The sequence below is a fragment of the Oreochromis aureus genome, linkage group 23 (assembly GCF_013358895.1).
Source record: "Oreochromis aureus strain Israel breed Guangdong linkage group 23, ZZ_aureus, whole genome shotgun sequence".
NCBI lineage: Eukaryota > Metazoa > Chordata > Actinopteri > Cichliformes > Cichlidae > Oreochromis > Oreochromis aureus.
The window spans coordinates 9,219,700-9,291,788 of record NC_052963.1 but is presented as its reverse complement, the minus strand read 5'-3'; the positions used below and the strand labels follow the sequence as shown (position 1 = coordinate 9,291,788).

General features: G+C 39.2%; 1 long non-coding RNA gene across 4 annotated transcripts; it reads left to right on the top strand.

Moving 5' to 3' along the window:
- Positions 1-43,801: 43,801 nt before the first annotated feature.
- On the top strand, positions 43,802-68,114 carry LOC120436412. Of its 4 annotated transcripts, none has more exons than XR_005610404.1 (4): positions 43,802-43,923; positions 45,740-45,832; positions 46,147-46,253; positions 68,021-68,114. It is a non-coding gene; the product is annotated as an uncharacterized LOC120436412 (long non-coding RNA). The 4 variants fall into 4 exon arrangements; XR_005610401.1 differs by lacking the exon at positions 68,021-68,114 and adding an exon at positions 51,609-52,071; XR_005610402.1 differs by lacking the exon at positions 68,021-68,114 and adding an exon at positions 50,057-50,519.
- The last annotated feature ends 3,975 nt before the right edge of the window (positions 68,115-72,089 follow it).

Genomic DNA, 72,089 nt, shown 5'->3' with positions numbered 1-72,089 from the left:
GAAAAAGCCTTCTGGTAGTCAGGCTATGAGCCAAAAGCAGTGGGTAGAGGAAATAATGAAATGTGCCTAAAAGAAAACATCTCTTTGGGGATATACACCATTGGTTGTTCTTTCCAATTTGACATTTTACATTTTATCCACTTCCATTTAAAGAAAAAGATTTCAGTCGGTGTTTTAATGTGCTGACTTGTTCGTCAGTGAAAATACAAGTGGATGTTAACTCTGAATAATTTCCTTTTCTGGGTCTGGAGATTTGTTAATGCAGTACATGACATCAGACAAACACTAAGTAATAAAATACTGCATTTATGTGCAATATAGCTGTAAATTAAATGAGTGAGATGCTTAACATTAAAGCAACCTCATCATTTAGGCTTACATTATTTTTAGGCAATTCTGACTGTTTCCCTTAATAGAAATCAAATTCTTTTGTCAGCAGAGAGCCTGATATGGATTGTGGTATGATTAACTTATGAAGTCTCATCTGGCTTGCGTGTCCAGAGGCCAATTGGTGCTGCTAGCAATTTCCGTTATAACCCAGTAGGTCTAGAACAGGTCTTCGGGGCCAGGATCCATTCAAAAACCTGATAATGTGGAATTAAAAAACAATTTCACTTTGACAGTACAATCCAACTGGCACATCTCCTCCGCTGATAACAAGATGCAGTCCAGAAATTGCTTTACATAAACAACCTTGGATGTAGTTTTTGGCCCTGTAATGGAACGAAGGCTAATGAGACAAGCATGGATGGATAGGATGTGGAAGCGAAAGCGTTTTGTTGCTTTCTGCTAGTGTCACTCCACCAATCACGCCACTAAATGGATTCAGTCCTTGCTGTGCCACATTTAATGCAACTGCCATCAAAGCTACAGTACAAGCCCATTTTCTGCTTTTTGGAAGCTATATTTAACATATACAAAAAACACATTAACATTAATAATCTGTGGCTAGCCCACAAAATGCCTCTGGATCTTTCTTACTGAAATATATTAATTGAAGACATTTTAGAAGCTGTCCTTGAACAGTTTTACAGCTGATAAACTTTATATTGATGCTTTTGATGTGATGGCGGCAAGAACTGCAGTTTGCGTGCAATAAATAAGAGTGAAAATTACATAGCAGTACTATTAGAAATAGTACTGGCTTTAAAAACTCAAGGATAACTCTTAATTCTCAGGTAGCCAGTTATTTTAAATAGTTCCATTTTATCTGCAAGAAAAAAATCATGCTAATTTGTCACGACCACTACATATTTTTTTCTATAGCACAGCTTGAACTCTCATAGGAAAACTTTTTTTCTATCAATTCTAATTCCCCACATCACCTTCAAAGTACAAGACAGCACCTCCACCATGTTTTACTGATTGCTGTAGACTCTTGTACCGCTGAGCTGAGCTGAGCTGACGTTCTCCTACTGATGTTTTGAACCAAAAACTTCTAATTTGGGTTCATGACTCTATGAGGCCTGTAATCACTGATTTTCAGCGCAGTTCTCATGTAAGTTGGTATACTTTAGGCTTTTCTCTTGGTTTCCTTTCTTTGAGAATGGCTTTTTGACAACTACTCTTCCACTGAGACCATTTCTGATGAGGCTTCGTCAAACAGTAGAATGATCGGCTCAAGGCCAGCAGCAACCCCCAACTTCCGTGTCAGATATTTCTTCCTATTGCTTAAGTTCATGACTTTCAACAGAGCTCATCTGCTGTAGATAGCCTTTTTTTTTTGTCCTCCAGCTTCCTCAATTGTTTTAAGGACACATGCACACCAGGTTTTGGGCTAATAGCTCTTTGGGAATCTCCTTGTTGGTACAGAAATACTATTTTATTTCTGTCAAAATGTGTTATAATTTGTTCCCATCTCATTAGCTGAATCTACAAAAAAATCCCAAAGATGTGTTTGTTTGTTTGGAAGCTAAATATAAAGAACTGAGAGGTGGTTAAACTAATTTGCACAGTACTGTAAAGGAATCCAAACTTTTCATAGTTCCAGACAGAACTGATGTCTAACATGAGAGTATTGTGTCTAGGTTCAGTGATGTGGTTTAGGCAATAAAAAACACCATAGCTGTTCTGCTGTTTCAGAATATCCAGCTCATATCACAGAATACCTGCAACCACAAGATCACCTGGCAAGGGTGAGGAAATTCTGTTTCATGAGTCAGGTCACTAAACAAACAAACTGCTTGAGAAGTTGATAATTCAGCAAGTCGATTCAATAGCCGACAGACCTCCTCTCTCCAGAAACATGCATCTGGAGCTATGGCTTCCACGTAACAATGTAGGGCTCACACTGAAGCACAAGATTCAATAATGGACCTCAGAAAAAGCAGGTTACAACTGTGTGTGTTTTCTTTTACTGAGTGGCAATGAACATCGCCTCACACATCCTTTTCTGTAAGTTCACCTTGGCAAAATCATGGGTTAGAGTATAGTAGGCAGTGGACCAAACCACTTCAAGCAACACGAGAGGGAGGCTCAGAAACTTAAAAATGTTGTTTTGCTTCTAAAAGCAGCAAATATGGTTTCAGTACATATTGTTAAATCGTATGATATTAACTGGGCATGTTTAGAATGATTTTCTGAGGACAAAAAAACTTTTTTCTAAGAAAAGAAGGGGGACTCCTGAACCCCCTGTAATCCACAGTATTTTCCTTTTATGCTTACGTTCATATATCAGACTTTCACCTTTTTGTCTTCAGCATGTTTTTTTCTTCATGCGGTCTAACTAGATTTATAAATTCCACAAGAAAGAGTGGGAAAAAAAATTGAAAATGAACAATAAGAAAATCTGTTTTGTGGAGTTTTCCAACTGATGTAACACAACTTCAGGCATTACTTTTCAGAACCTGGTGTAATTTTTTTTATCCTTATATATCTGTGGGCCTTCTTCTCCTAACAAGGTTGGCAAGTATTAGAAAATTGTTAAATGTAATGTAACAGTGATAGTTTTTTCCTCTTATAGTGGCAATAACTGCATTAAAAATCAGCTTCAGTCAAATGAAATATTTTCAGTGCCATCATGACAGTTGATATCCTTTGCACTTATTCTGTGGCAATGCTACCTGTCGATGGCACGGTCTCTAATGAAAGGCATTGGAGCTAAAGCCTGAGCATTCATCACAGCTCCGGATGATGTAGAGCTCTGGTGTGAGTTCCCACCAAAGACCGGGAGCACAGCTGCTCTGACAGCCATGATTGATGGCCAAAGCAGCATGGTAGGGTTGCACAGGGAGCCCTTCCCTTTGTTTTTCCCCGTGACTTGGCACGAGCCGGCCTTAGCGAGGTAATTTAAAAATGTTGAATCGGTAACATGCAAACTTAACCAGAGGCTTTAATGAAATGAGCTGCTGACAATGCGATAAGTGCATCCTCCATGTATCAGGGAGTGGATGGGATTGACTTATTAGCTCCCCGCACAGAGGAACAAAAGCAGTGAACCATAACCAAGTCTAGTCCATTCATTTGACTGGAGTCAGCAAGCATGAAGGCATTTAAGGTTATGGGAGCACTTTAGGGTTTGATGCACAGGCAACAAACTATGCCTCTGTAAGTTTAACTGTCTAGTCAGTCAGTTAATCATTCTGTCAAGAAATCAGTCATTAGCAAGCTAAATCCACGTCTGTGCTTTTAAGATGCTTGGATCATTATTATTTCACTCTGAAAGGGTAGCTACAAGGAGCAGTATTTCCAGTCCAGCAAATACACTATATAAACTCAAAGTCTGCACAGCGGTGTCTTAAAAAACTCCCTGGGAGCTGGTCATTTTTAGCAGGTACAGACAAGTTAAAAGGGAAATTATCAGAGCCACTACCAGTAAGGGTAAGATATGGTTGGAATTTGCAAAGCAAATATATCTTAGTAAAGCAAACATTTCACGCTGTGCAGGGAGAATGTTCTTCCTCCTTTTTTTTTTTACCACAGGTAAAATATTCAGATTATGGCTCCATATTTTTTTTAAACATATACTACACACATCTACCTGTCCAACTAAAAAGCAATGCACTCGTATGCATACCGTGCATATATGTGCTGTCTTCACTCACATTTATAGTTGCTTCACTTGTTAGAATGTTTTAAGATCTGTCTGATCATTACATACAGCCCTCATTACTTGGCTGTTACAGTGAAGCTGATGGAAAGGAAGTTGTCATTTCATCCGTATGTCACAATGTTCACATTTGAAACCAGTCGACTGACATCTTATATGAGGAACACAGGACTAATACACAAGGAGCTAGCAAGACACAGAGCAACACATGAGGGCAGGATATAAGAAAGTAAAACCAACTGAAATGACTGAAGACTAAGTGACTAAAAAAGTCCAACAATAAAAGAGGGACATGAGCAAGAGATACTGAAGAGGGACAGTAAGATGACCACCACACCACCACACTGTAGAGCTAGTCGTTTAAATGAATCTGCCTTTGCTGTTTAAACCCAGAAATAAACTTTGTTTTTATGTTACAATCTTTCATTTTCATTTTAAATTGAAATTCAACACTGTGTTTGTTGAATTTTCCACTATTATGTGAAGACCTGGGAGGATCAGGTTAGGTGAGGCCTTTTTTGGAACATGATGACCTTTTTCTGTTTGGCATCTTCTCTTCTGCTTCTTTGGATTCCTCAAGGACAGCCTGGCTGCTTGTTGATAGTAAAGCAACACACTCGGTTCCTTTATCTGGAGGGTAGAAGTAGGAGGGGGTACAAGACAACTTGCTATCAAAGGATAAAACCTTAGTTTTGGGATGGGCATACCTTCTGCACCATGCACCAATTTCTCTTCTTCATGATTTTAAACATTCCAGTATGATTTACAATTTTTACATTTAACTGAATCTGGTGTCATGATCATTTCTACAGCAAATTCTCAGAAACAGAAAGAGAGAATCTGCCTGGGGTTAGAACTGCTTATTGATGAAGGAAAAATATACATAAATAAATGCTTAAATATAATTAAACTGTGATTACATGGACTTTGCTGTTGTTAGTAGGTGGACTAAAGTTGACCAAACTACCACCTGTCTCATTCTGGTATTGCTTAGATCCAAGTCACTCAGGCCTAGAGACTGAAACTGGTCAGCAACCATCAACTACCAGTTGCGAAACAAAATATGTATTCCCTGAGTGGTTTGCAAGTGGTTGCTGGAGGGTGCTAGCAGTCAAGGTAAAACCCATCACTAAAGCTTCATTCACTTAGCCGTTGAAACTGTGCACTGACCCTGTGGATACAGCTATTCACTAGGGGAAAGTGTGTGGTGGTTGTGGAAGGTTGCTGTCAGTCACTAGTGTGAAATTGGTGACAAAGAGATATATGGTACTACATCAAAAAGATTCTTTCGATTGCATTGGTTGCTAACATATTGCTACAATCGTCAGTAGTTTGCATGGAGGACACTAGCAAACTCCTGTATGGGGTGGACAAAATATTAAGAACACGTTTAAACATTATTATAAGGGTAACAATATCTATCGACTTTACCTTGAGTAATAAAAAATGTAGGATCAATTTTTGAACACCTGAACAAAAAATATAACAGAGTGGTTCTATTGTGTCTATAGAGAAAGCTAAGCTAATGTACCCGCAGAAGTTTTAAATTAAGGATGAATGGTGTTATTGTACTCTTTCAAATTTATATAAAACAATTGCACTTATCTACTTCCATCCATCTATCTTATCCTTTTCAGGGTTGTATTGTCTCACTGAAGTTAAAAATTCCTGGACTAGACAGTAGCATACAGTACACAAAAAGACCCACATAGCAAAACAATTAAAACCCAAAGTGAGAAGATTAAAATGCTTTATCGAAGGTATTATGAATGTGTTGTCTTCCATCATTAAAGACCCTTTCAAATAACCTGCCACACAAAACAAAACAATTTATAATTTACCTTTTTATTTTTTTACTTTTTGTTGTGTGCTCTGCAGTGCCTTTAAAGAACTGTAAAATTGCCACCTCTAACTGCCACTCAATGAAAGCTCTCAGGGGTAAAAAGAAAAAAAAAAAACAGGTGAAAGAGGTGGATGCAAAGCCACGTGTGGCTCTAAAAAGCTGGCAGCGTCTATTTTTATTCCTCATTATCAAAACAGCCGTTCACTGAGTATTGTTTTCCCACGTGCTCCATCTTTGCTCACTTGCAAATACTTTATAAATGATTAATAAACAGTGCAAAATTTCAGGTTTTTTGAATGTTACCCTGTGATGTGTGCAATTATTTCACAAATAACAAAGTGAGAAACAAAGTAAAAATTAATAAATTGTGGTTCTTAAGAAATAAATAATTGGTGCCATGCTGCTAATTCAGGGGCCACATTCATTGGTGCGCAGCACATGAGGTGTATTACCTAAAACAAGGCTCTCTGTTTTTTTAAGTTGTGGCTAATCATCTTGACTGCACTTTCTTCCATTTCAAATTAAAAATCACTGCTGGATTTTAATCTTTGAGTGAACAGGCGAGGGAAAGAGGGGGCGAGGCTTGCCAAGCCAATTAGGCAGGCAATAATGGATCTGCAAGTCACTAGAGGAACCATTTGCCCTCTATTCAAATAGTCAAGATAATTACAGTATATTCAAAAAATACGAATGAGAATATCAGCATGTACAAATCAATTGAGCTAGCCTCCTTCTTTCATACGTGTCGAATCAGAAGTCAGACGAAGTGACACAGGCGTCTTTTGGTTTCCAGCTCTCTCTGCCTCAATATTTCAGCACCCTTGATGCTTTGACATTTCCCTCTAATAGGGAGACAGCACAAAAGGAAGCTGTTGGCTCCAACCTTTTGACACGAACTCAAAAACAGTACTTCCTAACAATTAGCAGTGTTTCAGTGCTCCACTATTCAAGCTAGACTAACAACAAAAGCAACTGTGTTGTTGAATCTGGAGACAATTCAGGTGCCAAACCACTTTTTTCCATACGCTTTATAATTAACCAGCTTGATGTTCCATCAGATCTGTCTGTTCCAAGTATTCCACCTTAGATCTCTCAAGTAACGTTAAAGGTTTTGTGTGCATCACAGCACTTCCTTCTTTCTCTTTTTATCCCTTTGTTTTTTTCACCCCAGTGCTGTCTTTACTGACGCAGTGTGAAGTACCGGAGGCTTCACAGCAGCTAGTGAAGGCTGAAAGATTGTGCAGTGGCTGGGCAGGGCCTGACAGTCTGGGCACTGGATCAGTCAGTGGATTTGGGCCTGGTGGCTGGTGGCTAAAGCTATCCCCTAGGTGCACTGACTTGCTGACTTGCTTCATACTGGAACCAAGCTACTATGTATGGTTGTGTGTATTTGTGTGCATCAGTATGCCTATGTATGTGGACTCTGGATTTGTCTAGCCCCTTGTGGACTCCCGGATGGCCTAGAAGGCGACTGCAAACAAAATAAAACTCCTATGTCCTAGAAAAAGAAATTTTGCACATTCAGTACATTAGTGGCTTTGTATCATTTGAGTCTGCTCTCAGTATACACTGTTTTTCTTTAACAGACGTGAGCCTTTGTCTATGGAAAACTGAGCAATTTTGTCCTATATACATGTGGATCTCAAACTACTTTTTCATTTTTGCTAAGGACTAAACTCTTATTACCAGACTGTCAAATACAGCTGTTTTGTTAAAGCCAATAGCGTGCCGATGATACAAACAATGTGACCTTTGAGAGCTTGCCTTGAACGCGACTCCAAGGTATCCTTTACAAGCAATGATATTTAATGACAAAGTACTCGGTTAAGGTAGCGAAAGGGGATATTATAACCTAAATCCCAACATTTTCCTAAAATTAACCAAGTAATTTCAATTTTTCTGGGTTTATAAAACCAAATCCATATAACAAATTGGAAGAAAGGATTTGTGATAGGATAGGTCTGGAAGAAAAATGATGATTATTAGTTACTAAATAGAGGACAAGTGGTGGAATTAAATAAGTTTATGTGTCTTCCTACTCCCTATTGAACATGTTATTTATTATGATCATCATTTTTTCCTCGTGTTTTGTTTTTCAGCTTTAGTGGTTAATTCTTACCAAGTACTTTCGATGTCAAGACCTAACCAATGATTAAAATCAAAAGTTAAAAGAGTGTGAAAATGGATGAACCACAAACTGGCTTTACTCAGCCTCTCCATTCTCCATAGGCAGACTTTGCTGGTCTTTAAAGCAGAACTATCATTTCTCTTATCTCTGTATTGTTACAACAGTGGATGCTCACATCTAACATGGGTAAAGGTTTTTTTAAAAAGTGCAGTCTTGTGAGCCTAAGGTTTCACATTGCTCTAAACATTCATTTTTGACCTGTTTCTTCTACTCTTGGCCCTTTTTGATGTAAAAAATAAAAAATAAAAAATTGTGGATTAAATATTAAAAACATCCAATCTTTAAGTCGCGACCACCTGCTGTACCGACCAGCCTTTTTGCAAGGAGCAGCCAGTCAGATGGAATTTGATTTAAGGGGATGGTGGCCTTACACAGAGATGAGCTAAAAGAAAGGCTTGTTTCAGAGTTGATGAACTGAGGAGCTGCGCCAAGGCCTATTACCACATAAATAATCTTGAACTGTGAATTCTAGTATCCTAAAATAAAAACTTAAAGCACCTTCGTGGATGTCTCTGCAGTGCCAGTGGAATTTGAGAGATCAGCAATATTTAATTTGCTTTAGAAAAAAATACATCCAAGGTGTATGCAATTGGAACAATATGCACAGATTATCTCCTTTTTTATTTTCACAAGTGTTGGTCAGTTTATGTTATACAAATGTCTGTTAACCTAGTCCCTGAATGCCACAGAGATTAGACAGCAACAAAAAAATCAACATATATCCTCATAATGGCCTTATCCTACTTTTGCCGGTTTCTCAGTCCATAATATCCAATATATACCTTTAATGTGTATTCATAGCTTTGCTAGCATTCGAAAGGTGTGTTGGCCAGTGATCGCGTATAAATAACATTCAATTCCACATTTTGTCCATTGGTCTACCAATGTGGCATTTACATGTTGACCCAAATTAACCTTAGATATTCATAGAGACTAACAATGACTAGTATCTATCTGTGTAGTTCTAGTCAAGTCCATATCTTACCATAGTGGTCTTTAAAATTTGTAAACAGACAATCAGTGAACAGAGGAAAACCTATTAGGGATGGCTTGATTCTCCATCCTTGGCTTTATGGTGGCTAAAATAGACATTCCATCAGCTTTAACTGGATTCCTGGTGGAAAACATCAATTCACATCTTCCCAAATGTTTCCATTTTTTTGTCAAATACATGCAAGCGCATAGGTCTAGCAATAATAAAGAAAATGACACAGAATCTTTAAGCCAGATAATACTTATATACAAGAATTCTCTGTTCTGCAGCAACAAACAGATTATCTGGCATGAATAATTTATACAGCTTTGTCAAAATATAAATATATATATACAGCAGTGCATCCCCCAGACATACTTCAGCAAACAATGTCATATATATTTAGCCTAGTGTTTCAATGGTAACATCAATGACAAGCTTTGTTGAAGAAACAGTGTTGTCTGCTTTTATTTTTTTTACTTGTGTGTGAATGTGTGTGTGTGTGTGTGTGTGTGTGTGTGTGTGTGTGTGTGTGTGTGTGTGTGTGTGTGTGTGTGTGTGTGAGTCCTGTTTGTGTTGTGAGGTCGCCATCAACCTGTTTTATCTTTTTATTTGTTTTTTGCTTTTTTTCCTTTTTCAAATTCTATTAGCATAAAATTACTTCGCCCTTTTCTTCCTCTGCTTCCACAGTGTTGTATAAGTAACAGAAAGAAGAATTATGGCTAATAATTTATTTATAATAATAATTTATTTATCTTATTTCTCTATAATTTAAATCAAATCATTTATGTATTTTATTTTATTTATTTAATTGATAAATTATTTTATCTTAAACTAGCTGTTAATCTTACTGTTTCACATCTTTGTATACATTTTGGTACCTGTGCTTTGTGACTGCCTGTCTATGAAAAGTGCTTAAAAGAGAAACTTTGCTTACTTACCTACACAATAGCCCACAGTAGCGTGGATCTGCTCAGCTTTGAATTTGAAATTAATGGCACACATTGCAAAATGCATACAGCAAAAGTGTCATCATCACATGACATTTGATGAATGTTTTGCATGTAGCCCACATTTTTTTCTTAACCATCAGGCATATGTAGTGCAGTACTTTGTTACGTTGCACCACTGTACATGATCTGGCCTTCAGAGTACCCTGTTACCCTTTCAAACAATTTTGAGATAAAATGAATCCATATGTTGTGTCAGGACTCAATTTATGCTTCTATAAGTGAAAGAGACCAGATTACTCCTGTCATCTTTTTAAAATCTTATCATATCAGTGAATATATGTAATATCATATCAGTATATACTGCCTGATTTAGTGAAATGTGCTTTACTCTAAAGCCATAGTCAACACTAACGACCTTGAAACTTTCATAAAGCGTTTTATTTTAAGAGACTACAATGGGCTTGATAATGTGTCTGTCTAACAGTTTGCAAACAACAGAACTAATCAAAGAACATCAACCCCCCAGGGCAAAATCTGGTAAATCCAGGAGTATCTTTCATATTATTAATATGGGATCTCCCAAAATCCATTCTTACATTATTAAACTGGTAGAGCTACTCCATTTATGCTCCCTCATTTCTGCTCTCTCTCAGAGAAAGCAACAGTTAGTGAATGCACATTAAATGTCCACTGGGGAGAGCATAGTCTTGGACTCACTATAGACGAAGTATGTAGCTTTCGGTCCCTGTTGTCTGGACATAATCAGGCCGGAGCAGCTGTTTATTCTGGAAGCTAGGTGGGGGACAGGGCTATCATGATGTTCCAAGACCAATAGCTGGTTTGGCTATTTTATGTCACACACAATGTGTAGTCAGACAAAGACAGAAAAAATACAATGAACTCTGGACTGCTGTTTGATCACATAAGGGTCAGACAAACTGCACTGCAGGAAGTATCACTGAAGTCACTGTGGGGTCTGCAGTGACCGCTGGTTAGCCTTTCGAAGGCTGACACAAAGGGAGGTGAAGTCTACATCCTAACTTAATAGTGTGACAATATGAAAATAAAGACGTCCCAAATAAATAGTGTAGATATAGCCTGTTGATGTTTTGCAATTTTTAATGTCAGTTTAGTTCAATAAAATAGCTCAATTAGAATTGCTTGATTATGGCAGAAATCACAATCACAATGCTTCTTGAATGTTTCTGACAATAACAACACAACAACAACAGTCGCCCTAAGGCACTTTAAGGTAAAGACTAAACAATAATAAAGAGAAAACCTCAACAATCCCTATCAGCAAGCACTTGGTGACAGTGGGAAGGAAAAACTCCCTTTTAACAGAAGAAACCAGGCTCAGAGAGGGCCAAAAATAACTAAAGATTAAATATAAAGTGGTGTATAAGACAAATACAAATACATCGGTGAAAAAGCCCCCCAATAAAAATATGGTACAGTGTGTCATTTTAAAAGTAAGGATTTTTTAACCACACAATGAATTTTACCATTTATAGAAATCCCAGTAAAGCTCCAATTTTTTGCTACAGTAACTTTTAAAAATGAGGAGATTTTAAAGCAGAACAGGGTCGTCCATTCGATATTTATGTCTAGCCTACGGTGTATTTTTGAGGGTGAAGACAAACAAGGGGAAGACAAGTGGCCCAGGCTGCAGTGAACCTCCACATTGTGGGAAAACCTGCAGGAAACCAAAGGGAAAGCAACAAAGTCCACTGCAGAGAAAGGTCGAATAAGGTAACAACAAAACCGTCACTGCTAAAAGTGGACCAGACAACAGACTCCCAGCCATCCAAACAAGATCAAGGTGTTCATGGTCATTCTACAGATTCACTTACAAAAACCTTTTTGGTCCAGTTTTATCTTTGTTCACAGTTCAGATCAGGCCAAGATGATGCAGTGATTTTGTGCTTGGTGGATTTATAACACAAAACAAAGCAAGATCATCATTATGAAACTGCAAATAGTACAGTAACTGTTTCATGTCAATTTTCTTGATTTTTAATGTATGAAATCAAGCAAGACTTTGTTCTCAGTGAAAAGGAGCAACCTCAGTCATCTGAGTGAAACAAAGAATGCTTCTAGTCAATGTTCTCAGTGAAATTTGTAGGCTGTCATCCTAATCTCTGACGCCTAAAAAAGGGTTTAATGTCTGATAGTAAGTAATAAATGACAAAGCACCAATGACTAGGCTGCTAACCAATTGAATAATAAGGCCAAGAATGACTTTTATGGAACCAGCAAGGTCTTAAAAAGAAAAAAAACAACAACACAGTTCTCAAAAATTCATTTGCTTGTTCAGGAAAGCTAAAATCAAGTATCTGTTGCTCACAGTAGCCTAATCTAACACCATTGACATGTTTATGTTATGCCCCCAGCTCTTTGGGGGTAAAGGGAAGTAACATTAACAACTACATAATAATGGCTCAGTCTCCAGGCAGTAAAAAGGGTGCCTCATTAGTCAAACCCTCCAGTCCAAATGGCTAAAAAATACACAGACAGCATGTAACAACTAGCTAGCAGATAGAGAAAACACAAGCCTGTTAGCAAGTGTTGTATAAAATGCAAAGCGAATGAGAGGTTGAGAGCACTGAATGATTTTGCCAAACACTTTTAAATCACAGTGCTGTCTAGTTTATAGTCCATCATAAAATATCCTCCATTCCATAATTTGTTGTTTGGTCAAATACTTTCAACCTAACAGCTCACTGAAAAACAGCTTTTTAGCATTTAAATAAAATACATTATTACAAGACTTTTGTTGTTGTTGTTGTTTTTTTCCAGAGGGAGATTAGCAGAGAACATCAAAAACATTAATAAAAGCAAAAATCATGCTTACTAAGCCAGATAAAGCATGAAAACGGGGAGCTTGGGTGGAAGTGGGTTGCACAGCGGCTTGCAGATCCTTGGGAACTAAATGCATGCTAAAGCAGCTTAAACAGTGTTCCTTGTGTAAGACTTGCCATTTGCCATTCGGAGACAGGATCGAGATCAGGCGATCTGCTGGCAACGCTGCTGAACTAAGCCTATGCTTGATTAAATGCTTTTTCTCATTTAGATGATGAAACATATATTCCAGAGAGGATAATATTTCTTGTTACCACCAAATTTATAACATATAGTCTACAAATGCATATTTAAGAAGACAGGATTAACTGTGAACAAATTATCTGTCTTTGATGTTAATTCGAAAGATGCAGAAATAACACATTTTAGGGCTTGTCAGTGGAAAAATTCATGATTGTCCTGTGGAATTCACTTTAATTCATTCTTAAAGCAATAAATCGACCACTATAGTAGTATCAGTTTGTCTCCTTGAATGGGAGCTGTTGGTCTGCGGATAAGGGATGTGCCGCAGGGCAAGGGCTGTTGTTACTAAGAGTGAGTGGAGTGCATGTCCCTCCACCTCCACCTCTATCTGTTCCTTAAACTACGACAAGTGACACCACCCCCCACCCCCCCTTACTATACACGCTTCATTTTTCAATCTCCCCTGCAGGCAACCACTTTTATCCACCTGAGTTATCGCAGGGGAACCAAAAGTATCACCAATAAGAACAGATAAAGATATTGTTCTTTAGCCTATTGGAATTCTTAATTGAAATAGAAAAAAGAAAAGACGCATGTGTGTTGTGCAGTTTGGACACACTGACAGTCACTATCGCTGCTGTTTTGTTTCCTTCCATGGGAATAAAGAGGGGTTAAAGAGAGAGTGAAACGATGAGGGGGAGAAGGTGTTTCTTCCTCCCAGAGGTAATTACATATTGATCCAAGTCACTGAAGATCTAAACTGTGACAGTACATTTAGTTTTATCTTAAAGGGAGCTTGTTGTTGTTGTTTTCTTTTTTTTCCCTTTATTTGTCCCCCTTAAATTCTGCAGTGGTTGATTGCAAGGAGAAATGATATTCAGCTAATTACATTTTCATGGAGTCGTCCCGCTTCCCTTGTCTCCTGCTTTCAGCTCTCTGTTGTTATGCACTTTACAATTACTTGATAATTAAATGGTGGAGGTCTTTGGACTCTACTGTTTGCAGAGTCCTTTATTCGTGCTACGAGGGAGACTTTTTAAATTACCAAGTCACTCCTTTTCTCCGCCTCTCGCTCCTCACTCTCCCTCTCTGCCTTTCAAACTTCAGACGCTGTCTGTCCAATGATCCAGAACAGCCTTCAGTGTACCCCACCCCCACTCCAGCACCCCCACCACCACCCCACTGATGAATTAAAAGTGTTCCTTTGGCATTCGAAGCCTTGGTGGCAAATTCAAAGGCAAGAGGCAAATAATAAAAAAAAATAAAAATAATAATTTAAAAAAAACTTTCTTTGAGAAAGTGAGAAAGGATGCACTCCATGCTTAAAGAGTGCACTCTTCATGCTTTAAGTGAGTGCCTTTTTTGGAGGGGGGGGGAGGATTTTCAATGATGGACAATTATTAAAGAATGTTAACGGCAATTGCGTCTCAAGGCCGCCTGGGAGAAATGTGCTTTAAAAGCTTAAGTGGGGCAAATAAATAAATAAATAAATTAAAAAAAACATTAACATCATTAAGGAGGCATGTCACGTATAAACCTTTGTGGGCTTTATTTTTCCGTAAAAAAGAGCTGCTGACAGATTTCATTCAGTCATATCAGCCGAGGAGGAGACAGACAAAATGAAAGGGAGGTCCTTTTCAAATTCAGATATTCTTTCTTTTTTTTTTTTTCATTCTGCCAACAAAGCATGCCCTGCTTGACCCTCAGTTATTGTAAAACTTCTATTCTGTGTTTTATCTCACACACTTATTTCACAACACTCTCCAGGGTCTGGTTCACAGTCTGCGCACATGTCTGACTCACTCACAGTTTTCCATTGAGCCGGATGAGGTGTTGCATCACAAAGCCAGGAGAGTGTGGATAAGTACAAAAGCATGTATCCCTGCAATCCTGGGTCTGTGTTCTTGTCTTACCACTAGGAGTCCAGCTAAATGGCACTAAGTGTTTTCTGGGGGATTTTTTGTTTTGTTTTATTTCGTGCTGTTGGTCTTTTAAAGCTTTTCACAAAGTCTTCTTGAGAATAAATAAATAAAATTAGATGCAAGTATAAAAACAGAAACAAGCCACTGTGTTTTTCACAGATTAGTAGTGCTGCAGATTTTTGTGTTGATCCCAAACTGATTGAATATATTGCAGATACCAATCAGAGTACTGATAATTTTACCCTATAAAGGCAGCTTTGTAGGGCAGAGCAGTGTGCCATGATTTGCAAGATTAATCATCATCAATCTGTAAACTCTGAACACATTTTAATGACCACTATGCCACTGAGATTTTTACATTCCAATGAAACACAGGTTTCAGTTTTTCACATGTTTGAAGTTTTTTGGAGAGATAAAAGTATTTGTACCTGTCTCTAAAGCACTTTCTGTCAAACAGACCCCCCAAAATAGTAAAAGTAAAATAGACATGACAGTCAACACACAAAGGTACATTTCAATTAGTTCATGTTTGAGGTATATTTTTGATACATATATATTGTTATTTTTCTATTTAATGCAATTCAGTGGGCTACATAGTTAACTTGGAAATTAGGAACAAAGTATCAATCCTATCACACTAGTATCAATCCAGAACCAGCATCAACACTACTAATATATTTTTGGCCTTATTAGACAGATACAGAGAAGACTGACAGGAAGGCAGAGAAAAAGAGAGGGGGAGACATCCAGCAAAGAGCCACAGGTCAGACTTGAACCTGGCCTGGCCGCTCTCAGCCATGCAGCATATGGTCGCCTGCTCATCCAACTGGGCTAAACCAGCAATCCATCAATACTGCTAATATTTGGATTGATCTGCCCACCTCAATATAGGTATTTTGTCATAGACTTGACATAAAAGATAGATGTAGTTTTAGGGTTGGCAAAGCAAAGCTAGTGTGCCTCATTCCTATATCCTTTTTAGTGTCCAGCAGTGGAAAACTGCTCTGCTTGGAAACAAAATCAGGTTTATTGCTAGTTAAAAGCTGCATTTAACAAGATATTCTTTTGGTAAATTATGGTGGCAGTTAATAAGGACAATAAAGCAGAGGAAGCTTTAGACAGCAGCCTTCCATCAATCAGTGCTTGCATTGCGAAATCTAAAAACAGACATTCATTAACATGTACTAAAGTAAAGCTATCTCTCGCTTTTAATCTCAAATGTCATAAGTGTCTGTCATAAAATTTCTCACCTGTTTGCAACCATTCTTTACATTATTGTCATCTTCTGGCCAAAACTTTCAATTGTTGCTTACTTTGTTTAGATAGCGTTGGAAACTGTAATGTGTTTCCATTTCATGGCCATGAGTGTCTGCTGTTAATAATGGCTGGAGGTTGTCGAGGTGAGAGGCCAGCAGCTTTTTCTGGTTGTTTGCCCATGGACATTGTGAATGTAACTCCAGTCTCTGATGAGAGACCAATGGGAAATTGACATACTGCCACTGGCTCTGCTTTCACTCAACTGACATCAGTTATGAGCCATGCTTTGTGTGGATACAGCTAAATAGAAAAGCTTTTGTCATTTATCATTGTAACAATTATGTTTTCTCTTACTAATCATCCTTAGTCAACATCTGTGATATTGAGAAAATGGAGTGCAGAGTGAAAAAGTTTTCAGGTTAGCAAGGAAAGCTTTGATGATGAAGAGGAGGTGTCAAATACGATTTAACGAAACAGGCAAGTTGAACAGATGCAGGCTCAACCAGGACTTTGACCAAATGCGTAAAGGTCAACCAGCTGATTCGCCAACACACAACCTCCATCCATCCATCCATCCTCATCCGCTTTATCCGAGATCGGGTCGCGGGGGCAGCAGCCTAAGCAGAGAAACCCAGACCTCCCTCTCCCCAGCCACCTCCTCCAGCTCATCCGGGGGAACACCAAGGCGTTCCCAGGCCAGCCGAGAGATATAATCTCTCCAGCGCGTCCTGGGTCTGCCCCTGGGCCTCCTCCGGTGGGACATGCCCGAACACCTCACCCAGGAGGCGCCCAGGGGCATCCCCGAACCACCTCAACTGGCTCCTTTCGATGTGGAGGAGCAGCGGCTCTACTCTGAGCCCCTCCCGGATGGCGAACTTCTCACCCTATCTCTAAGGGAGAGGCCAGCCACCCTTCGGAGGAAGCTCATTTCTGCCGCTTGTATCCGCGATCTCGTTCTTTCTGGTCACTACCCACAGCTCGTGGCCATAGGTGAGGGTCGGGACGTAGATCGACCGGTAAACTGAGAGCTTCGCTTTTACACTCAGCTCCCTCTTCACCACGACGGACCGGTGCAGCGTCCGCATCACTGCAGCCGCAGCACCAATCCGTCTGTCGATCTCCGGCTCCCTTCTCCCATCACTCGCGAACAAGACCCCGAGATACTTAAACTCCTCCACTTGGGGCAGGAACTCATCCCCGACCCGGAGTGGGCACTCCACCCTTTTCCGGCTGAGAACCATGGCCTCAGATTTGGAGGTGCTGATCCTCATTCCGCTGCTTCACACTCGGCTGCAAACCGTTCCAGTGCGAGCTGGAGGCCCTCACCTGATGAAGCCAACAGAACCACATCATCCGCAAAAAGCAGAGATGAGATTCTGAGGCCACCGAAGTGAAAGCCCTCCGCCACTTGGCTGCGCCTAGAAATCCTGTCCATAAAAATTATGAACAGAATCGGTGATAAAGGGCAGCCCTGGCGGAGCCCATCACCCACCGGAAATGAGTCCGACTTATTGCCGGCAATGCGAACAAACTCTTACAACGGTTGTATAGGGATCGAATGGCCCATAGCAATGGGCCAGACACCCCATACTCCCATAACACCTCCCACAGGACACCCGAGGGACACGGTCGAATGCCTTCTCCAAGTCCACAAAACACATGTAGACTGGTTGGGCAAACTCCCATGCACCCTCAAGTATCCTCGAGAGGATAAAGAGCTGGTCCAGTGTTCCGCGACCAGGACGAAAACCGCATTGTTCCTCCTGTATCCGAGGTTCGACTAACGGACGAACTCTCCTTTCCAGCACCCTGGCATAAACTTTCCCAGGGAGGCTGAGGAGTGTGATCCCCTGTAGTTGGAACACACCCTCCGGTCTCCCTTCTTAAAGATGGGGACCACCACCCGGTCTGCCAGTCCAGGGTACTGCCCCTGATCTCCACGCAACATTGTAGAGGCGCGTGTCAACCAGGACAGCCCTACAACGTCCAGAGCCTTCAGGAACTCGGGCGGACCTCATCAACACCAGGGCTCTGCCACCGAGGAGTTGTTTAACTGCCTCAGTGACCTCGACCCCAGAAATTGGCGGGTCATTCCCTCATCCCCAGACTCTGCTTCCTCCTCGGAAGACGTGTCAGTGGGATTAAGGAGGTCCTCAGTATTCCTTCCACCGTCTGACAATTTTCTCAGTCGACGTCAGCAGTGCACCGCCAGCACTATACACAGTGCAGGTAGAGCACCGCTTTCCCCTCCTGAGACGCCTGACGGTTTGCCAGAATCTCTTCGAGGCAGTCCGAAAGTCTTTTTCCATGGCCTCTCCGAACTCCTCCCACACCCGAGTTTTGCTTCAGCCACTGCCCGAGCCGCATTCCGCTTGGCCTGTCGATACCTGTCAGCTGCCTCTGGAGTCCCACAGGCTAACCAAGCCCGATGGGACTCCTTCTTCAGCCTGGTGGCTCCCTTCACCTCTGGTGTCCACCATTTGGTTCGGGGATTACCACCACGGCAGGCACCAACCACCTTGCGGCCGCAGCTCAATGCAGCAGCCCGGCAATGGAGACGCTGAACATGGTCCATTCGGACTCAATGTCCCCAGTCTCCCTCGGAATGTTGTTGAAGCTCTGCCGGAGGTGTGCGTTGAAGATCTCGCGGACTGGGGCCTCTGCTAGACGTTCCCAGCACACCCTCACTACGCGTTTAGGTGCACCGGGTCTGTCCAGCGTCCTCCCCGCCACCTGATCCAACTCACCACCAGGTGGTGATCAGTTGACAGCTCAGCCCCTCTCTTTACCCGAGTGTCCAGAACATATGGTCGCAGGTCTGGTGATACGATTACAAAATCGATCATCGACCTGCGGCCTAGAGCATCCTGGTGCCACGTGCACTTATGGACACTCTTATGTTCGAACAAGGTGTTCGTTATGGCCAAACTGTGATTTGCACAGAAGTCCAATAACAAAACACCACTGGGTTCAGATCAGGGAGGCCGTTCCTCCCAATCACGCCCCTCAGGTCTCGCTGTCGTTACCCACGTGAGTATTGAAGTCTCCCAGCAGGACAACAGAGTCTCCAGGTGGGGCACCTTCCAGCACCCCCAGGGACTCTAAGAAGGCTGGGTACTCTGAACTGCCACTCGGTGCATAAGCGCAGATGACAGTCAGGACCCGTTCCCCGACCCTGAGGCGCAGGGAACAAACCCTCTCATCCACCGGAAAAACCCCAACATACCGGCAGCAAGCCGGGGGATATTAGAATACCCACCCCAGCCCGCCGCCTCTCACCAGGGGCAACTCCAGACTGAGACGGAGTCCAGCCCCTCTCAGGAGACTAGTTCCAGAGCCCAAGCCATGCGTGAGGCGAGCCCGACTATATCTAGCCAGTACTTCTCAACCTCACGCACTAACTCAGGCTCCTTCCCCACCAGAGAGGTGACATTCCATGTCCCTATTGCCAGTCTTGGCAGCCGGGATCGGTCCGCCAGGGCCTCCGCTCCTGGCCGCCGCCCGACACACAATGCACCCGACCCCTATGGCGCCTCCTGCGGGTGGTGGGCCTGCGGGAGGATGGGCCCATGTCTCCTCTTCGGGCTGTGCCCGGCCGGGCCCCATGGACTAAGGCCCGGCCACCAGACGCTCGCCCTCGGGCACCCTCCCCGGGCCTGGCTCCAGGGCGGGGCCCCGGTAACCCTATCCCGGGCAGGGTAAACTGTTCCTTCGATGTTCTTTTCATACGGGTCTTCTGAATCGCTCTTTGTCTGGTCCCTCACCCAGGACCAATTTGCCATGGGAGACCCTACCAGGGGGCAAAAGCCCCCAGACAACATAGCCCCTGGGATCCCTGTGACACACAAACCCCTCCACCACGATAAGGTAGCGATTCACGGAGAGGCACACACAACCTTCGCTTTTCATTAATATTCTTAGTTTCCCTGATTTTTTGTTATTACAACATTTTAATGTACTTTAAAAAATAGATGTAGACTTATTTTTCTGAGCTCATTAACTGCTGTTTTCAGCAATATGTGGCCCTCATGGGACAGCCACTACAAATAGATTTTAGAGAATGACCCATTACTGTAGATTAAACAGAGTATGGTTATGGTTTAAAATGAGCTCAGTCTTAAACATCTCTAGTAGTAATACTGATTTAATGCAGACAGGGAACATTTTTCTGCAGATTAATTATTTTTAGTTTTAATGATTTATGTACAGTTTGCCAATAATGTGGTTTTATACATCATGAGGTGTTTTCAAGTGTGTGTTTTATTGCTTCTTTTGCAAAAGGACTGGTTGCAAAACATCCTGCAGCATTCCACGTTGTCCATTAATAATACATGTTATTTGGCAATACAGGGAGTCCAGAATTATTAGGCAAGTTGTATTTTTGAGGAATAATTTTATTATTGAACAACAACCATGTTCTCAATGAACCCAAAAAACTTATTAATATCAAAGCTGAATGTTTTTGGAAGTAGTTTTTAGTTTGTTTTTAGTTTGAGCTATTTTAGGGGGATATCTGTGTGTGCAGGTGACTATTACTGTGCATAATAATTAGGCAACTTAACAAAAAACAAATATATACCCATTTCAATTATTTATTTTTACCAGTGAAACCAATATAACATCTCCACATTCACAAATATACATTTCTGACATTCAAAAACAAAACAAAAACAAATCAGCGACCAATATAGCCACCTTTCTTTGCAAGGACACTCAAAAGCCTGCCATCCATGGATCCTGTCAGTGTTTTGATCTGTTCACCATCAACATTGCGTGCAGCAGCAACCACAGCCTCCCAGACACTGTTCAGAGAGGTGTACTGTTTTCCTCCTTGTAAATCTCACATTTGATGATGGACCACAGGTTCTCAATGGGGTTCAGATCAGGTGAACAAGGAGGCCATGTCATTAGTTTTTCTTCTTTTATACCCTTTCTTGCCAGCCACGCTGTGGAGTACTTGGACGCGTGTGATGGAGCATTGTCCTGCATGAAAATCATGTTTTCTTGAAGGATGCAGACTTCTTCCTGTACCACTGCTTGAAGAAGGTGTCTTCCAGAAACTGGCAGTGGGACTGGGAGTTGAGCTTGACTCCATCCTCAACCCGAAAAGGCCCCACAAGCTCATCTTTGATGATACCAGCCCAAACCAGTACTCCACCTCCACCTTGCTGGCGTCTGAGTCGGACTGGAGCTCTCTGCCCTTTACCAATCCAGCCACGGGCCCATCCATCTGGCCCATCAAGACTCACTCTCATTTCATCAGTCCATAAAACCTTAGAAAAATCAGTCTTGAGATATTTCTTGGCCCAGTCTTGACGTTTCAGCTTGTGTGTCTTGTTCAGTGGTGGTCGTCTTTCAGCCTTTCTTACCTTGGCCATGTCTCTGAGTATTGCACACTTTGTGCTTTTGGGCACTCAGTGATGTTGCAGCTCTGAAATATGGCCAAACTGGTGGCAAGTGGCATCTTGGCAGCTGCACGCTTGACTTTTCTCAGTTCATGGGCAGTTATTTTGCGCCTTGGTTTTTCCACACGCTTCTTGCGACCCTGTTGACTATTTTGAATGAACGCTTGATTGTTCGATGATCACGCTTCAGAAGCTTTGCAGTTTTAAGACTGCTGCATCCCTCTGCAAGATATCTCACTATTTTTGACTTTTCTGAGCCTGTCAAGTCCTTCTTTTGACCCATTTTGCCAAAGGAAAGGAAGTTGCCTAATAATTATGCACACCTGATATAGGGTGTTGATGTCATTAGACCACACCCTTCTCATTACAGAGATGCACATCACCTAATATGCTTAATTGGTAGTAGGCTTACGAGCCTATACAGCTTGGAGTAAGACAACATGCATGAAGAGGATGATGTGGACAAAATACTCATTTGCCTAATAATTCTGCACTCCCTGTATAGTGGGTATTTATTTAACCAATACTACAGTGCCTTTGTATAAAAGTCACCATGTACAACACTGGCTTTAAGTGTAGCCTGACCTTTTGCTTGTTGGTAGATATCAACCAATATATATATATTTTTTAATGATGAAAATTATATATGAGCTGATATTTTTTTCTTGTCAGTCATAAAACAAAACAAGATGTCCCTATATATGGAACATCAAAACTCATAACATAATGTTGTTTCTGTTTCACCTATTTTTTTCCCTTTTTTCCCTTTTTTAAACGTTATAAATGCTAGTACCACTATATTGGTCAATATTAGCTTTGTGGTAATTTAAAAATGAGGCAATGATTAAAATGCTCAAGAGAAGGCTCCAAGAGAAGCCAATGAAACCATGGGATTATTTCAGACATTACCATTGTTTTTAAAACCAATTTGCATTCTAAAGTTTAGATTGATGTCAGCTCAGCAACTTAGTTTAGACTGATAAAGTTTCTTGTAAACAAACAAGATCAGGCAGAAGTTGTAACTGAAAATGAAAGACAGGCAGCTTTTACTGATCAAAAAACCTCCATAGCCACAAGGATCTTTTAGAAGCAGTCCCATGATGCTCTTCTTCTGAATTCAGAGAATCTCCAGTTCACTAAAAGGTACATAACACATCTTATCTCCTCACTGCCCTTGACAAGCCCTAAGCCTTCTTCCTGTCTCTTTTTCCTGCACTCCACCTCAGTCCTTTTCTCTTTTTCTTTAACTCTGTCCCCTTTCCACAAAGGAACTGAATATTTTTAAGACTGCCTCATATTACTATGACTCCATGTTTTTTGCTCAGCACCTGGTCTATCATTTCAAGACTTGAGAGCAGGACTGAACAATAGCACTTATATTTTATATACTGTAATCTTCTGGCATAAATTGCAGGAATTATGACTATATTGCTCAGCGATTGGAGGGTTCTTTTTGAGGAAAAGTTTTAAAAGCAGTAGCAAACTCAAAAAGAATCACTTTTATCAGGTCTTATTAGGTATATTCTGGCTTGAATACTGATTGAAATTACTCTTTGATTAAGATATTAAAGGTTATATTCATTGACAAACCAGTAGTTTGGACATCTTTATCTATTTGGCAGCCTCTGTTTATGGCAGGTTCTGTTAAATCATGAGTTTGGATTAGTATTTTGCGCAGGTGTTGCTCAGTCCTAATGGGAAAGCTAATGTCTGCTAACGCTTGGTTTGGATGAGACTTGGTGATTTATTGGACTATACTCTTAATTGTATTGCCTAATCATGCAATAGGAAATGCACTGAGCATTCACAACTTTTCAGTCTTCAAGTTTATATCTGTCAAGAGAAAATTGAAGCATGACAGCCTTTTATTTGTAAGGCCCTTGGATGCTTGGCAGTAAGGAGGTCTAATCCAACTTTGCATCTTCACAGTCTAATTCTCACACAAAGACCAGATGGAGGATTCTTGGCCAGGGCCAATGCAAGAATATAATCAAAAGCACTTTTCATTTATTTGAAAGTGAAGACTAAGTGACAATCAAACACCGCCAAGAGCGTCTTGTTAGGGGGTGAATGTTTTGAGGGAAGCCAGTAGCATAACCCTAATAGTGAACAACAACCGTTTGAAATTGACCAAAGAAATGTGTTGGCAGATACTCACTTGACTCAATTCCAATGGCATAGCTGCATTATGTCACACTACTCCTCTCATATAACCAACTGCTCACCCTCATGTAACAGTTATATCGCGAAGGTAAATGAGGTGAGAAGAAATGCTATTCTTTTTTTCTACTTCACTGACATATACATGAATAATCTCCAAGCCCCACAGTAAGTACTAGATTTGATGTAAATGTCATTTCCACCTCTGAGGTGTCAGGATTCAGCAGAGGTACTTTGTGCACCTCAGAAAAGCAACAGAGGATGAATGTCTTCCTTTGAGTCTGAATTATGGCACAGCTGAACAACTGCTAAGAAGTACCGTAATTTAGCCTTTGAGGACAAAGATGACAATCTGACAAGTTAGCATATGTTTTTATTTTTTAATTAAGTTTCTGGTGATTAAAAAAGATCTCTGCAAGGAGGAAAACTACAGTGATTTATAGTGAGCAAAAAAGTACAAATGACTAAAGGATGATGATGTGTCCCCATATCAAAAACAGAGGCTCTTCTGAAAAAGTTATATAACTCAATAATGCTTGACTCATAATAAAAGAGCTGAACATTTTCTAATACTCTGATCACTTAAACTTGGCCTTTCATTTTTGCTGCATACTCAGCACGAGCAGCTCCTTCACCTCCTTAGCACAGATGAATAAGAAAAGAGTCAAGTAAGCCTTCTCTGAGCCAGAATGGCCCATTGGGCAGGAGGAGAAGCGTTCTGTTGTTTCTGAACCATGAGCCATTTTGGCTTACCAGACAAAACCTGCAAAGAGTCGAGTAAGTAAGAGAACCACTGACAGATTCATGAGATAATGGGCAGGTTGAACGTTTCATCAGTGCTCCTTGAAACCATGAAAAGGTTAAGAGAATTTCAGAGATTATGTGCCATTTAGGATAGCTGAGGACGGACGGTGCTGAACTGGCCTTTGCCAGGCAGATCAGCACACAGCCAGAATATGGAGATCTACAGTATGTTCAGTTCCATTGAGCAGTGATTTGCACTCATTTGCCTAACCTCCCTTGTCTTTGCTGTGATGAATGAGAATAAAATGTGTTCGTAATACATTGGAATTTATGATTTTACTACTCCACCCTCCTTAGTAAAGCGTAAAACCACATGTGAGGTGTACAAAATATAAGACTGGAGTTCTTGTAATGCACATATATTTAATTAGCTCCTTGCTCCCCTTTCAGGTATGGTACCAATGTTAAATAATTCAGCACTTATTGGTTTTGTGCATTTTTGGAAAGCTTTAGATTCTCTAGGGGGCATCAGGGAATTATTTTTTACTCAGCAATATTAATCTCATTTGTTTTGTGTGTGTTTGGTCTGACTTTTAAGTACATTTGAACTTGATTCACCTCCTCTGTGAGGGAAAAAAGAAAGAAACAAAACCCTTGTGCTTATTTTGTTTATTTTTATCCCACCTGGCCAGATGCCAAGATCTACTTTTTAAACCAGCAGTTCCCAGTCTGTACTACAAGTTGCACAAGCAAGGGTGAACAGCATAACTCAACTCATGTTTTCTTTTAAGTAATTAAAGCTAGAAAGAAAGAAAGAACAAAAAGGTACATATCTAACAAGGATCTCAATATGTTTGAGCGGAAGTGCTCAAAGTTAACTAAAAGTGTTAAGACATACATATATATAGTTACATTGTAGTAACATTGTCATCAGTTTTTTAAAAACAAAAAGGATGGATGATGGATGGATAACAACAGAATTATAGCTAACAACAGAATTTGTTATCCAGTATGCTAAACGGCTTTGCTAAAAGTATACATGACAGGGAAATGACTAACTCAAAATATGACTAGTTACTGAAATGCAAAATAAAAGTTTGATTTATCTTGTAAAAGTTTAAATTACAGATTATTTTTGACATATTGAAATTATTAGACACAGTATGATTATCAGTGTAAATGTTAGCTAACAGCACGAATTAACAGCTAAATAGCTAAAGATGAAACTAAAGCTGTACTGAAAGTGTTTGTGAAAAGATGTTAAATTGTAAAAGTAGCAAATTTAACAGTTTCAGGGAGATAGTTGAAATAATCAGTAAGCAACTATGGAAAAATGACCGACATAGATGGCTGACTAGTTTGTGCAATGGCTCCGTCATGCTAGAGTGAAATAGAACAACAACCTACCTGCAATTATTTAAAAAAAAAATCAGTAGATGCCCAGTGATTGCATTGCATTTTTTTCAGATTGCAGGAGAGTAACCTTGCTTTGTGGAAGAATTTGGAATTCCCACTTCAAATCTACGATGATATGGCTGAACTCAGAATGTAAGTAGTTAATGTGAATATATATGCATGTTGATGGCAACATTTTGCAACAGATGGCAAAAGATTAGTAGTTTTTGCTGATTTTTCAAAGTTAATCACAAACTGATAGCAGGCTGACTTCGTCTTATAAGTGGTTTCAGACCTGGTTCCCCTCTTCAAAGCAACCATTTCCAATTCAATGAGACTGCAAGTTCATTGCACACGTGCATCAATTTTGATCATGCTGCGATCTCCAACCACTGTTTTCACTATAGTGACTGTAGCATTAATAAGCCAAAAGTCACCTGGTTTCAAAATAACGGTAACTCAAATGAACACATTTGAAATGAGACGTGGTTTGATAAAGGCATTCTCGAGTCCATCTGAGTGGGCTTTGTCAGATATCATATCATGATCGTTTTCAGCTGTTGACTGTTGTTTACCTTTACTTTCACTCATTTTCTCTTTAAAGTGGTTGACATATTTAACACTATTCACAATAGCATCCAAATCTGAGTTTTCCATATGGAAAACATAGTGAGCCAATGAGGATAAGGTCTTATGAGATTTTCAGCCTTCTTTGACCTCCCAACCAAAGCTGCAGCGCAATGCCATGTTAAGCTGCATCATAACAAATTTAAATACTGGTCTTCAATGTGACAAAGCAGGCAGGGAGTCAGCCAGTGGGGAAAACCCTCCCAGCCAACTGAGACATGTATGTTCACAAACCTTAGGGAAGGGCCACTCTGGTACATACAGATAAGGAAAAATGAGGAAATTATGTGAAGTAATGGGCATGAGACGCTGTAATCCTTCTCAAATGCTATAGGCATTTATGCTATAAAATTTTTCCCAGTATCCTGTCAAGATCCTCAAATGCAGTTAATTATGCTCACTGTGAAACACTGATTCACTTTAAATCCTTCATGTTCTCAGTACAGCTCTTGCAAGCTGACCAGAAAGGAGGGAAAAAAGATATTACTCTGCAAGTCTTGCATACAGCCTAAATCTGTCAAGAAAGGTTTGATAAGGGCCTCCTTGTATTTTGTCTTCTTTTTTTCCCCCTTCTTCATGTCTTTCTCCCCACCAGCCCTTGTCTGTGGAGGGCTCTAAAATAAGAAATCCCTTTCTGCAGATATAATTAATCACTCTGGGAGAACAGGCCGTGTAATTATTTAGGTTACCACAGAACTCTACGAACCTCCTCCACCTCACCCTCCCCTCCTTCACTCTACGTGGAAGTGAGGCTTTTAGGAGACGCGTTACCAAAATCAGCAGAAAGCATTTTGCTCAGCAGTTTTGCTTGAACGTTACCATGTATACATGCTACCTATAGGATGTAAATTTCATGGGCCTTTTCACCAGGAAATGTAACGCACAAAAACATCAAGTATATCCTGTTTTCTTATCAGGTAGTAGGCAAACAAAGAGCTAGATATCGCTCATTAAAACTTGATATGTTAGCGATAATGACAAAGGTCGTGATGATGATAGCTGATGTCAAATGTTGCATATGACAAGTAGCTGTCCAGTGAACATTATTTTTCTCTCTCACACTGTCAAAAAAAGATGTTGGCAAACAGCAGCAGGATATTTGTTGAGGATAAGCGAGACATTCAAAGAGGGAGGTGGGATCGCCTCGCCTCTCCTTTTCTCCCCAGCTCCTCTCGAAGGCAATTATACACCCTCCTCCCCTAGCTGATAAAGAGTTCAGCATCAGTTCACCCAAAGATTAATACAGCACGATGAACACACCCTTTGGAATGGCCAGGGTGATTCAGAATTAGCCCGATTAGAGGGGACCTCAGCTAAAAATCCCCCTGTAGACAAGTCCTGCAGCCCACAGAAACTTGCTATTGTGCGGTGTCAGCGGGTTCGCATCAAGCAGTCAGAGAAAGGAGTAGGCACGCCTGTAATGTGAGCACTGCCAGTTGGATAACATGGGTGTCCAAATGAGAGATGGCTGCACTTGTCAGGAGGGTGATTGAGCCATGCTCTCTAAAGGGAGGAAAGATTGATAGTGTACTTTGTGCATGGTATGAGGCGCCACAGAGGGAGCATTACAGCTACAAACCAGGCCTTAACATGCATCTAATGCTAGCTCTCCTAATGTATTATAAAGTAGCTGTTGTGTTGCTAATGTGCTGCTAAACTAAACTAATTTCTGTTCTGCTTCTAGAACAGCTGGATCAGATGACAATGCTGTCGAGACAACCAGTGCTTGTTAAAACAGATTTAGCTAGCAAAACTGGCAAAAATATGTCTTGATGTTGCTTTAAGCTAATTGCTAGCATAATGCTCGTAAAACTATTTGCATTCCTTTGGTATCAAATACTGTTGTTTTGGAAGAGTTCAGTGATGTCTCTGAGATGTGTGCAAGTTGCTCAGGTCCTCTTGGAATCATATTTAATCACATTAGTAGCAATAAAAGCCGAACCAAATACCCCTATGATTAATTATTTTAAGATTAATTTTTCAACATGCAGGGTAAGTAGTAAAATTAAGCCAGTGTGGAAGTGGAAGTGTGGAACTGTTGTTATTTAGGGATCTGATTTGCTGTGTTTTTTGCTGCATGGTACAGGTAGATTTGATACAAATATCTGCTCCAGATTTGGTAAATGCATTTCTAGTTTTTTATTAGACTGTTAGCACTACTTACCGTATTCTGTGTCTTTCTTGCTAGCCAAGCTTCCACTCAACCCTCTTGTCCAAATATGCTAACTTCTATCTGTTAATAAGTAGCATAGCAGCAGGTAAAGCTTTAACTGTTAAGCTTTAAAATGTCCCCCGTTTACACTGCTATTGCTATGTCAGTGTAAACATTAGCCATAATCTTTTCCTACACGAGTAGCTTTGGTGCCTAAACCAAATATTTTCTGCTAACATAGGGTTAGAGCTACTTGTAATTATTGGTGATAATATACTATAGAAGGTTAAAGCAGGATTCTTGCCCCAATATCACAAAATACCAGTGCTAAAGTACTCCTGTTCGCAAGCCTTTCCTTTGCAGAATCTTACATCCATATTTGACACCTATGATAATAGCTTGCGCGTTCACAATGACAATGTTACGATGCTGATGTTTAGCAGGTGCAAACCACCATCAAATGTCAGCGGATCAACAAAGTCATCAGGATTCATTCTCTCAGGGACAATATATCCAGTACTTGTCAAGATATTTCACTGAAAGCCAGACATGTCAACCTGTGGGTGGCATTAGATAAAAAGCCAGTGGATCAATGCAGTCACAGTTTATTCTCCTGGGAACGCATGGAAGTGTGTACAAAATGGCAGCTGGTGATTCATCTAGTACTTGCCAAGATATTTCAGTCAGAATCAAAGTGTAGACCAGGCCAGTGACAGTCGGAATGACACTGACATCCCTAGAGCCAGTGCTGTTAGCATGCTAAAAACAATACATCATTCAAATCTCAGAACAATAATGAGAGAATAAAAGTGGCAACCTCTCTCCAGTTTCTTATTGGGAAGTGTTGTGATAAATTTCACCGCACACTGCAATAAATCTAGGATTACTGGAGAGAAGGTCAAAATGAAAGAAACCCGAGCAGTTTATTTGAGTGACACTGACTCGAGGAGCGATTTTCTGAATTTGAATAGAACCAGCTTTGCTCACAAAGGGCAGCATTAAACTACCAGTACATAAGATAAAATTAATGTCTATACACAGGCTGCCAGCAAAGGATTTTAAAATTTTTATCAGTGTGTGGGTGATTTTAATAAATGCTGTGTACATTTGGATATGTTCCTTTGGTTGTATCATGCCTGTGTGTTATGGAAACATAGATGTAAGCCCATGCAGCCCTCTCTCCCCCAACCCATCTTTGTCTTTCATTTCTCTCCCACACACTGTCTCTGCCACAGTGCCGACTCTGAAGTGACTAATGCTTTAAAAGTTCCTGTAGCCAGGGGAAAGACTGTCAAGCAAAATTATATGTTGGAAAGATCTTTCATCATCGTGGATGTTGTCATTTGCCTTTCCTCTGCAAATGACACAACTTTGAAATTGAAAGTAAACTGTAACGTTAAGGAGGGATTAAAAAGTACTCGTTTGTGATCTGCGCAAGTCTCCAATGTCAATTAATTTTTTTAATTTATTACTCTCACCATGTGACCATATATTTATGTTCACTTCTATGGCTTTATATATGCACATACACAGTTTAACACAAAAACAGTCCCTGTAGCTGCTCAATCAAACAGTGTAGAAGTTGTGCAATCTCAGTAATTCACTGGATTGCTACAACTAGTAAAAAAACATTGGATTGTCATGATATTGCACTTGTTGCGACTATCACATTTTGCTGCGCATGAATTATGTTCCTCACTTCTAAAAGCTTATATTCTTTGCGTTTAAACATTTTTTTTCTTTTTCTTTTTGGATGGCAGCAGCAGCTTTCTAGAGTTTTACTACTAAGTGGATAACGCAGCGTTCTTCTCTCTACAGAAAGATATCTGAAAATGTGTGGAACATTCAAAATATTCACCCACAGCAGGTATTGATGGCGATAATGCGTGCCAAGTGACTCACCGGGCAATAGAGGATGATGGAGCAGACCTCATATTAGTGATAATTAAGATAAATTTAACGCTGGCAAAGGACAGCGCAGAAGCCATAAAGTTTGTATCAAAGAGCACTCACTTTATTTTGTTAGTCTTTATGCTGTGGTTGCACAAGTAGGAAAATGATTTACTAGCTTTCGCTCTCACCCTTTTTTTCAATTAAATCTGCACTGGACTTAAGAATGCAAGCATCCAGACTGTCATCAAGACTCTTCAGCAGACTGGATTTACTAACTGGATCAATACAATTTCATCAAGTCGGAGCCATATATCGCCCTTTTCGGTCATGTAAGCCATGCTAGAGTTAGCAGTGCTTAGTGTGATGACAAGTTCTTAGGGCAGAACAAGGAGATTAAGGGTCAGAAACAGATGTGAAGACAGAGCAAAAGAGTGTGTCCAAGGATATAAAGGAGAAAGAGCTGGGAAAGAAAAGAAGGGGCCTTGACTGAGGGCAAATGGATGACACTCATATAAAGGGCGCTTTGTCTTACAGAAGATCTAAGGATGAGGACAAAGACAACAACAATAGGTCGTATCTTCTTTTATGGGATCTTGAGTATGGGAAACTGAATGCCATATAAGGAGGCAAATGAACATTCAATACATCAGTGTTATTTTTAAAGTTTGGGCCTTGATATCTGTGGATTAATTTACAGGTGAACAAGCAGAGGTTGGAAAATGAGCTTTAAGGTCAGTAGAAAGAGTGTACGCTGGTTCCTGTGATAAAGATTACTGCTGAAAATGAAACAAGATTGTTCACAGATCTCTAGAGAGAGCTATAACATTACAATTGCAGATATGGAATAAGGAGAGGTTAGAGAAATGAATCTATAAAGATCAGTGTTGCCGTTTCATTTCATTGACTTTTCTTGTTTCATTGACTTTGACTCAACTCTTTGTAAAAACTTCCATAACCTGCTGTCTTAAAATAGGAACAGCTTTTCACTGTGTTGATGAAAACTGAACCTGTAGTCCAAAGACCGGCTTCCAGAGCCCGACTCAACTGTCTGCCATGGAAACTTCAAAAGGACTTCTCCCTCACTTAAATGGAAGCTCCTGCTGGTTGCTATTATCAACTTTTGGCAAGTCAGGCTTTTAATTATAAATTAATTTCAAAAAGGCTTAAGACGTCTAGCCAAAGCAGTTGGGATTTTTTTTAAAGGCATTTTTTATTTCTTTAAAGTTTGTCCCCAGCTCACTATTAGATTAAAACCTGCATAGTTCTCTTTTGTCGAGAATGTGAATTGCTGGCCGGTTGTGGTGGTCTAATCAAAAGCGCTGGGCAGGCTATGTGCTTTTTGGGCAGCCCCAGTCACTGTAACTGACAGGCTACCAAAGACTCGTTGGCAGGTCCACTCACCCATTCACAGCAGTTCTAAGACAGTCGACAGCCTGGGAAACAAAATTGCCGTCTTGCTTTCTGATGATAAGAAGCAAATCACATCAGACGGCATGGAAAGTCTGATTGTGCTTTTTTCAGTTTCTCGGAATAATTTTCTTCCTATACATTTACTTTGATGTCTCACATTCTGTGAGTTTCTTGGAATAAAGGCAACAGCACAATGATAGAAGTTTTTCTTTCCCCCTCTACAAGAAAAGGAAGGTGCAGAAAGGCCACTTTGTGTCCTTTCCTGATTTCATGCTTCAACTCTTTCTGCCACTCTATTCCCCCCCAAAAAAGTTCATTAATAGACTATAAAAATGTTCTCACAATCTTTTAATAATGAGGTTAATTCATCTTCATAGAGAGATTAAAAAAACTGCAAGAGCAATAAAAGCTTGTGGCAGAAAAGACTGAAGATGCGTTGGATACAATGGTAGAAAATTGATTTATCCAATGTCTCAGTGGGATTTCATTGAATTGTTCTATTTAGAAAGAACAGAGGAAAAAAATGGATGAGCTTTATTGGAGAGGGGTTTCTGCTGAGATTTATCCCTCCCCTTTATAACCCTCCCTCCAAGTTTTCTCTTCATACACAGTGAGAGTTTGCTCATTCATGGAATCTCTCACTCATTCTCTCCCTCAATGCTCCTGCGCATTTCTGATTATAGCATCTACATTCTAACAGAATACTAATCGAGCAAGTAAATGGTAACACGTTACTCTGAGTGAAGATCAAGACCTCAGCTAATTTGGTTTAGCATCCAAGTGGAACAGAGTTTAATAGGTCTCAAGTACAACATTCCATATACAGATTTAAAAAAGACACAGTGGTTATGGATCCAATGTATCCCTATATGGCAGTGTACGAAAAACACATAGGCAACATTGTTCCGAAAACTTGCATGCCGCTGAGAACAATAAATGTTTATTTTAGCCGCATAGTCCCCACTGGGGTTAGGGGTAGGGTTTGGGCCTGTTATTGAATTTTCACCTGTTTGAACTCCACAATGGAAAAGCTTTTCACAGAAGGGACTTCATGTGAAAGTAACATCCTGTAGTTTCTGAAAGGTAGGTGATTTAACATATGGCTAAAACACAACCCTAAACCTCACTCGTAGATGTGGTGATCTGATAAGCGAACAACTGTAAGGTTAAGATAATCGGAAGAGACTGAATGGTAGTATCTTCGCTTTTTAGCATGTGGCCAAAACCTAACCCTGACCCTACACCGGTTCACTGGTGACCTGGTGAATGTTGTTAAGAGATTAAAGATTGCTCATGTGCAAAATAGTCTAAGTAATCACAGACACCAACTGAAAAATACTTGAGTTATTTTCTTGACTTAAGCTCTGTTCACTGAACTGCATTAATGTCACGAATCCCTTAGATGTAGCATAAATTGGCAACCACTTTTCCCCTCTCGCTGAGATAATGATTAATGATTTTATGATGACTTAATTACTTCAAGGCATAATGACCAGCAGCATGATGGCATAAGAGCTTACGTGATCGTGCCTATCCATTAAATTTTATACCAGTCAGGGAAGAATTTAATTGCACATGGCCTACAACCAGTGTTAGATTGTGTCCTTTTGCTCTATGTGTCAGAAATTTGGTTGGCTCTGCCAGAGAACAGAGCTATAAAACAGTGGACCCATTTTTTTTTTTCAGATGCCTCCTAAAAACACTCTGGACAGACACATTTATGCATTCAGTTCATTAAGAGATTCACTCAACACGGCCAAAATCTATTAGCATTTGGCTTGTGGGTGGTGTTCATTTTATTTCTAACTTAGCATCATTTTAAACCTTGGATACCTAATCACTGTGCACATTACATTTATAATTACATCTTCCTCATAGTGCCATTTGGTGCTGCTAAACTGTCAAGTGATTAATTGTTTTTGACAGCACATTCAAAGGTCCTCAGCAATCTGTGGAGTAACCCCCAGAACGATAATTTGCAACTGTAGGGTTATTCTTGGACACTGTTTGACATTTGATTCTTATATTCATCACCGAGCTATCATCCTAATATAATGAGTTCTGTCGTCATAATAGTGGAAGAAAGGACATTCCCCTTGTCACGGACCCCTTTTTTTCATTCATTTGCCAGAATCCCTTATGAGAATAGCTTCCAAAGGTTAGCTCTGCTGATATCAAAATAAAATCCGCATCACCTAAGAAAACCTCAGCTGTCACAAAAACAATTTTAGCTGCTATTTTAAATGGTAACAGAATGATGCATAGTCATATTTTAGTTATTTTTTTATTATTTAGTCTGTCACTAGATTTATTTCTTTGGGATTTGTTTTTCTTTAGCAATGCATAGAAGGGTGACTGATTAAAGCAAAACTTTGATTGATTATCCCCTATACTAAGGATCTGGATGTTATAAATGCTGTTGTAGGATATTGGTTAAGTGGAAAAGTTGACCAAAACCATGTTAACAGACTTATATTGATTAGATTTATGGTGGCTTTTTTTTTCTTTGTTGCACCTTTGTAGTTATTTTACGTTGTCTCAAATATCATGTTGAGAGAAGATTTAATAGGTGACGAGAGGATGTTGTTTAATTAGCCAATGGTTATTTGAACAATCCCAAAAGCAGTTTTATTATGATCTTTGTTGTGCTAACCATGCTACCACACAGCAGACAATACCACTGTATGTTTATAATAGAATGCTTCATGAAACCTCTGCTTTATTAACTAAGAGTTCCTGTAAAATGCCTTGGTAAATTTTGGACATTATAGTGTGTAAAGTAATTTATATATTGCAAACAGCAGTGTTTTCTTTTTTAGCCATTATGTTGTGGATTTGCTAGTGTCCCCTGGGTGATTGTACATTTACAATGACTCAGATTTGGCCAGGCTTTAGTTTCCAAAATGATGGCCTCTCATTTGACTGATGTGAATATAGTAACACAGCATGCAGCTATAGACTAGCTATGTCTATATATAGAAATAACACAAGTGATGATTATATAGTGTTTTAGAAACATCTAGCTCATCAAATAGGTTTGAGTGACAAAATGAGCATGATCATGTATTTTTTTAATCATTAACCAAAATGCAAAATGCAGCTAACCAGCAAATGAAAGTAAAAAACAAATGAAAAGTAAATGAACCCTTGAGTAAAATAGATTACAAATCACAAAGATCTAAACTGGATGCTGAAACAAAGCCCTTTTTTCCAGTAGTTCTGTAGTACTAGAGTGCTCTAGGAACATACAGGAAAAAGCTAGATGCTCAGTCTGTGCAATGGCCAACTCTGACCAAAATATTTAGGTCTGAGCTGTGCCACAAATTAAACAGACTTCATAAGTCTCTAAAATGGGATCATTTCCCTCTTCAGCCAGTATTCCCATGGCTTTTAGTCTCTGCATCAGTCTACTACAGTAAAACAGTGAATAGATTTCTTCATCGGTACTACTATAGTTTATCTTATTACTAATATTAGTTTGCAGGGTGATAATTATCTCTCCATTACTTAGGATCCATGCTGTCACACTTGTTGTGCCCTTTGTGTTGTAGATGACTGTATGTGATATTATAGCATATGATCCCTACAGAGCCTCTGTCACATCAGTTTCCATTCAATATATTCAAGTTTCATTCCAAATATTCTAATGTCATTCCACATACTTGTTTCATTCCATAGAACTGGAATTAACTATATATTTATCATTATTATTTTGTTATTTTAGCTACGTCTAACAGTGAAGGTTCACTAATGTGAAATGGTCCTTTATAAAAGACTATTCATTTCCAGCAAAAAAACCCCTCAAATTATCCATTCCAAGACATTGCCTATCAGCTGTCGACAGAGATGCCTTACTTTTACTAGGAGAAATCCTGGTTGTTTCCGCTCTGATTTCTTGAAAGGCTATAAGCTGCCAGAGATTTGAAAAGCTCACAGGTGTGATTGTGTTGTGTTTAAGGCTTGCTCCTCACTCAAGCAAAGGAGACAAAGCGAGTGGCTCTTGGCACGCACAAACCTTCCCACTCAGAGTGCCCTCCAAGGCTTTAGCAGTTAGCACATTCAGGCCTCAGTGTTCTCTACCTGTGTTGGCCTCTCTGTGTGAGTGAGAACAATAGCTGTCTGGAAATAGTGTCTCCCTCTTGCTTCATGTCCTTGGCTTCATGCTGACAGCAACAGAAACTATGTCATCTTTGCATGGCAGCAGATTGCAGGTAACAGTGGTTATAGCTGGGCTGGAGCAACTAGTCTCACAATGCTTAATAGGATACATTATTCACACTTGCCTTTTACACTGATCACATTAGCATGAATGGAGGTGTTGGAAACCATTTCTGTTTATTCTGGGCTTTAAAAATGTTGAAAATGTTGCTACATCTCAGCATTTCCCTTGTTTAAAGGTTAATGACTAAGAAAACAAACACTTCAACTACTTCGAGAACAACTGCTGATATAATGAGAGGTGTTTATCACACTTCATCTAAAATCCCATCTTCAGAATAATCAAAATGACAGAAAATATAAGATATATTCTCTTTTCAGTTAAAGCCAGTCTGATTGTGAAACCTGGCAAATTATCGGTCAGGCTGTTAGGTAGGTTAGGTTGGTTGATTTGTTGGATATAACTTGCAAGGTTCATCACTAGTACTTGGGTAGCACAAGATTTACAACTTTAAATATATAAAGAACATGTTGAAATCTGCATAAACAGCATAAAAAGCAAACTCGTGTTGATTTAAAAAGTACGTGTGATGCCTCACAAGCAAACATAATCGAGCAGAAAATACACTCAGTGGTAGGTACACCTGTTCATTTAATTTTTAATGCAGTTATCTAATCAGCCAGTTCCCATGGCACCAACTCAATGCATTTAGGCATGTAGACATGATCAAAAGGACCTGCTTAGGTTCAAACCAGGTATCAGAATGTGGAAGAAAGTTAATGCAAGTGACTTTGAATGCAGTGCAGTTGCTGGTCCAGATTGGCTGATCTGAGTGTTTCAGAATCTGCTGTTTTACCTGGATTTTCATCTATCATGTTTACAGCAAATGGTCCAAAAAAGAAAACATTTCTAATAAGCTAGATTTCATTGAGTAAAATGCCTTGTTGATGTGTTAAGTCAGAAGCGATTACCCAGAAAATTCCAAAATGATAGGAAAACAGTAACTGAAATAACCACTAGTTACATTCACGGTATGCAGAAAAGTACCTCTGAATGCACAACATATCAAATCTTGAAAAACATGGGATACAGCAGAAACAGACCACACCAGGTGCCTGTAAGGTAAAAAGAGATAATTGAGGATAAAATTTGTACTGGATAACTAAAACTGGGCAGTAGAAGATCTTGCGTGGTCTGATGCGTCTCGATTTCTGCAGTGATTTAGACGGTAGGGCATAAACAACAGGAAAAATTGATTCATCCTGTATATTGGAGGTTCTGACTGTTGGGTGGTAGTGTAATGACATGGGACATTTTCTTGGCACATTTTGGACCACTTAGGTAGGCTGTGACGTTTAAACGATGCTCAGTTGGTAATGAGTATTGCTTCACACCATCCCTTTATGACCACGGTGTACCCATCTTCTGATGGCTCAAATCATCTCAAACTGGTTTCTCGAACATGACAGTGAGTTCATTGCATTCAAATAGCAGTAACCAGATCTCAGTCCGGTAGAGCTTTGGGTTGCTGCAAGTTTGTCAATCCACTGTATGCGAATGGATAAAAAAGGAGGCAAGGGTTTTCTTTTTCATATTTCCCTTACTGTCTCTTCTTATCAACATCTTTGACTATTCCGCAAAAGCATGTAAAATCAGTTAACAAATCCAAATATAAAGGCATGTCAAGCTGTGTTGTGCAGGAATTACAGAAAAGTGGCTCTCTGCTTTTGTATTTATAGTAGATCAAAGCTAGCACAAAACTGGGTAAGTCTTAGCTCAGTATTAGTTGTTAGATGACTTGATAATGGGATAATGGTTCAGAAAACCAGATATTTTTTACGTTTTTAACAGTAACACGTATTTGGTTGTGCTGAAGCTCCCTCAGTGCTTCAGACAGATTCTGCTATATTCTACCCTAAACTTTACAAAGTGTAAATATTTTAAATCTGACATGCACTTATTCAGTGCCGTACAAAGCAAGAAAAATGCAATATGACAAGTTAGAAAAGTGTTATTTGCCACTGTGATGAGTTTAAAGACAGATCATGTTATTAAATAACATTAGCCTGTCTTAGCAATATATTTGTAACAGTGCAAAGAGCTGCCTTTTGCTCCATGGAATATTATGACAACCCACACTACACCAATCAGGTTGTCTTGACACCCACAAATTTGTCTTCCATAAAATATGATTAGATTATTATTTAGCAGTAGCAGTATGCACTGATTAACACTGTCTAGACATTAAAATAGCAGCTAATAACTTAAAAAAGGCAACATCAGTTTTGTCAAAAATAAATGAAATACAAACTTAGCCGTGTGCCGTCATGTTCTTTGTGCAAACACAACCTGCTGCTAAAAACACACTCTGAATGACTTTCTAAAAGAGTTGCCATAGCAACTCCACAATGGTAACAAAGTCATTCTGAGTTGGGTATTACAGTTAGGGGCAATGTAGACCCCAACACAAAAAGAAGAGCTGAAAGCTACATTACTGCCGTTTTGTATGATCTCTGTTCAGGTTTCACATCAAGGTGATATTACGCAATCCGTTTCCTAGGGCTCTTCTTTTCTCAACCTCCTTTGTGCTTATTATGGCAAACTTTTCTCAGTGTTTTTGTTCCCTTAAGGTTAGCCGTGAGCAAAGTGGCTTTGCTTGATGCTAAGTGTTCTCCTTCTGGAAATATACTGATGTGTTGGCAAGCAAAATGTAATTTTAGATTGCTTTGGAAATGCAAAGGCTAGATGAAGTCTGTCAGAGTCTTAACAGATTCCTGCGACCGTACTTGAACAGCAATTTGAACTTAGGCAGTGTAACTGTATGAATTAGGCACACACCAAATTATCCCCTGAGCAAAAATCTGTACTTTTTCCTATTTTTTATCTTAACTGACTGTTGTGCAATCACAACTCCTCAATCAAAATACAGTCTTGCCCCCCCCCCCCCCAATCTTTGACTCTTCTTTGAATTTGATTTCTGAACACTTAGTCTCCCATCTAATCTTTACACCATTCTAGCTTAGCTTGTGTTTGGGAAGGACATATACTTCTGCAATACTGCAGTAAGAACATGTTTCAGTGACCTCCCTCCCCCAGCTATACATTTGGTAATGTCTGTTCCTTTGCACACAGCAAGATAAGTAAATCCCTGCTGCCTTTTTCACTTCCTGTAACGATATCTAGAACATCTGTTTGAACACACCTCTCCATTAGCATCACAGGGTGACAACTAAACCTTGTGGCTAAGTTGAACAGTGTGTGTGTGTTTGTTATAGAGCTTTCAAGGTGTGATAAAATGATATCAAGAAAAACAGGCTGCCCAAAAGGCTTCCAGTGAGGTTTATGCTAACAGTAATAAAAGACTCAAATACTCACAGCCAGCACAAGCTTTCTCTGATTCCTAAGTCACAGAATTAGGGTTGTCATTTGGACTGAAATATGAGGAGTAGCTGATGTTTAAGAGGTGAGGTGGCTTCTAAAGATGCAGAACTTATCCTGGATCGCTGATCAAATAAAGTATTGTACTGCAGGTATTTTATTACTGTTATCATTCTCAGCTGTGCGTTTCCTAACCATGCCATTTTAGCTTTAGATGAAGTATTTTGGCCATGGTAGCTGAAATTTCTTGCACTTACTGGTGGTTTTTCTCAACACAGCCCAATGAACTGTCCCAGTGAAAAATAGGGTGGACAGGGTTACCTCAGAAGAATGAACCATTAAAGACTTTGTAAAGCAATTGCTGAATAACTGCTTTTGACTACATAGGCCAAAGTTCCTTTTTCAGAAAAATCCCTAACACCACAAATGGCTGTTCTGTTCCATTCATTCAGCTCTGTATTTTAGAGAATCAAAACTCATTCTATAGCTAGGAACTGCCTCGCTTGAGGCCTTGCTTTCGAGACTCAAAGCAGATTAATGCTTTGTCATATTAATTTCCCAGATTGTGGAAGGACCGTTAAATTTAGCCTTTTTTTTACTCAAATGTGGAGGACGTAACTGCTGCATCCTTTTGATATCACCACAACTCGCTGAATCTTTTGATAGTCAGTTAAACGAGGGATCACTTCAGAAGCTTTTATATGCTCATGGCCAAGGTTCTCATGGAAAAGGGTGGATTCTCCACTTTGAGTAAGGGATGAGCATCTTGTATCTTGAAGTTGTGTGTGTGTGTGTGTGAAGTGGGGGAAGAGTGGAACTAAAAGTGACACTGACTGCAGTGATGTAAACACAGTCTCTTGTGGGCAGGTAATACTGTCAATTTCCTGTTTGATCAGCATTTCTATTTTCACCTATGGCTGAAATAAGTTTTCTCCAAAGGGTGCCTGGGCCCATCCATAGAAATTCAGTGTAGATCTGTTACTCCTTCATATCAAAAAAAGAGAGGGATGAGGTGGTTCAGGTATCTGACTAGACTACCCCCTTGACACCTGCTAGATGAGATAGGGCATGACAACCTACCCTGGGGCATACCCGGGACACTGTAGAGAGATTAAATCTCAGAGTTTCGGAACACCTCATGTCCTCTCAGAAGAGTTGAATAAGGTGGGTAGGTAAAGGTAGAGTGAAGTTGGGGCATCAGTGCTTAGATTGCAGTGCTCCACTTTCTGGACCGAGATAAGAAGTAGAAAATAGATGGACAGATGGACAGATGTTGGGATTCTCTCAGTATATAGTCAAATAATTAATTATGCTGCATTCGTGCACTCCATCTCACCTTAGTGGACATTGACACATGAAAAATTTACGTTGTAGGTGTTGCAAATGATTTGCATTTGAGCCCACTGGCTACCTTTTCACAGGTTTGAAAAGGTATAAGCTGACACTCAGTTTGATGGGTTATTTTTTATATGCCAGCAGAAGACAGCTTATTCCCCTGAGTAGACTGACAGAGGCATGATTGAAAGATGTGGAAACGTGAAGACGCGGAATTATTAATGAAAGCACTAGCTGATAATGTGAGCATGTGCTGATTATTTTAGTGTTTGTATCCGAAGCTGATGCCTGTGTGCTATGCAAATTGGAGGGATTCTGTGCATGCATTATGAACATTTTCTGTTACTGCTCACACAAGTTTCAGCTGCAGATGGAATGAGATTTGATGTGTGTGTGTGTGTGTGTGTGTGTGTGTGTGTGTGTGTGTGTGTGTGTGTTTGTATTTCCATTTTGAGGTTTGTGTACATGTGAGTCATGAGTAATTCCCAGGACTAAAGTATCCCGGGAATTCCTGGGTTGAAATTTATCTTAGAAACTACACATGGCTGCACTGCCACTACTGTGTTTCCATCTTTAAATGTATTTTTAGGACTTGTTTTTCCCTTTGTCTGTGTTTCTATAAAAATAAGCAGAATCAGTGATGCATGGCCCCATTATAGTTTGGGAAAATATAATCTTGGTGTGTCCCGGATTACTCCATTTCAAAAATGGATTTACTGGCTTTCTATTATCATTTGTCCCTTTGCAACTCCCAGAATGTTAGATTACCTAAATAGCTAATTTGTTCAATTTATAACAATGACAGTTTAATGTCACTTTTCTTTTCACATTATCACCCATTGTGTTATTTTTTCGACCAGTATGTGGGCAAGTCTTGCATACTAATCAGTGTTGCCCTTCAAGCTGTTGTCCATACACTCATTAACTGTGCATAAGATGTGAAATCAATGTGACACTGTTATATGAAGACACTTGGTTTCGCATGTTGGCTGTTGTCTCACTCCAAACAGCCATCATATCTCAGTAAAATAAACAACAACGAGGACAGCATTACCCACGATTAATTATCCATGTAATCCTAACAACAATTAGTAGAAATAATGGGGGCACGGGAGGGACCAAGAAGCAGTCAAGGGTAGGGTGGAATTCTCCATCCACCCAGGCATTTTTTAACTTATTATCAGAGTGGACCAATCCGATGTGAGGCACATGGTGGGGGAGTCTTAAAAAAAGCATTGTTGGCAACCGGGACAAAAAGAAACAACTGGAGGAATATTTTGCATCTAACTGGGTATAACATTAGTATCTCAAAAGTAAAGATGGGTCATCCATCTTTTTTAAGGTAGACTTGCATATTTCTGCAATGCTAAACCACTTACTGCCTCTATTACAACAGCATGGCTTCATCAGTGTTATCCCTCTGTAGTTACATGGGCAGACCCCTAATTGTCCACAGCCACTCTTTTTTAATCTCTTCCATTTTCTACATTTATCAGCTCCTCAAATTTCCCTCCATCTTCTCAAGACACTCTGTTCTAGTGTTGGACAAGAATGTGAAAGATTAGGATAATTATGGGTAGTGATGGAAATGTGCTAACAAATGAACAGTTTCCAATGACACCCCTTTGGCCAACAGCACTGGAGGCGGTCATTGATAACTGATTCAGAATCAAAATGTAATTTTTGAATGTTTGATTTTACGCTGTGGATGCACTTCCCGACACAACCCTCCCCATTTATCTGGGCTTGCACTAGAAATAAGCTGCTGTCCTTTAGTCCCCTGTGGCTGGGCTCCTCTGCCGACACTTTCACTGTCAAGAATTTCCCATTCAGCAATTTTTACATGCACTTAATTTTAGTTTTGTATCAGGCTGAGAAGATGTTTTTTCTTCTTCTTTTTTTTTTTTTTTGCCATGCAAACACTGTTGGTTTGCAATATGCTGTAGTTATGTCATGCACTATGAATATAGCTAACAATTTAAGTAATGTTTATTGTACCATACTGAATTGCAGATGACACAAATGCATTTCTTTGTTTGTGTGTTCACATAGGCCAGAATGTATTTGTGTGTTCCTATAAAGTGGTCATCTAAACAAGGTGGTGTGCCGTATGTGTCAATTTAGAAAATGCCTTTTAAATTCAGATCTTTCTTCCCTGCTGAGCAATTCAAATGGGTCACAATGCAATGTCCTCATACTTTTATGATATAGTTGGCAAATGCTATTTCAATGCAGCTGCAGGTGCTTTGAAAGCATTTTTCTAAATGCTTTGGGAATGTTTCTTAAATGGAACCATTGTGTCTACAAAAGCCATTTTAGTCCATTATGTCTCTGAAGAGCAGACAGGAAAATGATGAACTAATTCCTTTACATTCAGATACAAAAATCAGACAATCATATGTCATTTCTTTAAAAGAAAATATCTTTGTACGTGATTTCTGAAATAGTGCTTAATAAACATTAAATATGGTGGAGGAAAGGGAACCACTGCCAATGAGAGCTTGAAACTAGAGGAGTGCATTGGGAGAAAGTGATTGCAAAGCTGAAAGCGTGCTTTATTAAACAAAGCAAGTCCAGTGGATGATAAATAATCCAAAGAGAAAGAGCAAGAGAGCAAGGGACTGCTCACAGTCCTGTGAAAAACTAAGTCTACCTAATGATTCAGTGGCTTGTAGAACCACCTTTACCAACAATAAATTCTAAGTAATTGTTTTCTATATGACTAGCTGTTTCTCACATCATTGTGGCGGACCTTTGGCCCACTCTTCTTTACAACATTGCTTCAGTTCATTGAGGTTTTGTAAGCATTTGCATGTGCGGCTCTCTTAAAATCACACTATAGCATTTTACTTGGTATGGACTTTTTTTTCAGCAATTCTGTTGGAGATTTGTTGCTGTGCTGTCGAATTAACCAGTGTTGGATGGATGGCCTCACATTTGACTCTTGGATGCTTTGGAGTTATTGGTCAACTAAATGACTGCAAGGTGGAAAACAAGCCCAAGTCATTACCCCTTCACCACTGTGCTTGATAGTTGGTAAGAGTTTGTGCTTATATGCTCTTTGATTTTTCCCAGATGTGGTCCTGTGAATTATGGCCAAACATCTCCACTTTGTTCTCTGTCTGAAGGACATTGGTCTTCATTTACTAATATCTATGTGGAAACTTTCTTACTCTGTGCAAAAAACGAGTTTGCATGCAACTTCACTGTCAGGTTTATGATGTGGCTAATGATGTTGGCTAATTTTGTTCTTAGCACCACATGTATGTTAGTAAAACAGACCATTGTAAATCAGCAGGCTCATGCTTGCTGCCTGCAATATGCATACTATTTTATACTGTCTGACTATGTTACAGTGTCCCAGAAAGTCACAATGAAGTTGTAAGATCAAAGCCTGCAAGTCTAAGGCAAAAAGACAGAGTAAGTCAGAGTCTAAAAACTTAAATGATAGTGTCTGACTTCCAAAGCTAGAAATGTGTTGACCTTTTTTTTATTTTTAAAGGGTAAGCAAAAATAAGTTTGGAATCAAAGTTGATATGAGTAAATATTAACAGACTACAAGAAAAAGAAGAAAACTGGTGGAGGAAAATGAGCATACGATCAGCTAGTTTGAGATGAGAAACTCACTGCAATGAAAAAAGACATTTATAAAAATTTCAGATTTTCCATCAGACGTGGGCTAGTGCCAAGAAAATAAACCATAAGTGATGACATCGAGCAATGACAGAAGGAATTTTGAATGAAAGATAAAATCATTTAAGGTAAGATGAGATAAGGAGTACTGCATTGGGTTTAAATTAAAAGGTTAAAACCACACCTTTCCCATTTTTTTCTCAAATTTACAGTTAAAAGTTTTTTCTCATTAAATTGTAATTCAGAGCATTTTGTGGTTTATTTTGGAAAACTGTGAAGGAAATAATACTATTCAGTAGTGATAATAATAATAAATTACTAGTTGTAGTAGTAATTATAATCATTTTAAAGACTGGTGTTTTAATTTTCTAAGACTGCCAGATCCTCATGCGTCTGTACAAATGCCAAGAGACACGGCTACATTTGTTCAGTAAATTCAGTAAAGAAAACATAGCAAAATCATGTATTTGTGCAGGGAACTTTTTGTACGCATTACTTATGCCCAGATTTGTGGTTAGTAAATTAAATCTCACTGCTCATCTTAGTTAGAGGGAAGTTGTTGGATGTTTGCTCAGATGCGGCTTTTGCAAACCTAAGCTCTGGTGACATGTTCTTTCAAAAAAGACAAGGCTTTCTGCTGGGAATGCTTCCAAACAAGCCATACTTGTTCAGTCTTTCTGAACAAGCCTTTTTTTAAATGGTACAATCATGAAATTTAACATGCTACTTAAGGCCATGTAGCATGTGGCCATGTAGGAAAAAAAGCAACTTCTGCTTTTTTAAAAGACCTCACATTTGGTGATAATCAGTTAATCACGTGCATTGGATTAGCAGCACGTGGATGCTGCTTACCCTTTTTATTGCCCTGTAAGTAGTACGGGTGTCCTTATTTTTTCACATGACTGAAACTTAATTTAAATTTTCCAAAAAAACATCCTCCTAAAATTGCAACCTTTTAACCTCAACAAACTATAATACAATATATATAATAAATAATTTTTAGATATAATTTTTGGCAGCCTCGAGTGGCAGTTTGAGGAACTGCAGGTTTTGGTTGCTACATCATTAGCTTCATTTTTCAGGTTACTGCTTGGAATGCACAAAATCGTGCAAGAGTGGGCATATGAGCATTGCTGTAGCCACAGTGAGTGAGCCACATAGGCTATGACCACTTAAATTTCTTGTTCGGTTGTGACTGATTGAAACTCTTCTTTCACAGAGGAAAGAGGAAGGAAGAATGACAAACATCTACTGTAACTGTACATATTACAGTGAAAGCAGGATGGCTTCTAACAAGCTCAGCCACTAACAGGTTATTTATGTTCTATGCAACACACCATAGATACAGTCTTACCTGAGTGACTAATGCACACACTCATACCCTTGTACACACAAACCAATAGTTAGGTCAAGCATAAGGTGACCCAGCTAAGCAATAGGATGAAATTACAGTTCTTACACAGCCCTTGGCCCTGTGCCTGGTCAAAGTGATTGTCCCTGACACTGTGTAGTTGTGCCCACTCGTGTGTGTCTATACGGGAACACGAGATTGTTTGCGAGAGTTCTCGAAAAGTGGGAGTGATTCACCTGCATTGAATATCAAGTAAATGAATTATTTTTCCACAGAGGAGAGAAAAAGGAGATGGTGAAATTAATCTGAGGAGCCAGCTGTCTTTGTAGCCCGTGCACTTCGCTGATGATGTATTCTCCTGTCGGAAAAGAGGACGAGATGAGTAAGTGAAACCTTCGGTCTTAATGTTCACAATGACGCGATTTGCAGCGAGGATGTTTATTCAGAAGGGCAGCAGGTCAAATCAACTCACTTCCCTCGGGTAATTATGTTTGAATTGGGTTTAAAAGTGAACAGATTCTTCTTTGTCTAATAAGAGAAGTAGTCTCTTAACCTTTCTGCGATTGAAATGTTGGTCATTTTTGGAGATTTTTCTGGAGAAGCACCTAAATTTTTAAATTCAAATTGCAATGATGTAATGAGGAAATCGTATTTTGTTTGGATTGCTTTTGTTTGTTTTTTGCTAATGGAACACTTTTAAAGTATTATTTCTATCTATAATCTTTATACTGTATACTTAATATTCTACATGTACTTGCAAGTAGAGAAAGGAAATCCAAAGCCAGAATTTTGCTTCACACCACGACACGTCCAGCAATCAGTAATAAAACTCGACCTCAGTCCTGCAGTAACGCTACTTCAAACATGTCTGCATCACTGAACTAATTGAGTGAGCTTTCTGAAAGAGCATAATTCAACCTCAGAGAGAGATTACATGTCTCCAAAATGTTGAAAATGTCAAGTGAGAAAATATGAATCAACATTTTTTTTGAAATCATATCAAGTACCACTAAATTACTGAATGTTAACTACTTTGATTTAAGAAAATAAGGCAATATTTTAGTAGGACAATATTTCAGTAATTCAGCACTTGAACTTGTTTTCCTGCAGTGGCCCCTAGATTCATAAACTGACTGACTTCTGTTTGCTGAACTAAAACAATTTTTCCACTAAAAGGCTCCTAAAATTACATATTTATGGCTACCTGGTGCTTTGCTAAGCACAAAGTGGTGGCCCCAAACAGCGATTAGTTTGAATTGGTATGGCGTTTGCATGCCCGTGTGCTTGTGTTAGGTTAACTGGAGATTCTAAATTTGGATACAAGGTAAATAAATTGCCTAAAGTGTTTAAAACAAAGCTTTATATGGACATATGGGAAAATACTTTTGTAGTCTGAGGCACAAAATGTGCCATATAAATACTATTATAGTTACAAACAAGTAAAGGCAAATAGAGAAAACATTTTGACAATTACCAGCATGTGTGCTAAACCTGCATTCTTTCTAATTGCCAACAGGGGGCAACTTGTCTGGCTGCAAAAAGACCTGTGTTTGCATAGAAGCCAATAAGAAAATGTCGGCGGGCTCACTTATGGGAGATTTATGCTCCAGCATGCTTCATATATCTGCCTTTTAGTTTTTAATCTGATTTGTCTGTTTGTGTATTAGCTCTTCCTATTTGGACAGTTACTGTGATGCCCTTGTTTTCTTACCTCTGCCAAGGAGGTTATGTCCTTGCTTGTCTGTTTGAAGGATTATTCAAAGATAGAATGAGTGCATCTTAGAATCAGCTGTTATCAAGTACTATCAACAAACATGCACATCAAAGTGTTTTTCATCTAATTATCCAGTCATTTTCATTGCACATCTGCTACATGGATCGGTACTACTTATCTTGTTGACGTTTGTCATTTTGGATGTCTAGACTATTGGATGAATTATCATGACATTTGGTTCAGAAATGTTTGGCCTTAAATGATTGTTTTTTGATAAATGTAATTATTTTGCTATAATGTGCCATATCATTAATTGATCATAGCTAGAATTTGTGGTTACTGATAACTAGTAAATGTGGGTTGAACTTTGAGGTAGCCAGCCTGTAAAGTTTGTCCAGTTTAAATTATTCTTTCGTGTATGTGTATGAGTGCACTTGAAGGCCTAACTTTATATGTCCACTATGTTGTTTTCAGCTTAGTTTTCCTCAGAGCAGTCTACACTGTTTTAAACATCAGGAAGAGGCATTGTTAACGTGCTAATCCAATTTATTTCATGGGTACATTAAGTTACTTGACAGGTAAATCCCACACAGCTCAATTACTGCTATATTCTGCATGCTTTTATCCAGTTGTATTTACCCCGAGGACACACTGGTCAAGCAGTGGTGTAGGAAATGCATAAAAATAATAACAACAGTTTTGTTCCCTTTTCCATGTGGGTATCACCCTGCATAACAAACAGTTTAGTTTAAAGAAAGGGGGGAAGGGGGGGCTCTCTCTTAGTCCAGCTTTTATTTTCATGCATCTGATATTATCTCATCCAAATAGACCACATTTTTATTAAATAAATTACTGTTTAATTCAATTCTCAGACACCAGCATTAATTGAAACGTGTTCTTGTTTGATGTTGTAGCATTTTATTTAATCAGTGCAATTTTACACACACAAAACATTTCACTATTATAATGAGTAGTCTTCGTCACAAGCGGATGATTTTTAATCTTGAGGCTTTTTTTTTTCAATTCAGTAAGTCCACTTGAATGGTAAATAAGAAGATAGTAGTAGTAGTGTAGTGTAGTGTATGAAGTTAGATACAGCATGAAATGGAGGAGATCTGATGGATGTGGGTTGCAAAGTAGCTTACAGATGCCCAGTAACTTTGGCCAGCCAAAATAGAGTAAATGGCATGGCCTATATGAGCTTTACCAAGTGGATGTGTAGAAGGGTAACGTTTGATGTGGGCTGGGAGTGGAATCTGGGGGACTGTGGGTAGGCCATAAAGTCAAGCTCAGCCATAGACTGTTTTTACTTAGTTCTCTAATGTGACCGTTAAAAACTTGTCGAGTTATAATATGTGCCAAAAGCTCTGTTTAGTTTTTTCTTCCTTTCTTTCTTTCTGTAGTCTTCAATGTAAATGTACCACCTCCTTCCCAATCCTAAACTACTGACACACCTACTTTCTACCTTAATAGCTCTGGCTTTCCATCCATTCTTAGCCATTGTGCTCAGCTCAGTTTTATAACTCTAGTCTGTTTGTTCCTAATGAACGTAGCTCTTTGTTTATCTTCTTTGCCTAAGGGGGTCTGCCTCATCAGAAAGTGATGAGGCAGAATCTGATGCTCACCCAACAGATTCTTGCTCCCAAATTGTCAAATACATTTAGTCAGGAACCCCTTCTCTTCAAATTTGAATTCAAAGGTCATCTCTTTGCCTAATTTTCCAATCCAGCTAATACTCTTTTAATGTCCTTTTCTGACCTGGAGGGTACTGCTACATTATACTGTTTTGCTAGATTATACCTGTTTTTGCTTTTTAATGTGGATGTAGGACTGCTATTTTCAAACTGTAGTTTTCCTTTTATTGATTTCCCTTTTCTGGCACTGTGTGGTTACTAATTTCACTGTTTACCATGGTTACTGGTCTCATACAGTGACCACTGAAGCTGAAGCTGAAGCTTCGGAGTTAGGCCTCAGTCACACAGGCCCAGAGGCCACTGGGAAACCATCTGCCAACCACCAGTCAGAAAGGAAGTCTATGTCTCTCCAAACTGGTTGGAAAGTTTTTGCTGGCAATCAACTTCGTTGCAAAGATAGTGCTGCACTGAAAACCTTCTTGTGGTTGCTTTGGTCATTAGCAGATTGCCTCGTTTTCCTGCATTTTGCACTAAGATATCGACTTGTTTGCGAACAGCTAAACACTGAGTGGTTTTGAAACTTGTTTGGCACAATGCAAACAAGAAATGGAGAAGTTAAATGCAAATATTCTCAGTTTCTTTGTTACATAACTCCTCCATGCAAACTATGGATGACTGTGCAATTGCTTTGGTTGCTAGCAGACTGCTACAGAGCTTTTTAGTGCAACACCTCTACAACCAGTTTCACAGCCAGTAACATCCAGCTGCCATTCGCCAAAGCCATGAGGAATACTAGTTGCCAGCCGGTCACTGACCTGTTCTTGGCTTTACCAACAGATTTCACAGTGACTCCCAGCAATCTTCAGCTACTACTCACCAGCTGGTTGAGGAATACCCATTTTGCCAGGGGCTCCAAACCAGTCTCTACGCCTGTGTCACTGAGGCCTAACACTGGTATGTGACAATGTGGGAGGCAGAATAGATTCCACACAAATAGCAGTTCAAATGGCTCTCCATGTAATAGCTAAATAGCTTCATCACCCACATATATAGCAATAAATATAATTAGTAACACTATTTTATTTAACAGCATATGTCCTGTAACATTGCTTGGATCCACCTCTTTGGCTGTACCAGTTTTGCATGTCTTCACCTATTATCAGGTTGTACCTTTGGCAAAAAACAAACAACAATGAGCTTTCCTGTGTACAAGCGATTCAATTAAAAGGATAATTTCCAATAATCTCTATTATGTGTGTGACAGTGTATTATCACACAGTTCAAAGATTATTTATCCCTTATTTTTGCCACCTTAATAATATAATACTCAATTAAGCATGGCTATCATATGGCATACTTGTCTCTTGATTTAGAGCCAACTGTCCCTTTTAAAAGGTCTGTATCTCATTTGCATTGACCTGTTCCTCTGTGAGTATGCTCAGCGGGGAGTCGGCAGGAAGCACAGACGAGCCAAAGGAGGCAGTCATTTGAATGGCTGCATGAAATTAGTCAGGTGTTGGCACTGCATGGAGCATATCAATAGCAGCCCCCCTTCCGCCACCACAACCAGCAGCACTCCCCCTCTATCCCTCCACCCCCACCTTCCTCTCCTCAGTAATGTGAAGGAAACAAATGCATCTCACTAAAGACTCATCATTCCACCCAGATGATGTTTGTTGAAAGCCTAATGACTGTGTCTGTTAGCGCATGCGCACTCACGTCTGGCTGTGTCAAATTCAACCTGTCTAAATTTAGTTTGCTCCTTTCAAAATCCGCTATGTGCTAAACCAAACACAGCGCAGGCTCCTTTCCCACATCCTTCGAGGCACATTTCAAGCTATTAGCCACACTCTAAATAAGAAAATAAAAGGCAACATTGGCGCCTTCATAAGTTCTATATTTTCTGCCTGTATGGGAACCCACAAGTGTTTCATCTTTTTTTTTGTATGTCCGCTTTTGAAGTGGAGGTCTTTTATCCTCAAGCACTAATTTATAGTATTTATACTTTGTTTGTCCTTTAGTTGAATTGTGACCTCTGAGTATCACTTACTCTGGTAATTCTCCCTACAGCACTATTTGATGATGAGACATCAGGAATATGTACATGTATACACATGTATTTTATATATAACCATCCAAGAATAGGGATATATTTACAGATGCTTATACTGATGTGACTTGAAAACCTTGACTTAAAAATCTATTTTTTTTTTTTTTTTGCACACACGCAAAAAAACAAAACAAATAAAAACTGAATTAGTCATTTGTTGATATGCTTAATTTGACTTGTGTTTAACCTGGCAAGTACTGATACTGCCAAGTAGTTGTTGTTGATACAGCGTTGGATAACAAATGACTCAACAAATGAGTGTTTCTGATGTCATCACAGGGAGGCCTGATGCAGATGCCAGCAAGGAGACTGTGTGGACGGCCTGAAAAACACAAATGACTTATGACCTATGTCAAAGTTTTCATATTTAGTTGTTAGTTTAAACTAGTACTCTACTACAACTATAGGATGATGGCATGTAATAATTATATTGAATATTAGTTTGTTAAATTTGTTTTTTTTCTTGGAATGTCAGTCACACAGGCCATGAGGCTGGGGAAAACTTCTAGTGTGAAACCGGTCACAAAGAGGTAAACGGTGGGTGTAAGCCACACTAAGCTAATGCCACCTTATTTCCATGGTAGACAAAGGCTAATCTACAACACTATTGTGCTAGTTAATATCATGTTAATAAAGCTGTAGTGTCATACTGTACCAAGGACAATTTAATGCTTTCATTTTGGTCCTCACTCATAATTCGTATTTTTTAAACAGATGTGTTCGATTGGCCTCATTAGCTGCATCAACTTGTGACTTATCTTTTACTGTATTAACAAAATATACAATATGTATGCCTTTATATTCTTTTACAATGTGAAATGGTTAAACTAGCCATCTGAAAGAGGTTTTAAAGGACACATAAGTGTAATTTTAAGGATTATCATGTTGTGGTCATGCAAAACACTTAATATGTACATTTAATAGACAGAGGGAATGCACAGCACAGTCCTGAGATGTGAAAAAGTCAAGAAAAATAGATTTTCAAAAGACAGAGGGTGGAGGAGGGAGGCTTGTTGACAACAGCTGGCAGACAACGATGCATCTCCTGAAAGTCTTCATCCCAAGGCTGATGGATGATAGCGATAGAGATGGAGGGGGTCTGCACACCAGCCGCTCTCTTTTTTTATCCTCATCATAAAAAACAAAAAAAACATTTTTAAACATTTCCATTTTTTTACACAACAGCGAGCATGTTCCGCAGTTCACCAAAGCACTTTTTGGGGTATACAAAGACTATATGTGAGGTATAGACAATAAGGATTTCTGCTGTATTTTTTTGCAGAAGAAATGTGACCATCGTGTGTGGGGAATTCTCACGGTCCTTACTGAGGAGAGATATCTGGGACAAAACTGTGTATATTTTTAATAGCTTTATTGGAAGCTTAATGGCAATATCATCAGGAAACCTACTGAGCCTCCTAATTGAAACCATTACAAGTCTGTCATGAAACCAGTGCAGTCAAATTCAACAACAACAGAAAATGGAGACCATTCAAACCACCAAAAACAACCCCCAGAACGCCATCCAACACATAATGGAAACAATAAAAAACGTGTCACTGAATACATAATATCCATTTCCTCAAACAGAAGAAAGAAAATCAAAACCACTAATAAGCAACTGACAGACATTTTTAGATATTTTACTATTCTGTGGAATTATTAGTAATGACTCTGCTCTTTTTTCGCCCTGTGACAAACAGTGTCAGTAACTGTGGTTGGCATCAATGAGTCAATCACGTACATCACACTCCAGAGTCCATATCTATATGAGTTATTTCTGACTTGTGTAGAATCCATAGAGCATCCTGCATGTATAAAATTCATCTCTTTTGACTGAGCAGGATTGTCAGAACAGAGCAAGAAAGTCACCTGTAATAATCATTCTGCTGGGAATTGGGTGAATGATGGATAGCACCTCTGAAAACTTGTCTAAAAATACAGCTCACTGTTTTGGGTGGGCTGCCTAGTGTAAATGCTCTCACACTGGGTTTGCATCTCAATAAAATAGCAGGACATTTCAAGGATGAAGGTTCATTAAGTAAGTGGGAGGATGTGAAATCATGCATGTGCGTTTCAATAAAATAAATACTGTATAGAAAACAAAAAAATAGAGAAACTTCATTTTCAACGCAACTGGAAACAAACTAGAGATGTAAGAATTGGTGACACATGGTGATGATTCTTGCTGCAGACCGAGCAGCTTTCATAGTTTTATCAGAAAAAAAGGTGTTCTGATGTGAGATTTTCCCTTTGGATTATTTGTGTTAGCATCAATTAGTCCCACGAAAGAAAGGAAAACCAACAAAGTCACTGAATATTGTATTTATTCCCTTCCCTTCTGATGTACCCAAGTCCCACAGTAATGGATGGAAACAGTGCTACAAGTATGTATCAGTATGTATCAGCTCCAGTCAAACAGGGGCAAGTCGTGCGTATCTTTCACTATTTTGAGTCAGTCAATAATACCCTTTCTCTATGTCAAGGTCAGCGTGTGCAGGATTGACTTATATTACAATGAATTTGTATTAATTATGACGTCTTTTGTATTTTACAGCTGATTAATCCACTGCAGTAGATTTTGTTATTCAATTAATTGCTAAAGAAAAATGTTACTGTCCATGTTCTCTGTTTTAATAGAAAAAATATACATGTATTAACAGATAGATAAATACATATTTCTAATAACTGTATTTAATTAAATCTCTTAACAACCACACATAAATATCTATTAAACAATTTAAGATTATTTGTCACAAACAACTAAGCCCAATCTTAAATGAAGTATGGCTTTAAAAACGCAGATTGCAAATAGAAAATTAAAGCAGGCTATTGCTTTCCTTTGAACCACTTCACACTACAAACTAGAAAGGGCTGAGCTGGTATTACTGACAAATACCTGCTTATGCAATAACTATGTAATACCTAAATATTCCTTTCTTGGAGCCACTTCCACACATGCACTGCAGTCTTAAATGTTTCTAGACCTAAAGGAGGTGCATGTTAAAATGCAAATGTTCAGCTTAGTCGGGTGTGTGATGTCTGATTGCCTTCTTGTAAAAATAGTGCAGGTAATTATATGCAGAAGCAAGTGGTCGTGGTCATTACGTGTCATGCCTCTTCCAAGTTCTACCCAGGCAATACCCTGGCGTAAGCCAAGAGGAGTGTTTCTATTTGTGGAAAACGCATCTGGCTATCTCCTGCCATGTGTGAGAAAAGGCAACTTTGGATAATGTCACCAACAGATTCTCTAGAATTCATGTATAAAAGCACTTTATGAAAACTGACGATGAAAAGAAAAACATTAGTTAAACTAGCATTCAAACTTCAAATTTAGGAATGCTAAATTCGCATTTAGCCTAGCATAGTGCTATTCTGGCAGACCACAGAGCCAAGCTCAACTGCAATTCCAGCAGATCACTGAGATCAGCTCAGTGCCAGCCCACATCATGTGCCTGCATTTGCTACAACTGCAATCTTCTTTGCAACCCACCTCTATCCCAACTCATACTTTCATGTTCTGAGTTGTTAATGAGGCCTACTCTGTTACGTAGTATGGGCCTTGTTGCTGCTTCTCTCTCCTACTGATATTTATGAAAAGGTGGGAAGATCGAAGAACAGTCATTGTTGGACAGTACCTAATGAGTTTGACATTGCATCTGCTGACTGTCTTCCTTCCTGTAAAAAGGAACTCTTGTTCCCTTTTGTTGCCAACTACTCATACTATAGTGGACCATTGGGTCATTGGGGTTCTCACTTCTTTTGCTTGCTGTTACAAGGGTATTTAAGGTGCTTTACAATAACACATTAAACTGCCTTGAGAGAAGTTGTTGTGAACTGGTGATTTATCAGAAATAAATAAATCTAAAGTGAAATGTCTATGCATGCAACTAAAATAGACAAACAGTCTAAGGCCTGACTAACAAAGACATGGAAACCAGATGAAATTTGCAGACTGCAGTAGGAGCAGCCAGTGATGTACACAATGACTCCCAGCTGAGTAAAGGGAGGGGGAAGGATTGGGATTGTTCAGAGGGAGTCGTGAGACAGAGGCAGGGACCCTAAGGGAATCAATAATCACAGTGGACAGTGGCAGACTGTGCAGTTGGCCTGTTCCTGTCAGTTATGTTGGCATGGCTGTTGAGCAGCAGAAGAGATGTGCAGCTTTAAAAGAAACAACTTCTCCATCTCAGCCACCTTCTTTCTCATTCTTTAATTAGGAATGACCTTGGCCAATAAAAAAATGGCTCACTGACCTCACCATCATCGACCCATCTTTTAAGTGCAAAGTCACAATTTGCCTCACTGCTTTGTGCATCATGTCATAGTAAAATGGACCCTTTCATGGCAGGGGATGTGTAATGGTGAGCGATTGAGCCACTAATAGCATTACATTAGGCCAAGCAGAGGGCTGTATTACAGTATGTCATTGTAGTTAATGGCTAACTGCATGCATGGCTCATTCAAGTTATAACCATTTTTAAAGTTCATTCCATCTGCCTCTCTTTCTCTACAGCTATGTCTAATCCCTTAATGCTGCTTTATTTGGCCTTTTACAATATTCTGAGCAGCAGCAGTTTGTCTGTCCAGACTATTTAATTCATGGGACGGAAATGTTTTCGATGCTTTGGTCGTGCTGTGATGTACTTAAAGTGGACCTTTTTTGATCTCTTGTGGATTTTTTTTTTTGAGCATGCACTTGTGGCTGCTGCATGCTGTGTGCAGTGGATCCTAGTTCTAAAGATGGATTTCATTCACTAAGCTGCCCTTTCTGTGAATGCAGGGTTCTTGCTCTAAATTGTCTATGTGAAAGGCACTTAGATTACATCACAAGGCAGCTGATTCAGAAATCCCTCCCTAATTGCATTAGTAAATGCAGTATAAGCCATGCAAATAGGTCTTAAACTATAATCCAAAAAACTTTTTACTGATAATTTTTGGGTTTTTATCCATCCTGTGCCACAACTGAAAAAAAAAAAAGATTCAAGGTCGCCAATAGAACATTTAAGGTTTCATCTGTTATCCATATTGCCATCTGATTTGGGCAGATGATGACTGTGGTTATTCTTTCTTTTTTGTTTTATAGCAAGTAACAAGTTTTCAAAATGTACTCTTCCACTAAGAGCCAACACACCATAAAGCTGGAAAGAGTTCATTATTTCATCCATAAATCCTTTACTTTTATCAAAGTCAAAATTTAATGAATTAAATGTGGAACTATTCACTTCTTTTGGTAGGTCTCACCCCCTAAAAGTGCAACTTCTTATCTAATATTTGGATAATTTCTACAAACAGGCATCATGTGTAAGAGTGGTATAACTGCCTATACAAAGCTGTTCTCCTTGCAATAATGCTGCAGTCAGTACCACGAGTAGGTGCCCCAAGTGAAATAGTCAAATAGTTTGGAAGGTTGTTCACGAGATATCAGATGGTTTCGTACAAATTGATATGGCATGAACAGTAATGGCGAGGTATAGGAATCATGCCCAGAAGGCAAAGCTTTCAATTTCCCAATCACTTTATCAGCTCTGATTAGCGACTGAAAGAATAAGATTGTGGATAAAAGAGACTGATATGAGTTTCCTGTGTAGAGTACTTGGCTTCAGACTTAGAGATAGGGTTAGGAGTTCGGACATCTGGATGGAGGTTGGAGTAGAGCTGCTGCTCTTTCAAAGGAGACAGCTGAGGCGGTATGGGCATCTAATCAAGATTCCTTCAGGGTGCTTTCTCTTGGAAGTTTGTTGCTGTGGAAAAGGACACTGAGAATACCCTGCCAGTTTGCTGCCACTATGACCTGACTTCAAATAAGCCCAAGAAGGATGGATGGATGGATGGATGGTCTTACTTTGACGGAAAAGATGAGACTCTTGGTGATTAATAACTGGAACAGCCTTTTTTATACTGGGATCATGGATGTTTTATTTAACCAAACTTCAATAGGGTGTCAAGACACTACTACTTATGCTTCAGGACTCACTTACCACTTTGATAAGGACTGGTCTTAAACTATTCTGACTAAAGAAGTCTTGACTCCACTTCATGACTCTCTATCAGTATTGTCAGCAGGCCTCAGAGTGTAGTGTTGTCCTGTGTTTGTCCCTCACTCTCCGCCTCTGTGCTTGTAATTACCTCTCCACCACGATCCCTTAATACCTCCAAGTGGGCAAAGACACCTCCAGGGTGTCCGTAAGTGTGTTTTGTACGCACGCTCATATGCACGTGCATATGGCAGCCTGTTCCCAATGGAGCTGAGTGGTGTGTTTGTGTGTCTGGGCGTGTGTGTGTATGTATAAGGTGTAAATTTGTGTGCATATGCCGGTCCTCTGGGGCCTTTTGCGCGCTGGATAAATAATGATGAATTACAGATTGATTACCCAGGAGTGAAAGCTCTGGTATTAAACTTATTATAAAAGGCTGCAACCTGTGAGCTGTGCGTGTGTTTGCACAGGAGAATGCCTTTAGCTTCTGCTTTGCTCATAATTAAGGGAGTAATATTTCTGGGTCATAAACATAAGGATTGGCAGCATGGGTTTTTAAACTATATTGATTGCATATAGTTTGCGTGCTCGGGCCTAGGCAGCAGCAGCTTTACAGAGCATCAATATTTTACCTGTATACTTCACACAGACACACTGAGTGGGTGGTCAAGTAGATGTAGCTTTTATGGCCAATGCAGAGTAATAACCTGTGTGGACCTGCATTTTGCAAAATGAGATATGTGTTGTTTTTATGTTCGGACACATTGGTGAATTACACAATTGAGCCCTCGAGAGCCTGTTTAAAGTAGCATAGTGAGAAGTTTAAATAGAAAAGGCAATTTATGAGAAATACTCTCTCTGACTGCAAATGCAAGCTGCTGTAGCTGCCACACTTTTCTGCTGGCTGGTGTTCACTGATTGTTAGCTCTTGTACCAATTAGGCCCTTTATTCCTGGTGCACAAATTGTCTGTTTTTGTTCCAGCTTCACACAAGGTATGACATGGTCAGACTGTATAGGAGGGATGACAGAGTAGAAAGGTTATCCTGTTAGAAAATATGTGTCCATATTTGTTTTGTATTCAAGCAATCTGTATGATTATGTTCTAAAAGCATATAAATGTTTAAAGCAGTTTCCCAATTGCCTAGTCATAATTATAATTTACAGATGCTGTTTAGTTTCTATACAATGTACATGCTTATAATACATTTTCCATAAAAATACGTTTTAAATATATTTTTGGTGAAAAAACATTAGAACCTCTGATTTAAGTTAGCAATGTTTAAATATGCTACCCAGACACAGAACGATATTTGCCTGCAGTTCTGTACATTTCATATTGGTAGTTAGTAGTTTTTAGCTAGTTAGCTAACTTGTTATCACAGCCTCACTTACAAATATTAACCCTCTGTAGCCCATAATGGTCAAAGCCAGCTAGCCTAATGTTAGCTAACATAATGTTAGCTAACATAATGTTAGCTTACAACCAGCTGTTGTTGCTATAGCTGGCTGACTGTCAGATGTAAAGTTGCAGGTTAGACAACATGAGAGTTGTCTAATCTCCTGACAATAACTAACTGCAACACTATTTAGGAAAAAATATGAATATTTATGCACATTTTCATATGTTATAGTCCTGACCCTGACGTCTGACGCAGATGAAGAATAAGAGGAGAAAGAGATGCTAAGATGATGAAAATATAAATTTACAAATCTTAAATGGTCATTTATAGTTTGACAGAGCTATTTGTGATCTTTAACTTAAAATGAACTTATAATCAACATTTTATAATCAATATTTTTTAGCTACATTTTAGATGTATAGTGTTCATTTGGAACATTCTTTTGGAATTCTTTCTTAAATAACAGCTTCAGGTCAAGAATGGTGTGAGATTACTCTGAGCCTGAAAGGTGTATTGGTCCGCTGTGACTTGAAGTCATGCTGATAAAGCAGATTTTAAAGATAACCCCTGAATCTCTGTTCCATTATAACCAAATAAGAATGGATCCCTATGTGCCCATATGTGTATGTAGCATCAGTAAATAGAGCAAACTATAAGGAGCTCTGTTCGCAAGAGTCAGTTGAACTGTTTGGACTTATTAGAATCTCACACCAGATGACTCAATCTGGAAGTACTCTTTGAAGTCTCAAACAGGAGAAGACCGTTGAGCCAATCCAGAACACACTGGAGGGATTACATATCCTATCAGGCCTGGGAAAGCCTCAGGGTCCCCCAGAAAGAGCTGGAGCACGTGGCCGGGGATGACGACTTTGCCTCGCCTGCTGCGACTGCTGATAAAGATGGATGGCGGGATAAAAATCACACTCCCACTTTGAGCCGCTGCTTCTGAACTTTGTCCAGGAGGGGTTTTGGATCTGATGGTCTCTCGTAAGATTAAAGTGGGATATTTATTTGACATTTCCAAGCAATCACTTTAATGTGCCCTATTAAGCAGTCTGTTGTTTGATATTTTATCTCTCACTTGTTTGAATAAATAAATGCTTGTATTTTTGTGCCACAATTGTTGTGCAGCACATTTCGCGTAATAAATTATGGTTGAGAAAAATGCATCTTCATATGACTCACGTCTTAGAAAGGGAATGAAATATTAATTCACAACGAAAAAAGGAAAAAACAAACATTATTCCCTAACAAATTTTCAATGCCTGAATTGTTTTTCTCACCAAATAATCAGTGTAACAAAACAGTAAAGACATTAAGCCATGCTTTGTGTGGAAAGAAATTGTTCCTGTGGTGACAATATGTCTGCATTCACTATTCAGATATGATCTTATTTTTCATTTGAGAGCCTTTATACATTCAAATAACGAATATGTATCTTATTACTCGGTATACTCGGCAAGGCACCCATGTCAAATTCAAAACTGGTTCTTTTTATCCACTATTTCACACTTCTTTACTGGTCAACATTTTTTAAATCTCTGCTATCCTGTTGTATCTACAACCGGACAAACTAGAGATTTTGCACTTGTTTCGTAACCTGTAGCTTTACCCAACATAATCTGCAAAGTTAAGACATTTATTTACTTCACCATCCATGTCTGTTCCAAATCACTCAAACTAAGTCCAATTAGCTAAACCAGCAGCATTTACCTGTGTCTTAATTTAATCAAATCTAATCATATGGAAGTTAAAAGCTAAGTAAGTGGTATTAACCTCTGTCTTTAGCTTTTATTTGCACTGAGATTTGTTTTATTCTCCCCTTTCTTTTCATCGTCACCAGCCTAATGCAACTACTCATGAATTCTAATTGTCTCAATGCAACATTGGTGTATACTTTATTGAGAAAAAAACAGTTGTATGAGGCAAGATAGAACTTAAAATCACTTTTTTTTATGAATCTCCAACTAAATAATTAAAAAAAGCAATCAGGAAAAACAAAACTCGGGAAGAAAATGTGTTAGATGCAAGGAATGACACTCACAGTAGGTAGATAGCTTGACAAAATGATAACACAAAAGCTAATTGGCTAACTGAACACACATATTCTGTACTGTAGACACTTTGTGAAATTTGCCCTTGAAAAGCGCAATAAAAAATAAAGCTTACTTACTGTGTGGATAAATGGAGGGAAGAAGACAAAGGCAGGAAACAAAAACAAAAGAAAGCGTTTTAAAATAAGGAAGGGACTGAATGAAATAAAGAAACACTGACATACAAAAAAATGCCAAAGACAGGATAGAAGGCATAAAAGAAAGGGAAGAACAGAAGAAAGCACAAAAACAACAACAGAGGTGTATAACAAAGACCTTAACACAAGGACTTCTCTCATATCTCCAGTCATGGTTAACGTGAGGTAAACAACATCCACACCAAAGGAAGCAAATACAATAAAATGTCATAGTCTTCTTTGTGGTGGTAAAATTGCTAATTAAAGAATCGTTAGAATCATCAAAGCCTGTTTAGATATGACAGATTCAGTTAGCAACTGTGGCTGGAAGTTATCATTTGTCTTCCTCAACATAAAGTTAGCAAGAATGAAAATACAGTGAAAGAATTTCTGGCACATTTACAACATTCATTATGCGGAATTGCTGGTTTTTGTTCTCATCATACCAGGCTACGCACGTTTTATCCAATTATATGTTCTATACAAGTGATTTTCACATATGGCAGCTGTATAAACATCTACTTATAAGACACCATGTGAAGTATAGACTATGAGTCATATTTTAGTTCCTCCAATTTGTAACTACTTAGTAAACATCCAGTTAGTGTGTTTTTGTTCCTGGGTACACCTTGGCACACAAAAGCTTGCAAATAGTTTGTTCATTCTTGGCATATGTTTTATTTTTCAACACGTTCTTCTTGCCAAACAATTTGTAGATTTTGTTGCCAGCGCACCTGCAAATTGGGTACTCGGTGGCCTCTTTGAAACACTTCCTCATGTTGCTTTGAAAAGTGACATTAAAGAAGTTGTTGTCAAACCCCTGTTTAATCAGACCCATACTGCTGACTAGCATCCAAATTACTGACTCTCCAGTGCATTTCTAGCAGTAATTTATTTGCCTCAAAGTTGAAATTCCACTCTTCGTGTGACGTTACTTTAATTGTGTCCACTTCTTACATACCACTTAGTGTTTGTCCAATATGGGTTTCTGAGTGCATTAATTTTTGTCATGCTGAATAGGGGGAAATTGTTTCCCATAAAACGGACAGCGGTAAGCATAACCTCCCTCAAACATTTCTCTCCATTGTAGTGGTACGAATGACACTTACTTACAGTCTCTTGCCTTTGTTTTGTATTTCTCCATCACTGTTTCCTAATATGAACCAAAGGATGCACAGTTGACCGGACTCTTTCAAGAGCTGGGTCCTCAGGGCATCTATCAAAGACCCATGGGAACCTTACCGACTCCTTCAGGCTTAATTATCCTCACCATCAATATTACAAGAATGTGTTGTTGTTTTTTTCAAACTCAGTACAATGATCAATAGTTCAGGCGAAAACAAATGACGCTTTCAAAAGCTTTGGGATGTTTTCTGAGTTCTTACCACAGAGTGCCAACTGCGGTTATAATAGTTCATTAAGACGAAATTAAAACTAAAACTTAAGCAGGCCATCGGTCCAACACTGAGATGAAAATGTCAAAACAAAAAGGGAAGCAAAAGTACAATTCAGTTTTTGTTAAGTATGAAAAAAAATCACTTTTTGCATGGAAATGTGAATAATTTAGTATTTTCTGAAACTGGTTGAAAGTCAGCTAAACAAAATATAGTAAAGAAAATACTCAGCATTTTACTGTAGATGCATCCTAGTTTATTGTTATTTTTTATTAGTCAGGGACTATGTACATAAAAACTGAACTGAAATGATGCCAGATTTATCTCTTAGATACAGTTTTTGTAGTTATGCCTTTGTACACCAACACTATGCATAGTAAATTGAATCATCATTGTGTGACTGAAGTGTAGACCTTCAGCTTTAATTAAAGGGATATACTTTGCACCCTTAAAAATAATGGACTTTTTTATACAGACTCCCATTTTCAAGGGTTCAAAATTAAAGGGGACATTTGACTGACAAATAGTTTCATAGCCAAGTGACGCCTGCTCCCTTGTTATTTCGTGACAAATGAAATGGACATGATATCTAAAGTTGATTCAAGGGTTTGAATTTGTATTTCATAATTTTTCTCCTTAATTTGAATGTAACTTTAAATGGGAGGCCAAAAGAGACGTAAAACTGTAAAAAGCATCTAATCAACAATGTGAGCATTGCTAACAAAGAGGAGCATTGCAGTAAAGGTCTAGCAGAAAAACTACAGCAACAGCTTTAGTTGTTGATGAATGTTGTTCACCATCAACTAAAGCCCATCTGTTCTAGACTTCAGAATGATATTGGGTAGAAAATCTGCACTTCGCTGGCATCTTCATTGTTTGATTTACAGTCAACTGTGACGGTGTACAGAGACAAAACTAGAAAAAATTGTGTCTTTGTCCCAAACATTATGGAAAGCACTGCATCACTATGTTATCAATAATTTAAATTCAAGCTATTTTACATCTGGATATTGACAGGTAAAGACAAGTAAACACCAGCCACTTCATTAGGTACAGCTTGTGTTGGGGGTTTTTCATGAGAGAAGACAAATATGCTCCAAATATAAGTTTTTACATTTTATTATCAAACGGTTAGAATTTTAAATTGTTGTACATAGTGCCATGGACCTCCATCTCTTTGGCTCAAAGACAAAGGCTGCTGCGGCCAGGCAGTATACACTTGATTGCAGGTCACAGAAACAGAATGTTAACATGATTGGTAGAAAGAGTTAAGGGTGGCCTTAAGTCTGATACCAGCTCATGTTTCTTTCTCGACACCTCTCTGGACATCTCCTTATACGGAGATGACCCTTTTGCAGGCAACATTCCCATGACTATGGCAAACTTTATTAGGCTTGAGAATTCTGAGAACCCTCTTGTCCTCCAGTCAGGCCTGTACAGTTAAAGCAGGGGTGAAGAGTGCATTGCATCTCCTAACACCTGATTTATGGATTTGGGGGGGTTTTCTCGATGTTTATGTCTGCCAGCATCAGATACAATCCAAGACTATTCTATAATACACTGTGTGCAGTAAAAGACAAAACAACTGTGTGATGTTAATTGTGAGGTATTAGCCTTTAAGATAAAAATACTTGCGTGAACAGAAGGCTACCACCTTCGCCTTCAGAACTGCCTCACGTCTGGATATTGATTCAACAAGGCAGTGGAGACCTTCCTCAGAGACTTTGGTCTGTATTGACAATATAGCATTGCACAATTGCTGCAAATATGTCAGCTGCACATCGACAATGAAAATGTCCCATTTCACCCCATCTTGCTTTATTAGATTGACATCTGGAAACCATGGAAGCCATTCCTGTATAGTGAACTGCCTGGAAGCATGTCATCCGAAGATGTGTACGCTGTAATTATAAAAACACAGGTAGGCGTTTTAATTAATGCTCAGCTGGTATTAAGGAGCTAAAAGTGTGCCAAGATTTCGCCATCACACCAGCACCATTAGCCTGAACCTTTGATCCAAGGCAGGATGGAGCGTTTACGTTGGATTCTGACCCTACCATCTCAATGACCAAGGCAAACCAGGCAACAGTTTTTCAATCTTGCCCAATTTTGGTCAGCCCATGTGAACTGTAATCTTAGTTCCCGGTTCTTAGCTGACAGAGGTGGGACTCAGTGTCTTCTTCTGCTCCTATAGCCCATGCTTAATGGTTCAATGTGTTGTACATTTAGAGATGCTCTTCTGCTTGGTTATAATGAACAGTTCTTTAAGTTACTCTTGACTTCCTATTAGCTCAATGCTTGGTTCATATCCTTAAATCTCTGGCAACAAGAGGACAATTTTACTTCCCCTCTCTTGATGTATACCTTTTTTTTCAAGACAATTCTCAGTAAACCTTAAATATGATGTGCAAAAAATCCCAGTAAATTAGCAGTTTCTTAAATACTCAGACCAGCCCAACTGGCACTAACAATCATACCACATTTAAAGTCACTTAAATTTCAGTAGATCGTTTTCATCGTGTCTACATCACCTAAATTCATCGAATTGTTTCCATGTGATTGGCTGATAAGTGTTATTGAGGAGTTGAACAGGAGTGCCTAACAAAGAAGCAAGTGAGTGTACGTTGGAACAATAATGTAGGGTTTCCATTAAACCCTGAGCTAGACCTGGACTTGCCTCATAGCAGACCATTTTGGAACCACTGTTTGAAGGACTGATTCAGTGGATTCAGAGAGCTCCTGTTTGATCATCTGCAAGCAAAGTTGATCCCAGTGAAGCCAGCCTCCTGCTGCCATGTCAAACTCAGGTAAAGTGGGCTTAGAGATCTTTGTGCCTGAAACTGTGCTGGCTTGCTAGCATTAGTGGCTTTCTACTAAGCCTACTGAATGTGTGTAACCACTGAAAGTTTTTGTTACTCCTATGTTGATATTTGAACATTTTATTTTGCTCCATTTAACCTCATATTAACAATAACCTACAATAGCAGAAAGATGAAAAAAAAAAACCCCAAAGAACACAAAAACATGTCGCAGCATGTGTAAAGACTAAAAAATGATGGCATTGTTCGTTCAAAGAGGAAATGTAACAGAACAATTAACAGCTTCATTTAGTCAGTAAATTAATTGTGAAATTAGTCCATTATGAAATCAAGCATGTTCTTTATCAGTTAAGGTGCTGTCAAGCAGCAAGCAGTTATCACTGCACCTGCTGGTTGCTGCCATTCACCTTTTCTAATCTCATCACCTTACTAAGTGGTTACACATTGTAGTTGAAATAAATTACATGGTTAATGATACGACCTAAGTTTGGGATTTGATATCATTAGAATTATTTCATTACCCGCACTAGACAATTAAACCTTGAACCTGACACTTGCATACCGGTTCAGTAAGTTCTTGCATTCCTTGCTATGTCATATCTCGTAAATACATGTAGCATGCCGCTTACTGTTTCATGTGTCATGTCAATTTTTTATTCATATTTTTGTCTCTACAATGTTACAAGTTAGGCAACAAAACTAACTTAGCTTTAAGAACCTAAGTTGGTTTTATCAGAATCTGGGCTAAAATGTAAAACAAGAACCAGCATGCTGAAAAATTGTGGCAAGGTTAGCCAGTGCACAACCAGTTCAATACCACCAATGGGTTCAAACTTTCTCTATCAACTGGATACCTAGCTGCATTATCCTAACATGAGTGAAATTGGACATTGGCACTCTGATAAAGTCTTTAAATTTACTCAAGTACTGTAGATCATAGTTAAAAACAGACAATTCCTATATCATTGCCTAATAAATAAATAAATATATATATAAAGAAACAGTTTAGCAACAACAACAGCTGACGCTGCACAGACAGCAGCTGCATGACTGTTCCGCAAATTGGGTTGTGAGCTGCCGGGTTGTAGTGACAGAAAGGTTCCCATTATGTGCATTTTGTGTGTTTGTTTCATAGACGATCTGGCAATTTGGGCGACATTCAATCAACTCACAAAACCTATGGATGCTTGCATCACGGGAGTTTGTCTGGAAGTTGGGGCACACTGTGGAGATATGGAAGAAACCCATGGGAAAAAAATGGAATTTTGCCAGGTGTGCTGTTGAGAAAAAGATGAAATACTGCAATCATTTACCAACATAAAGTCTCAAATTTACTCAAGTACTGTAGATCATAGTTAAAAACAGACAATTCATATATCATTGCCTTCTGTCAGACCTCTCAATGAAGCCATAATGACTTTATTGCCATAAATCCAGTTAAAGGCCCTGTTACCATTAAGGCCTGAAGACCAGTTGGTTTGAGTTCCCTGACCAGTTGCTGGAAATAGTTGGCAGTCACTGTGAAATTTGTAGCTAAATCCCCAGTCACGCAGGCCTAGACACCAGTCAGTGCCCCATTCCAAAGATAGAGGCTTTGAAAGTTTTGTAGAAGTTGGTAAAACGGCTATGATGCGTTCTGGTACAGTTGATGTTATATTTAAGATGTCATTGATATCAGAATTCTCCCCTCTGAGGGTCCATGGCCTGAAAAAGCTTGAGAATTCTGAGAACCCCATTTATGATTCAGTCACATTAAACTAGTTCATGGTAATAAAAGTAACATGTCAGCCAGGGCCACAGAGTTGGTTCGCTGATAAGGACACCAAGAAGCATTTGTCAGGTAGATCACCTGTTGGTAAGAAATCAGAGAATTTCAACTTATTTATCCTTATAATTTTAATCAGAATGGAGTTTGTGTCCAACCCAGTGAAAAACGATTTTGACAAACAAAAACCATCATTGATTTCAATTTACACAAGTCAGTTTTTAGCCAAGTCTGTGCTGGATGATTTGACTGCAATATCTGTGACACAGAGGGAAGGATCAATGTGGTTATTTGGCAGAAAACAAATGCCCTATGTCAGTATGTTCCCAGATTCAAGTGAGAAGCTTAGTTTCAGCCAAATCTATAGGTCTGCCAAATTAACACAAACCTATTATAGTCTGTTGTTTGCAATCATTATGATAAAAAGCAGAGTGTTCAGTGCGCTCATCCCTTAAATGTATCTAATTTTTACCTCTCACTGGCCTATTTGAGTTTCATTGTTCATCTGGCACTGCCCACAGATTTGCTTTGCTACAATGCTTTGATATTTACAGCCAATTTAAATGTCTAGTATATAGCATATACAAATTTTGTATAGCATACACATTTTTAGGCACTGTTTAGGACTAATTGACGAACTACAAGAAACAGAGCAAGTTAAATGATTTTGGTGATATGACGTGAACAGTTCGGCCACAGAATATTTGAGACCACCACCTATAGAGTGTATTAAGACTACACACTGACTTGCGTAGATTCTGAGATTTCGATCCACTCTTTCTATCTTCTGATAATACTGCTACTGTTCACAACAGGCCACATCAACCGTCATAGGGAAATATCCAGGTGCTCCCAAACTGCAGCCAACTAGAGTACTGCTCAAGGTATTATAAATTTTCTGTGTGTGTGTGTGTTTTTAATGCCGATCTTTTCTGTGTCTTTGTGCGAATAAATAAATATATAAAGAAGCGGTTTAGCAACAACAACAGCTGACGCTGCACAGACAGCAGCTGCATGACTGTTCCACAAATTGGGTTGCGAGTTGCCGGGTTGTAGTGACAGAAAGGTTCCCATTATGTGCATTTTGTGTGTTTGTTTCATAGACGATCTGGCAATTTGGGCGACATTCAATCAACTCACAAAACTTATGGATGCTTGCATCACGGGAGTTTATCTGGAAGTTGGGGCACGCCGTGGAGATATGGAAGAAACCCAGGGGGAAAAAATGGAATTTTGCCAGGTGTGCTGTTGAGAAAAAGATGAAATATTGCAATCATTTACCAACAACCTCACCTGGACACCCATCTGATCGCAGGCTGACAAGCGAGCAGGAAACATTGTGTGTAAAAGGACTAAAGGACAGGGGGTTCACATTTGACATTTGTAGCAGGTTTCAGTGCAGATAAATACTCACATTCCATCATTTGGCCCCCTCTCTCTTTCTCGGACTGTCACATGGCTCTATCCCCGGGGAGACATCCACTGCCTTGAAGTCCGCTGCACCACCAATCGCAGTCTTCCAAGGCTCAGAGAATAGAACGACTGCACCCTGCTGTATCTAAATATCACTGCCACTGCTGGAGTGTGTGTATGTGTCTTAGTCACACAGATCTTGCCTTAGCATAGTGGAGCCAGCGAATGATTAATTCTTTCTCCCAGATTTTTGGCCGGTTCTCCCTATTACCATCACTAACGACATCACAGATAACGCAAACTAGCGCTTCTGCTTCGCCAGCAGCCAAGATATATTTACACCAAGCTTGGTATCGAGATGCACGAGCACATATCACATGAAGCCGCAATAAGGCTCGCTGACATCATCTCCAATGATCGGATCAAACCCCCAGAGAGTTGTGTTACACAGACGGAGAAGGAGTGCGATGGAATAAAGGGAATCAAAAGGAGGAAGTGGAAAGGAAAGATGCGAAGCAAAATGAAACCGAATGGAAAAAGCAGAGGAGGAAAGCAGAGAGTGGAACAGAGGGAGAGGCTGAGAGTGGGGGGGGAGAGAAGCAGTCTGACTAAGCAAGACGAGCATGTTATGAAACAGCAATGGGCTGCGTAGCGACTGGCTTCTCAGATTGATTTATAAATGTGAGCTGACAGCTGAAGACAAGTGAAAACAAACTTTCTGGTTTTGCTGCCAACAGTCGTTGGAAGCTTGCAGGCATATTATTCACTGTCATGTGATGCAACTTGTAACAGTGATTCTGGCTCACACTCGATTTGTCTGAATAAAATGTTGGAAAAAATGTAGAAAGAAAAGCGTTTGTATACATTTACATACTCTATGTAGACATACCCACTGTTGGGTATCACGATCACGGTACAGGAAGATGGGACCGTAGTGCGATGCTGTATTGTGGGTTCAGCCTTGATTTCAGAGCCCTGCTAAATTAATACATAAACATAATAAAAGACAAATTTATATATTTTTTCAAATAACTGCATGAAAATAATGTTTTCCTCCCCTTACCCCCAACCTGAGCCTGTTCTGCCTGAGGTTTCTTCCTGTAAAAAGGTAGTTTTTCCTTCCCTAGGTCGCCAAGAGCTGCTGATCTGATTGTTGTAATTGGGTACAGTACTAAAGCTCTGAATAATCCATTAATATTTATGAATGTACAGCATTTATTCTATTCATTAACATTATGACATAGCTTTACTACCTTACAAACACTCAGTCACTAAAACAAACATTCACACACAGTCAGTCAAGGGTCTGATGACTCTTTGTTTCTCCTTGCTGGCATGACTGCCATGTCACAGTAGACTCTGGTAGCCTTTTAATTTAAAAAAAGCATACATAAAATTACACAAAGTTTTTCTTTATAATTGCTGCTAAAACTCATAAAATAATTACACTTCAAATGTGTGGGTGGCAGAGCCGAGTTTCTTAAATGGGGTGTCACAGTGGGGACCAAGAACAAGACCAGGGGCGTAGAGAAAAAGAATACAGTGTAGTAAACTGTAGAACAGACTGGATTGTCAGGCTGTAGAACTGTGCCCAAAGACAGATGGTATTTCATGAGAAGCAGTGTTGCATAAAGTTGCATAATTACTGTTTTGTATTGAATAACTGGTTCACAAAATGGTAAAACAAGTATTTAAACTTTTTAATTACATTAAAGTCATAATGTTGTTTGTTGATCAGTGTTTCCCAGCCACTGTGCTGCAGCACATAGGCGTGCCATGAGAAATGATCAGGTTCCACCTAAGCGATTGGCGTGAGTAACGGGCAGAACAATTACATTCTCTTCCACTAGAGGGCAGTACAACTACCTGCTCTAATTAAATGGGTTGCCAACTGCCAGTAAAAGAGAAGAAGTTGAAGAAGAAATTACATAATAGTCATGCTGTGAGAAATAGACAAATGTTTGAAAAGAAAAAGTAGCCAGTCTGAACTGGGTCCTGGAGAAAATTCCGACCCAGATGAAGGCCCTAGCATAAGTAGCGGTCAGAAGAAAACAAAAAAGGTATACTGGGGACACACTGAGCCAGTTCCACTGTGCCAGGTGCGCAGGGAAAAAAATCATCAATATGCTTTTTGTGACATTTTTGTTTGGTGGTGTGCCGTGTGATTTTTCTAATGTGAAATATGTGCTGTGGCTCCAAAAGGTTGGGAAACACTGCATTAGATTACTGGAAAATAATACTGTTGTTGAGATTAAATTACTGTATTAGACGAAAGCTACCCAACAGTTGGTTAGATTTATAGTTTAAAATCTAAAAAATAATGAGGAATTATTGCTTTGAAATAAATTGTATACAGTACAAAGTACACTCTTAAATATAGTGGAATAAAAGTAGCGTCCATGCAGTCACCAATTCTTGTTGGTCAAGTAAGATTAATAGTATTGTGATCTAGTGGCATTGAAGCAAAATATTATAAATAGGTTGTTTGGGATGTCCAAGCTTTAGTCACCCTGGTCGAGCCTCCGTGAATGCAGTGGGTTTCATAAGTCACTCATTAAGTTGAATTGTGGGAAATGTAATTTAAACTGTCAACATTAAGTTTTTTGTACAGTTGTAGTGCAAGTTTAACAAGAATTTATCCCAAATTTCTATTTTCTGAATTTTGGTCTCATCATTGAGTCCATTTGCATAACTATATGTCATTAATTATTCGCAATGTCTGCTTGCAGTGCACCAGGAAAAACTTTTCCATCTCAACCAAGTTAAAAACAAAACAAAACCCCAAAAAACACTATTCAGTATTCCACCTCTTTTCAGTGTGGCTTTTACATGAATATCGTATTCACTGTGTTTCTTCTACTTCTAGTCTTAATGTATTTTATGGAAAAAGCCCTTTTTATTGTGGTTCAAAGGTGCTTCAGAAATAAACTCGCCTTGTCTTTTCTTTTCTTTTTTAGCATTTCCACTCAGACTTTTTAAAAATGCACATAATAATGGGATGAAAATATCGTGAACCTTAGCACTAGTTTTAATGCATACACAAACATACTTCAAATTTTGACGTCTGACCTAAAAACAAATCTAGTCTGAAAGAACATCAACGATCTGTTGCAATTTCATTAACAATTTCCTCCCCTAGTAAAGATATAGATAACCATATGTGTTTGGTAAATAATGACAATAACCCCAACATGGGCAGAAGGATCTTATTCAAAGTCTTATGCATCCAAATGAGTTAAAAACATGAATCTAAAGTCTATAATTTTCATATGTAGCTTGTATTAATTTTTAGCTTAGGAACCAAAAGTGTTATCAGTTTAAATATTATTTGATGTGATACAACCAACAAGCAAAGCTCTGTCAACATTTCACTCACTACAGCCAAGACATGTAACTTAGGCTTGCATGTGCTGCCAAACAAATGTCAACTGCCTTTCCTCACCCCTCCAGCCTAAACACACTCACACACACACACTTTCTCTCCCTGTCTCTTGCGCTACCTCGTGCTCTTCCCCCGGTTCCCCTGGGAGACTGATGCAGTGGCTGATTGTGTGGGAAGTTCCTCTGTCATCGTTAGCGAGGTTGGAGGCACTTGTCAGGAGCCGCATTAGGAGTTTCCTATGAACTCCTCTTTGCCCCTGTCAGTCATGGAGGAATTCACGGAGGGGTCAGCGGTGCACTCATCGTATCAAAGGAGTACGTCAATGAAGGTCAAAGACAGCCAAGAGGGGTCATTCTGCAGCACATGTTTGCTTGAAG